The sequence below is a fragment of the Oncorhynchus masou genome, unplaced genomic scaffold (genome assembly GCF_036934945.1).
Source record: "Oncorhynchus masou masou isolate Uvic2021 unplaced genomic scaffold, UVic_Omas_1.1 unplaced_scaffold_974, whole genome shotgun sequence".
In the NCBI taxonomy this organism is placed as follows: domain Eukaryota; kingdom Metazoa; phylum Chordata; class Actinopteri; order Salmoniformes; family Salmonidae; genus Oncorhynchus; species Oncorhynchus masou.
Window position 1 is genome coordinate 206,638 of NW_027016250.1, and position 51,647 is coordinate 258,284.

At 39.9% G+C, this 51,647-nt stretch overlaps 2 protein-coding genes across 9 annotated transcripts; one reads left to right on the plus strand and one right to left on the minus strand.

Annotated features, from left to right (window-relative positions):
* Positions 1–312: 312 nt before the first annotated feature.
* On the plus strand, positions 313–38,411 carry LOC135538508 (NACHT, LRR and PYD domains-containing protein 3-like). Of its 8 annotated transcripts, none has more exons than XM_064964397.1 (13): positions 313–402; positions 2,504–2,609; positions 18,487–18,565; positions 20,452–20,550; positions 27,091–27,207; positions 27,392–27,510; positions 27,928–29,725; positions 29,969–30,145; positions 31,067–31,237; positions 34,651–34,824; positions 36,731–36,904; positions 37,084–37,130; positions 37,494–38,411. In XM_064964397.1, exons 3-13 carry the CDS (start codon positions 18,528–18,530, stop codon positions 38,045–38,047), a joined length of 3,468 nt encoding a protein of 1,155 aa, XP_064820469.1. In that variant the 5' UTR covers positions 313–402; positions 2,504–2,609; positions 18,487–18,527; the 3' UTR covers positions 38,048–38,411. The 8 variants fall into 8 exon arrangements, with proteins under 8 accessions (XP_064820469.1, XP_064820473.1, XP_064820472.1 ...); XM_064964398.1 differs by lacking the exon at positions 313–402 and adding an exon at positions 1,169–1,739; XM_064964401.1 differs by lacking the exon at positions 31,067–31,237.
* Positions 38,412–49,771: 11,360 nt separating this feature from the next.
* LOC135538514 (ladderlectin-like) lies at positions 49,772–50,852 on the minus strand. Its single transcript, XM_064964406.1, has one exon. The coding sequence runs from the start codon at positions 50,797–50,799 to the stop codon at positions 50,245–50,247; it is 555 nt and encodes a 184-aa protein (XP_064820478.1). The 5' UTR covers positions 50,800–50,852; the 3' UTR covers positions 49,772–50,244.
* Between the last annotated feature and the right edge of the window lie 795 nt (positions 50,853–51,647).

A 51,647-nucleotide genomic window follows, 5' to 3' on the forward strand; every position in this document is an offset into this window, starting at 1 on the left:
TTCCTGTATGTTTTTGTGATCACAATATAATTGTTGGGGCACGTTTGGCAGGATCTTCAGTGATAAAGACTGCTCAACTTGCTGATTTCTCACAATATGCCATGGACGTCTCAGTCACCAGGTCTCAACCCAATTCAATACTTACGGGAGATTCTGGAGAGGGGCCATCAACAAAAAATAAATGAATTGAATTTCTTGTGGAAAATGTCACATACCTCCAATAGAGTTCCAGACACTTGTAGAATGTATGCCAAGGCATATCGTAAGAGCTATAAAGAGAGAGAGGGAGTGTGAGAGAGAACAGGCAGAACCTGATATGTAAATGAGTAGAGCAAATGAAAGTAACTTTCTACTACCGAATGATTATTCCAGACTCTGCTTCTGTTGAGAGAGAAATATAAGGTATGACGACAATTGTTATGTGTATTAATATAGTTGATGATATTATGTTTATTCATATAGTTGATGTTATTGTTATTGTTATTCATATAGTTGATGATATTGTAATGTGTATTCATATAGTTGATGATATTGTTATGTGTATTCATACAGTTGATGATATTGTTATGTGTATTCATATAGTTGATGATAGTGTTATGTGTATTCATATAGTTGATGATATTGTAATGTGTATTCATATAGTTGATGATATTGTTATGTTTATTAATATAGTTGATGATAGTGTTATGTTTATTCATATAGTTGATGATATTGTTATGTGTATTCATATAGTTGATGATATTGTTATGTGTATTAATATAGTTGATGATATTGTTATGTTTATTCATATAGATGGTGACATTGTTATGCGTATTCATATAGTTGATGATATTGTCAACTATATGAATACACACAACAATACCATCAACTATATGAATAGAATGCATGGAAGCGGATCTGAAGAGCACTGGATTTGACACAATGTCTTTTGTGAAGGGGCCTTTTCCGAACATCTGCTAAAAACCTGTATGCTACCCAGCCAGCATAGATGTTATCTGCATATGAGAGTTTGTGAATAGTATAGTTGATGAAATTGTTATGTGTATTCATATATTAGTTCACATGTGTTATGCGTATTCATATAGTTGATGTTATTGTTATGTGTATTCATACAGTTTATGATATTGTTATGTGTTTTCATATAGTTGATGATATTATGTTTATTCATATAGTTGATGATATTGTTATGTTTATTTATATAGTTGACTATCAAGAACTTACACTTCCTCAAAACAGATTGTTTGCATTCATTAGTGACCACTGCAGCAAAACGTTTGGCAACGGATACCTTTCAGGTCACATTGTAGAGCATTTAGAGTAAACTGTTTATGCAACGTTGCAAAACTGTTGGCTGCGGTGTAAACTACTGAATACGGCCCAGGTAGTAGCCTACAATCCGGCTGTTGATGCCTGCCTGATGGTGAAACATGAACGTAACCTGAGAGGTGTACTATGATGCAAGCTGGATATACTGGTTTTCTAAAGTTAGCTTCACATTCCAGCTTAGGCCTCATCCATCAGAATATACAGAGCGCTAGTCATCAGGAAGGTGCTCTCTCAGCAGAACGGAACATATCTCAATGACTTGACATGTTCTGGTTGTGAATTCAGGCTACAAGGTGACAATCCTGCCAGTGATTATTGTAAAATGTGTAGAGAAATTAAACATATGTTGTTATTTTAGTATAGTTTATGGAAGTTAAACACGCAGACCTAACAGCCTATTTCTTCTGGGACAGGTACGTGTCAGTTTAATCGTACAAAATGGATGTGGGAAATTCAAATTCAATATTCATATATCAATGTTTTACATTTCACATTTTGTATGATAAATGTAATTGTATCATAGTTCCACTATAGCATGTGTCAAACTCATTCCAGGGAGTGTCTGCGAGTTTTCGCTCCACCCCTCTACTCGATTGATGAATTAATGTCACTAATTAGTAAGGACCTCCCCTCACCTGGTTGTCTAGGTCTCAAAAACCTGCAGACACTCAGCCCTCTGTGAGTTTGACACCCCTACACTATATTGTAATGATCCTTGCTGTATGAGCCATGTCACAATTCCAGCCATGTAACCCTATTTGCGGCAATGGCGCAATGCGATGCATAGTCCTTTAGTCTCCATGAGCCAAATGGCCGATTGGTGAAGGCCACAGAACAGGGAAGGTTTACAGGTCCATAGGTTTACAGCAGCTGAGAGTTGCTTCATTGTTAAAAACTCAATCATTTGATCACCCTGTTGCACAATACTTAACACTTGTAGTATTTGAGATTTTAAAAGGCTTCTGAAGTTTGTAATTTCCATTTTTCCACTTTAAAAATGTTAATTAATTCTAATCCAAATAATTTTCCTGCGGTGGAAACTGGGTCAAATTAAGATCCTACATCTGTAGAAATATATCTGTCTTTTAAAGTACATGGCTATATCAGGAGGACAGGATTCTCCTTTGACCATTCTTGTTTGACCATTTTACATCTTTTTTTATCTACTGTTGTTTAGGCTTGTTGATTGAGTTCCCTATGAGAAGCTACTTCATCTGCAAGAAAACAGCTGTCCGCACCTGTAACTGTTAGAAGTTCTGTGAACTCCTCATATGACATTCAGAGTAAGTGTGCAGCCTACGCAGTCACAATATAGCTGTTCCAACGGCACATTTCTGGGCAACATTAGAAGTCAGATGAATGTGTTGATTTAAAGGAAAGATGGGCAGACTGGTAGTTCTGGGCGACATACAAACTATTATCAAGTGATAAAGTTAGGTCTCCGTCAGACATTCAATAGACAGTAGGCTTGAGATATGATCCTACATCATGCTGACCAACCCGGGCTCAGTTTCCCGATAACGTCTAAAGATGTAACATGCGTTTCCCAAAACACCATGCAAAGTGGGTCATTGAGGTGTGTCAATACTGATGGGATGGAAAGAAAGGCAACGCTGCTCTAGGATCAACTTTCCATTCAAGGAGAAATGCTCATTAACAGGGATGTATACATTTGTGCACAACATGTGGGAGAAATACGTTTTTTGTGCATATGGATCATTTCTGGAAACTTTTATTTCAGCTCACTTCTATTTTTTTTTAAAATCTGCATTGTTGATTAATTGCTTGAAAGTATGTGTTTCACGATAAGGTCTACCTACACCTGTTGTATTCGGTATATGTGAACAAAAATGTTTGATTTGAAACATGGGAACAACATTTAAAAAATGTTTATATTTTTATCAGTGTCGATATTTCAACTTCATAGTAGGTGGACAGAGAGCTCGAGGCGTAGGGCCACATGGCAGAGGAAGCTCTCCTGAAATCATAGCACACTTGTATTCAATCTTGAGACGGCATATTTAGAATTGTTTTCCTTTTTCTCAAACAGTGATTGTAAGTTAAATGGCTCTTGTAGTTACTGTAGTTATCAAATTTTGGATCCCAAGTTTTTTGTTAATATGTAAAAGTGAGTTGAAAAAGTTGAATTCAAACCCAAAGCAAAGTTGACAAGCCGTTACCACGTGATAAATTACATCCAAAGCTTAGTTAGATCTGCCAGTGGACCCCGCTATGGCTTCCATAACATCGACCTCTATTCTCCTCCATTTCCTCTGTTGCATACTAACCGCACTAACCATACTATTTGTGACGTGAATTGAGAATATAGTATGCTTATTGGTCATAGTATGGATATAGTCAGTATGCTTATTGGTCATAGTATGGATATAGTCAGTATGGATATAGTCAGTATGGGAGTATTAGTCAGTATTGATATAGTCAGTGTGCTTATTGGTCATAGTATGGATATAGTCAGTATGCTTATTGGTCATAGTATGGATATAGTCAGTATGGATATAGTCAGTATGGATAGAGTCAGTATGGATATAGTCAGTATATGTCAGTATGGATTGGTCATAGTATGGATATAGTCAGTATGCTTATAGTCAGTATGGATATAGTCAGTATGGATATAGTCAGTATGGATATAGTCAGTATGGGATATAGTCAGTATGGATAGAGTCAGTATGGATATGATCAGTATGGATAGAGTCAGTATGGATGAGTCAGTATGGATATAGTCAGTATGGATATAGTCAGTATGGATATAGTCAGTATGGATATTGGTCATTGAGTAGTATGGATATAGTCAGTATGGATATAGTCAGTATGCTTATTGGTCATAGTATGGATGGATATAGTCATGGTATGGTCATAGTATGGATCAGTATGGATATTGAGTCATAGTATGGATAGTCAGTATATGGATATAGTCAGTATGGATATAGGATATATAGTCAGTATGCTTATATGGTCATAGTATGGATATAGTCAGTATGTCAGTATGCTTATTGGTATTGGATCAGTCATATGGATATAGTCAGTATGGATATAGTCAGTATGTATGGATATAGTCAGTATGGATATAGTCAGTATGCTTATTGGTCATAGTATGGATATAGTCAGTATGGATATAGTCAGTATGGATATAGTCAGTATGGATATTAGTCATAGTATGGATATAGTCAGTATGGATATTAGTCAGTATGATATAGTCAGTATGGATATAGTCATAGTATGGATATAGTCAGTATGGATATGGTCATAGTATGGATATAGTATGGATATAGTCAGTATGCTTATTGGTCATAGTATGGATATAGTCAGTATGGATATAGTCAGTATGTCAGTATGGATATAGTCAGTATGCAGTATGGATATAGTCAGTATGGTCATAGTATGGATATAGTCAGTATGGATATAGTCATGTATGGATATAGTCAGTATGTATTGGTCATAGTATGGATATAGTCAGTATGGATATAGTCAGTATGGATATAGTCAGTATGGATATAGATATAGTCAGTATGGATATAGTCAGTATGCTTATTGGTCATAGTATGGATATAGTCAGTATGGATATTGGTCAGTATGGATATAGTCAGTATGCTTATTGGTCATAGTATGGATATAGTCAGTATGGAGTATGGATATAGTCAGTATGGATATAGTCAGTATGGATATAGTCATAGTATGGATGGATATAGTATAGTAGTATGGATATGGATATTGGTATAGTATGGATATAGTCAGTATGCTTATTGGTCATAGTATGGATATAGTCAGTATGGATATAGTCAGTATGGATATAGTCAGTATGGATATAGTCAGTATGGATATAGTCAGTATGGATATAGTCAGTATGGATATAGTCAGTATGGCTTATTAGTCATAGTATGGATATAGTCATAGTATGGATATATGCTTATTGGTCATAGTATGGATAGTATGCTTATTGGTCAGTATGGATATAGTCAGTATGGATATAGTCAGTATGCTTATTGGTCATAGTATGGATATAGTCAGTATGATTTATTGGTCATAGTATGGATATAGTCAGTATGGATATGGATGATATAGTCAGTATGGGATATAGTCAGTATGGATATAGTCAGTATGCTTATTGGTCATAGTATGGATATAGTATGGATATAGTTAGTATGGATATAGTCAGTATGCTTATTGGTCATAGTATGGATATATAGTCAGTATGGATATAGTCAGTATGGATATAGTCAGTATGGATATAGTCAGTATGCTTATTGGTCATAGTATGGATATAGTCAGTATGGATATAGTCAGTATGGATATAGTCAGTATGGATATAGTCAGTATGTCATAGTATGGATATATTGGTCATAGTATGGATATAGTCAGTATGCTTATTGGTCATAGTATGGATATAGTCAGTATGCTTATGTCATAGTATGGATATTGGTCATAGTATGGATAGAGTCAGTATGGATATAGTCAGTATGCTTATTAGTCATAGTATGGATATAGTCAGTATGCTTATTGGTCATAGTATGGATATAGTCAGTATGGATATAGTCAGTATGGATATAGTCAGTATGCTTATTGGTCATAGTATGGATATAGTCAGTATGGATATGGTCAGTATGGATATAGTCAGTATGGATATAGTCAGTATGGATATAGTCAGTATGGATATAGTCAGTAGTATGGATGGATAGTCAGTATGGATATAGTCAGTATGGATATAGTCAGTATGCTTATTGGTCATAGTATGGATATAGTCAGTATGCTTATTGGTCATAGTATGGATATAGTCAGTATGGATATAGTCAGTAGTATGGATATAGTCAGTATGGATATAGTCAGTATGCTTATTGGTTATATAGTCATAGTATGGATATAGTCAGTATGGATATAGTCAGTATGCTTATTGGTCATAGTATGGATATAGTCAGTATGGATATTAGTCAGTAGTATGGAGTTAGTAGTATGGATATAGTCAGTATGGATATAGTCAGTATGGATATAGTCAGTATGGATATAGTCAGTATGCTTATTGGTCATAGTATGGATAGTCAGTATGGATATAGTCAGTATGCTTATTGGTCATAGTATGGATATAGTCAGTATGGATATAGTCAGTATGCTTATTGGTATATAGTATGGATATAGTCAGTATGGATATAGTCAGTATGTCATGGATAGTATGGATATAGTCAGATATAGTCAGTATGGATATAGTCAGTATGCTTATTGGTCATAGTATGGATATAGTCAGTATGTATGGATATAGTCATGGTATGCTTATTGGTCATAGTATGGATATAGTCAGTATGGATATAGTCAGTATGGATATAGTCAGTATGGATATAGTCAGTATGGATATGGTATGCTTATTGGTCATAGTATGGATATAGTCAGTATGCTTATTGGTCATAGTATGGATATAGTCAGTATGGATATTGGTCAGTATGGATATAGTCAGTATGGATATAGTCAGTATGGATATAGTCAGTATGGATATAGTCAGTATGGATATAGTCAGTATGGATATAGTCAGTATGCTTATTGGTCATAGTATGGATATAGTCAGTAGCTTATTCATAGTATGGATATAGTCAGTATGGATATAGTCAGTATGCTTATTGGTCATAGTATGGATATAGTCAGTATGGATATAGTCAGTATGCTTATTGGTTATAGTATGGATATAGTAGTATGGATATAGTCAGTATGGATATAGTCAGTATGGATATAGTCAGTATGCTTATTGATATAGTCAGTATGGATATAGTCAGTATGGCTTATTGGTTATAGTATGGATATAGTCAGTATGGATATATATATGGTCAGTAGTATGGATATAGTCAGTAGTATGGTCATAGTATGGATATAGTCAGTATGGATATTGGTCAGTAGTATGGATATAGTCAGTATGGATATAGTCAGTATGCTTATTGGTCATAGTATGATATAGATATAGTCAGTATGGATATAGTCAGTATGCTTATTGGTCATAGTATGGATATAGTCAGTATGGATATATTGGTCATAGTATGGATATAGTCAGTATGGATATAGTCAGTATGGATATAGTCAGTATCAGTCAGTATGCTTATGGATATTGGTATATAGTATGGATATAGTCAGTATGCAGTATTGGTCATAGTATGGATATAGTCAGTGTGCTTATTGGTCATAGTATGGATATAGTCAGTATGCTTATTGGTCATAGTATGGATATAGTCAGTATGCTTATTGGTCACAGTATGGATATAGTCAGTATGGATATAGTCAGTATGCTTATTGGTCATAGTATGGATATAGTCAGTATGTATAGTTATTAGTCATAGTATGGATATAGTCAGTATGGATATAGTCAGTATGCTTATTGGTCATAGTATGGATATAGTCAGTATGCTTATTGGTCATAGTATGGATATAGTCAGTATGGATATAGTCAGTATGCTTATTGGTCATAGTATGGATATAGTCAGTATGGATATAGTCAGTATGGATATAGTCAGTATGGATATAGTCAGTATGCTTATTGGTCATAGTATGGATATAGTCAGTATGCTTATTGGTCATAGTATGGATATAGTCAGTATGGATATAGTCAGTATGGATATAGTCAGTATGGATATAGTCAGTATGCTTATTGGTCATAGTATGGATATAGTCAGTATGCTTATTGGTCATAGTATGGATATAGTCAGTATGCTTATTGGTCATAGTATGGATATAGTCAGTATGGATATAGTCAGTATGCTTATTGGTCATAGTATGGATATAGTCAGTATGCTTATTGGTCATAGTATGGATATAGTCAGTATGGATATAGTCAGTATGGATATAGTCAGTATGCTTATTGGTCATAGTATGGATATAGTCAGTATGGATATAGTCATAGTATGGATATAGTCAGTATGGATGGTATGGTAGTATATGGATATAGTCAGTATGGATATAGTCATAGTATGGATATAGTCAGTATGGATATAGTCAGTATGGATATAGTCAGTATGGATATGTATGCTTAGTCATAGTATGGATATAGTCAGTATGCTTATTGGTCATAGTATGGATATAGTCAGTATGGATATAGTCAGTATGGATATAGTCAGTATGGATATAGTCAGTATGTCTTATTGTATGGATATAGTATGGATATAGTCAGTATGGATATAGTCAGTATGCTTATTGGTCATAGTATGGATATAGTCAGTATGGATATAGTCAGTATGGTATTGGTTATAGTATGGATATAGTCAGTATGGATATGGTCAGTATGGATATAGTCAGTATGGATATAGTCAGTATGCTTATTGGTCATAGTATGGATATAGTCAGTATGCTTATTGGTTATGGTCATAGTATGGATATAGTCAGTATGGATATAGTATGGATATAGTCAGTATGGATATAGTCAGTATGGATATTGGTCATAGTATGGATATAGTCAGTATGCTTATTGGTCATAGTATGGATATAGTCAGTATGGATATAGTCAGTATGGATATAGTCAGTATGGATATAGTCAGTATGCTTATTGGTATTGGTCATAGTATGGATATAGTCAGTATGCTTATTGGTCATAGTATGGATATAGTCAGTATGGATATAGTCAGTATGCTTATTGGTCATAGTATGGATATAGTCAGTATGGATATAGTCAGTATGCTTATTGGTCATATATGTCAGTATGCTTATTGGTCAGTATGGATATAGTCAGTATATGGATATAGTCAGTATGGATATAGTCAGTATGCTTATTGGTTATATGGTATGTATGGATATAGTCAGTATGCTTATTGGTCATAGTATGGATATAGTCAGTATGCTTATTGGTCATAGTATGGATATAGTCAGTATGGCTTATTGGTCATAGTATGGTCAGTATGGATATAGTCAGTATGGATATAGTCAGTATGGATATAGTCAGTATGGATATAGTCAGTATGGATATAGTCAGTATGGATATAGTCAGTATGGATATTGGTCATAGTATGGATATAGTCAGTAGTATGGATATAGTCAGTATGATATATTGGTCATAGTATGGATATAGTCAGTATGGATATAGTCAGTATGGATATAGTCAGTATGCTTATTGGTCATAGTATGGATATAGTCAGTATGGATATAGTCAGTATGGATATAGTCAGTATGGATATAGTCAGTATGGATATAGTCAGTATGGATATAGTCAGTATGCTTATTGGTCATAGTATGGATATAGTCAGTATGCTTATTGGTCATAGTATGGATATAGTCAGTATGGATATAGTCAGTATGGATATAGTCAGTATGCTTATTGGTCATAGTATGGATATAGTCAGTATGGATATAGTCAGTATGCTTATTGGTCATAGTATGGATATAGTCAGTATGCTTATTGGTCATAGTATGGATATAGTCAGTATGGATATAGTCAGTATGCTTATATGGATATAGTAGTATGGATATAGTCAGTATGGATATAGTCAGTATGGATATAGTCAGTATGGATATAGTCAGTATGCTTATTGGTCATAGTATGGATATAGTCAGTATGGATATAGTCAGTATGGATATAGTCAGTATGGATATAGTCAGTATGCTTATTGGTCATAGTATGGATATAGTCAGTATGCTTATTGGTCATAGTATGGATATAGTCAGTATGGATATAGTCAGTATGGATATAGTCAGTATGGATATAGTCAGTATGGATATAGTCAGTATGCTTATTGGTCATAGTATGGATATAGTCAGTATGGATATAGTCAGTATGGATATAGTCAGTATGCTTATTGGTCATAGTATGGATATAGTCAGTATGCTTATTGGTTATAGTATGGATATAGTCAGTATGGATATATATAGTATATGGTATAGTCAGTATGGATATAGTCAGTATGCTTATTGGTCATAGTATGGATATAGTCAATATGCTTATTGGTTATAGTATGGATATAGTCAGTATGCTTATTGGTCATAGTATGGATATAGTCAGTATGGATATAGTCAGTATGCTTATATGGATCATAGTATGGATATAGTCATGTCTTATTAGTCAGTATTATAGTATGGATATAGTCAGTATGGATATTGGTCATAGTATGGATATAGTCAGTATGTATGCTTATTGGTAGTATGGATATATAGTATGGATATAGTCAGTATGCTTATTGGTCATAGTATGGATATAGTCAGTATGGATATAGTCAGTATGGATATAGTCAGTATGGATATAGTCAGTATGCTTATTGGTCATAGTATGGATATAGTCAGTATGCTTATTGGTCATAGTATGGATATAGTCAGTATGGATATAGTCAGTATGGATATAGTCAGTATGGATATAGTCAGTATGGATATAGTCAGTATGGATATAGTCAGTATGCTTATTGGTCATAGTATGGATATAGTCAGTATGCTTATTGGTCATAGTTGGTAGTATGGATATGGAGTATGCTTAGTCAGTATGGATATAGTCAGTATGCTTATTGGTCATAGTATGGATATAGTCAGTATGCTTATTGGTCATAGTATGGATATAGTCAGTATGGATATAGTCAGTATGGATATAGTCAGTATGCTTATTGGTCATAGTATGGATATAGTCAGTATGCTTATTGGTCATAGTATGGATATAGTCAGTATGCTTATTGGTCATAGTATGGATATAGTCAGTATGGATATAGTCAGTATGCTTATTGGTCATAGTATGGATATAGTCAGTATGCTTATTGGTCATAGTATGGATATAGTCAGTATGGAGTATGGATATAGTCAGTATGCTTATTGGTCATAGTATGGATATAGTCAGTATGGATATAGTCAGTATGGATATAGTCAGTATGCTTATTGGTTATAGTATGGATATAGTCAGTATGGATATAGTCAGTATGGATATAGTCAGTATGGATATAGTCAGTATGCTTATTGGTCATAGTATGGATATAGTCATGGATATTGGTCATAGTATGGATATATGTATGGATATAGTCAGTATGGATATAGTCAGTATGGATATAGTCAGTATGGATATAGTCAGTATGCTTATTGGTCATAGTATGGATATAGTCAGTATGCTTATTGGTATATGGTCAGTCAGTATGCTTATTGGTCATAGTATGGATATAGTCAGTATGCTTATTGGTCATAGTATGGATATAGTCAGTATGGATATTGGTCATAGTATGGATATAGTCAGTATGGATATTAGTCAGTATGGATATAGTCAGTATGGATTAGTCATATGGATATAGTCAGTATGCTTATTGGTCATCAGTATGGATATAGTCAGTATGCTTATTGGTCATAGTATGGATATAGTCAGTATGGATATAGTCAGTATATAGTCAGTAGTATGGTCATAGTATGGATATAGTCAGTATGGATATAGTCAGTATGCTTATTGGTCATAGTATGGATATGTCAGTATGGATATAGTCAGTATGGATATAGTCAGTATGGATATAGTCAGTATGCTTATTGGTCAGTATGGATATAGTCAGTATGGATATAGTCAGTATGGATATAGTCAGTATGCTTATTGGTCATAGTATGGATATAGTCAGTATGCTTATTGGTCATAGTATGGATATAGTCAGTATGCTTATTGGTCATTGGTAGTATGGATATAGAGTATAGTCAGTATGGATATAGTCAGTATGCTTATTGGTCAGTATGGATATAGTCAGTATGCTTATTGGTCATAGTATGGATATAGTCAGTATGGATATAGTCAGTATGCTTAGTAGTATGGATATAGTCAGTATGGATATAGTCAGTATGGATATAGTCAGTATGGATATAGTCAGTATGCTTATTGGTCATAGTATGGATAGTATGCTTAGTCAGTATGCTTATTGGTCATAGTATGGATATAGTCAGTATGGATATAGTCAGTATGGATATAGTCATAGTATGGATATAGTCAGTATGCTTATTGGTCATAGTATGGATATAGTCAGTATGGATATAGTCAGTATGGATATAGTCAGTATGGATATAGTCAGTATGCTTATGGATATAGTCAGTATGCTTATTGGTCATAGTATGGATATAGTCAGTATGGATATAGTCAGTATGCTTATTGGTCATAGTATGGATATAGTCAGTATGGATATATGCTTATTGGTCAGTATGGATATAGTCAGTATGGATATAGTCAGTATGCTTATGGATATAGTCAGTATGGATATAGTATGCTTATTATGTATGGATATAGTAGTATGGTATTGGTAGTATGGATATAGTCAGTATGCTTATTGGTCATAGTATGGATATAGTCAGTATGGATATAGTCAGTATGGATATAGTCAGTATGCTTATTGGTCATAGTATGGATATAGTCAGTATGCTTATTGGTTATAGTATGGATATAGTCAGTATGGATATAGTCATTGGTCATGGATGGATAGTCAGTATGGATATAGTCAGTATGGATATAGTCAGTGCTGGATATAGTCAGTATGCTTATTGGTCATAGTATGGATATAGTCAGATATGGATGCTTATAGTCAGTATGGATATAGTCAGTATGCTTATTGGTCATAGTATGGATATAGTCAGTAGATATCAGTATGGATATTATATGGTTATAGTATGGATATAGTCAGTATGGATATAGTCAGTATGGATATAGTCAGTATGCTTATTGGTCATAGTATGGATATAGTCAGTATGCTTATTGGTCATAGTATGGATATAGTCAGTATGGATATAGTCAGTATGGATATATTGGTCATAGTATGGATATGCTTATTGGTCATAGTATGGATATAGTCAGTATGGATATAGTCATATGCTTATGGATGGATAGTCAGTATGCTTATTGGTCATAGTATGGATATAGTCAGTATGGTATAGTCAGTATTATAGTGTATGCTTATTTCATAGTATGGATATAGTCAGTATGCTTATTGGTCATAGTATGGATATAGTCAGTATGCTTATTGGTCATAGTATGGATATAGTCAGTATGCTTATTGGTTATAGTATGGATATAGTCAGTATGGATATAGTCAGTATGGATATAGTATGCTTATTGGTCATAGTATGGATATAGTCAGTATGGTCATAGTATGGATATAGTATTGGTCATAGTATGGATATAGTCAGTATGGATATAGTCAGTATGCTTATTGGTCATAGTATGGATATAGTCAGTATGCTTATTGGTTATAGTATGGATATAGTCAGTCAGTATGGATATAGTCAGTATGGATATAGTCAGTATGCTTATTGGTGGATATAGTATGGATATAGTCAATATCAGTATGGATATAGTGGTTATTGGTCATTATGGATATAGTCAGTATGCTTATTGGTCAGTAGTATGGATATAGTCAGTATGCTTATTGGTCAGTATGGATATAGTCAGTATGGATAGTCAGTATGCTTATTGGTCATAGTATGGATATAGTCAGTATGCTTATTGGTTATAGTATGGATATAGTCAGTATGGATATTAGTCAGTATAGTATGGATATAGTCAGTATGCTTATTGGATATAGTCAGTATGGATATAGTAGTATGGTATCAGTATGGATATAGTCAGTATGCTTATTGGTCATAGATATGGATATAGTCAGTATGGATATAGTCAGTATGCTTATGGATATAGTAGTATGGATATAGTCAGTATGCTTATTGGTCATAGTATGGATATAGTCAGTATGCTTATTGGTTATAGTATGGATATAGTCAGTATGGATATAGTCAGTAGTATGGTCATTATGGATATAGTCAGTATGGTCATAGTATGGATATAGTCAGTATGCTTATTGGTCATAGTATGGATATAGTCAGTATGGATATAGTCAGTATGGATATAGTCAGTATGGATATAGTCAGTATGGATATAGTCAGTATGGATATAGTCAGTATGCTTATTGGTCATAGTATGGATATAGTCAGTATGGATATAGTCAGTATGGATATAGTCAGTATGCTTATTGGTCATAGTATGGATATAGTCAGTATGGATATAGTCAGTATGGATATGGATAGTCAGTATGGATATAGTCAGTATGCTTATTGGTCATAGTATGGATATAGTCAGTATGGCTCAGATATTGGTGGATATAGTATGGATATAGTCAGTATGGATATAGTCAGTATGCTTATTGGTCATAGTATGGATATAGTCAGTATGCTTAGTATGGTTATAGTATGGATATAGTCAGTATGGATATAGTCAGTATGGATATAGTCAGTATGGATATAGTCAGTATGGATATAGTCAGTATGGATATAGTCAGTATGCTTATTGGTCATAGTATGGATATAGTCAGTATGGATATAGTCAGTATGGATATAGTCAGTATGCTTATTGGTCATAGTATGGATATAGTCAGTATGTCTTATTGGTCATAGTATGGATATAGTCAGTATGGATATGGTCATAGTATGGATATAGTATGGTCATAGTATGGATATAGTCAGTATGCTTATTGGTCATAGTATGGATATAGTCAGTATGCTTATTGGTCATAGTATGGATATAGTCAGTATGGATATAGTCAGTATGCTTATTGGTCATAGTATGGATATAGTCAGTATGGATATAGTCAGTATGGATATAGTCAGTATGGATATAGTCAGTATGGATATAGTCAGTATGCTTATTGGTCATAGTATGGATATAGTCAGTATGGATATAGTCAGTATGCCAGAAGTTCCCGGATGTCGTACTACATTTCGCCAAAATACGAAGAATACATGCAGGGGACACTATTTCTATACTTTTCGGGCCCACAATTCTTCAGAAAATGGCAGTGGTTTCACAACGTTTTCAGATTTGAAGAAAATAAGCAGCTGAATTCTGACGAGAACAGATACAAATTCATTGCTTTAACTAATTATGACAAATGTTAAGAAAATGTTGAGCAATGTAATAAAGTAATGACTTTTCAAATAAGTTAAGTTGCACGTTATGTTGGCTGACAATTTGTTAGCTACACTATCCTTACGAATCGCATAGCATGACAGCAGTATGTACCTGTATGTTAGCTACTTACCTAATGTTAGTTGGCTACTAATACTGTACATTGAACTTGCCAGGCAGTACATCAACTATCTGCTATCTAACTACTCAACGTTTATTGACTTGGTTATTCACATCATTCTTAGCTAAGTGGTATAGTCGTTGTGCATTTCAATGGGCATTGTTAATTCTGGCTATCTACTCTGATTTCAGAGCACTCTCACGCAGAATAACTGATGAATTTACTTATGGCCAGTGTCAGTAAACGTGTGCAAAAAAGAGTGTAATTAAATTGTTGCTAGCAGCACAGTTACAGTCACCAACGCTCTGGATAACATTAAAATAGCCTAACCAGCTCTGCTAGGGTGAGGTAAAAAATGGTCAGAGTGAGGTGTTCTCTCATTTGTGTCTGGAAGTAGCTAGCCAATGTTAGCCAGTTAGCTTGGGTGCTTGACTGCCGTTAAAGGCTCGGATCAACTCGACTCGTCGGCCAGAGTGTCAAGTGTGCGCTCTGAATGCTCAGAGAGCAAAACTCTCTGAATTTACAAACTGACAATCTGACAATGCTCTGGATTGACGAGCACACTCCAGCACTCCAGATTGAATTTACGAACACCCCCGAAATCATAAAATGTTTAGCTAGTCATTTGTTATGATAGCAAGCTAGCAAGAGATTGCATAGCAACAACATCAACTTCCGGTAGACGGGCGAAGTTCTAGTACGCTCAACTGAAAGGTTACTGTTCGTTTATAGTATAATAAAATGAACTAATAGTAATTATGTAGTATACAGTATGTCAGTATGGGTATTCGAACACAGCTTTAGTCTAGATATTCTTCTCCATTTCTCACCTGACTGGTGTCTCTGCCTATAGAGTCGTGAGTGAGTTTCTTGTCTTGTGGAGGCACAGGATCAAATCCCCCTATAGATATTTTGGAATAGTTTTCTTTGAAACACTGACTACATTATATTTCAAACTTTTAAATAATGAGTTTCTATAAACATAGACTGTTGGGTCTTTTATTTAACACCCTAAATCATGCAATGGAGCCACTGTCATTTTTAAATGTTTTGTTTGTAACAAAAGATCTAGTTTCGAAGTAACATTACCACGTTATCATTGATGTTTGATCACATGCTTTTTCAAACCATGTGTTGCAAAATGTAGGAGATCCCACTAATTTCTCCCTGGTCAAGCTGCTTTTTTCGAAGCAAAGTCTCTTTCAAGCACTGACCTCTACTGGACACCTTATTTACACATTTAGTTCATGTCTTCCAGCTTGTAGAGACTGAATGGCTCAGCAGGTAGGGACAGGGATCTGGATCAGATATCAGCATAGGCACATGATAGGCACTAGATTGAATCCTGGCTATGGTTGGAAAAATGTTTATCTGTGAAACCACGCTATCTTCCTGTTGTTGTTTAAATAACTTGTTTTATTTAGTGTAGCCTGTGATAATCTTTTTTCTCTCCGGCATCCTAAATAATATCACGGATGCTTTTGAAAAAATTGTGAACATGGAGGCAAAAAGGATGTGAACTAACAAGAACACCTATCCATTGCGCCACAACGTTTTGATGGATTCATTGGGAAAACAATTCTACATTAACATTGAACATGCTGATATTTATTCCTGACCAGAAGTTGTCCCTAATGTACACTGTGTTAAACGCTCAGAGTAATGAACCATTTCTCAACACTATTTGGTGAAAGCCCCAAACGGTTCTGAAAGCCTCGGTTTCCCATCACTAGTGGACAACCCATGAATGTCTTTGAGAAACCTTCCTAAAACCACCTGTTTCGTCTCGGTTGTTGTTACTGACCAGTGGTGGTCGGTGCCATTTAAGATGAGGGAGGATGATTTGATTTTTTATGAATATGGCCTTATTTATATTACAGCGTATTACGGCAATTCATATTCCATTCACCCAGCTCAATGTAACGTTGATAGGTTTAGGCTACTACATTATACTAGAGTTTTCCCTGTACCCATCATGAGGTTGCTACAGCCTAGCAGGTCGAGAGAGTTTTGAGTAATCAAGGTGACAGACAGACACATGGACAGACAGTGACACATTCAATACCACGTTGCATACTCTTGCCTGCATCTAGCTGATCTAGGGTGTAATCACTAGTCCAACAGTTACAAATGAGAGTTTCTATTGGACAAATTCAATCTCTGTTTTGTTCCATTTGCTTCCGTTTAAGAAACGTTTTTCAACATAATCTGCTAAAACCCCTGGATCACACGCAAACACAGTTCACTTTCATAGCAGCCACATACAAACCGCTCGTTGTATATATAATTCCTTCTTGCATCTATTTATGCGCTCTCTTCCTCTCACCTTTTCTCTTTGCTTGTGGACTTCTGTGCACAATATCGAACAAACCTTTTCAAGCCAAACCTTCATATCATGACCACTAACCACGACACACAGCCTACATCAATTGTCAAGTCATAGTCAACATAGCTACTAGAACTAACGTGTTAGTAAGCCCACTACAATCATGCAGTACAGTGATAAGTTAGCAGCAAGCAGTTTAGCAGTTACACTGGCGAGCCCCGGTGACAACAAATTAATAAAGCCAAAAGCTTACCTTGACTTGGAAGACTTCCAGTGTTGGGTAGCCATAGTCAGCTTGCTAAAATAGCACCCTTCTCTGTTTGAGCTGGGTGTTTGAGTAGGCTAAATTAGCTAGCTGCATTTGATGCTAGCTAAGTAAGTGAAAGTGAAAAATATATACTATGAAATATAAATAATTCTGTCACTCTCTCTCTTGCTTCGTCATTTTGGAAGAAATTAATTTGTTCAATACTGTTCAACTATTGTCTTTCTCTTTCTTTGAGTGAACTATTTACCACAATTTATGCTGAAAATGATAACTTCTTTAATCTTTCACTATTTTTATTTTTATGAAATTCACTGAGGAGGATAGACCTCCCCTTCCTCCTTTGAGGAGCCTCCACTATTAGTGACTCTTTGTTAGTTACCTCTTCCGTTTGAGCACCAATTTTTGTTATTTCTTGTTAGGGAACATAGCATTACCATGGAGAAGAGATATCAATCAAAACTACATGTTCATGTGATTTCATTAAATCACCTGACTGTTTGGATATAATGAATAAAAGAGAACAATAGACATTTGATAATTAGTTGTCACCGTGTTAACCAGAACCAACATGCCTGATCTCTGTTTAGGGGTCAGTGATCTAAAATGAGTCTGGGGCCCTGCTTCTAAAATGAGTCTCCCTGGGGAACATGACACCAAAGCTAAGAGGTGAGATGAACATTTAAAAAAAAAAAATTTGGTTGGTGACTGTAACTGGTTTGGTTGGTGACTGCGTTGGTGACTGTAACTGTGCTGCTGGCAACAATTTAATTATGATTTTTTTTTGCCAACGTTTACCGAGCGTTACGACATTGGGCAGTTATTGTGTTTAGCGTTACGACATTGGGCAGTTATTGTGTTGAGCGTTAGGAAATTGGTCAGTTATTGTGTTGAGCGTTAGGACATTGGGCAGTTATTGTGTTGAGCGTTAGGACATTGGGCACGACATTGGGCAGTTATTGTGTTTAGCGTAACGACATTGGGCAGTTATTGTGTTGAGCGTTAGGAAATTGGTCAGTTATTGTGTTGAGCGTTAGGACATTGGGCAGTTATTGTGTTGAGCGTTAGGACATTGGGCAGTTATTCTGCCCTCTGGCTCACTGAGACGAGAGCGCTCTAATAGTTTAAAACCATCTGCTATAATTTTCTCTTTAAACAGTTATTCAAGAAGATCTAAATTTTCGTAGGCTATTTGTGATTGAGAACAATCAAATAATTGGCATGCAGATGCAGTTTCCCTGGTAAAACATGAAAAATGACAGTACTGATGGCCTTGAAATTAGCTATGTCTAACTTGGTGTCTAAGGGTATTAGAAATATAAAAACAAATTAAGAGATGTTATTGTGGGCAGAGGCAGACGTTGCAATTGGAGGATGCATTTGATGCATCTTCTATAACAGGGCTCTCCAATCCTGTTCCTGGAGAGCTGCCATCCTGTAGGTTTTCTGATTCAAATAATTAGTTGGTTTGTAAGATTAATCAGGTTAGCTGCAGTTGGGGTTGGAGTGAAACCCTACAGGAGGGGAGCACTGCAGGAACAGGGTTGGATGGGCTGGCTATTCATTATGTCAATTACGTCATAATGATGGGCTGGCTATTCAATAGGCTGTATCTATCTGTACAAACTTGAGGAAAGTATGACGTAATTGACATATTTTTATTGTGCTCCCTCACCTAAAAAAAATACACCTCTGCTTATTTTGGGCTCCCGAGTGGCGCAGCGGTCTATTGCACTGCATCTCTGTGCTAGAGGCGTCACTACAGACCCTGGTTCGATCCGGCCGTGATCGGGAGTCCCATAGGGCGGCGCACAATTTGCCAAGCGTTATCCAGGTTAGGGGAGGGTTTGGCCGGGGTAGGCCATCATTGAAAGTAAGAATGTGTTCTTAAACTGACTTGCCTAGTTAACTAAAGGTTAAATAAATTTATAAAATTATTATGCCGAACGACCTGATGGACTCCATTGGAAATGTTCTGAAAAATATCAGGCCTAGGCTACATGCTCTGTCCTGCTACTGTTATGCATATAACATTATGGGAACTGATCTGAACAGGTTGGTCATCCATGATATGTAGCTATAACTGAGGTATAGACCTCGATCTGCATGTAACGAACAATCTGCTATTATACATTATAAGGTAGCCTAGTTTACATAATATAACATCTCTTACTTATTGCAAAAAGCCTTTCTGAATGGATCAATCAAGCCCATTTTATCCCTTCTGTCCACATTCTCAGATACGTTTAGAAAAGAAACGATTGAAAGACAATAAATAGCCTACTTTTAATGAATAAAAATAAGTGTGAGAAATGGCCTTGTGTTTCCCCACTGTCTATAACAAAAAGTGACTTATTATTATTATTGACTGTTACCATGGAGAAGAGATGTCACAACTACATGTTAGTGTGATTGAATTTAATCACCTGACTGTTTCGATATGTCTGTTAGTAAATGTTTTATTTCTCAAAGAGATAATGAATACATAAGATTAATTGACATTCAAGAATTGTTGTCAGTGTTAACCACAACCAACATGCTGGATCTCTGTTTAGGGCTCAGTGCTATAAAATGAGTCTCTCTGTGGAGAGAGAGGAGGGGGTCCCTGCCTCTAAAATGAGTCTCTCTGGGGAACATGACACCGAAGCTAAGAGGTGAGATGACAATTTTGCTTAAGATTTATTATGTTTATTTCCAAAACACTCTATCCATATTTTTTTTAACATAGCTTTTTTATTTAGAAATGATATTACTGTAAGGGGTGTGTACTGGCGGCAGAGAAGTCAGACGCAGGAGAGCAAAAACTGTGTTTCCTAACAGAGCAGTTTAATAACAAAAAACCCCACCGGAAAACAGTACAATCAAATAATGTGTACATAACCCGACGCACACCAGGACAGATGTGCACAAACACTTACAATAAACAACCACTGACAAAGACATGAGGGGAACAGAGGTTTAAATACACAACATGTAATTGATGGGATTGGAACCAGGTGTGATGGAAGATAAGACAAAACCAGAGGAAAATGAAAAGAGGATCAGCGATGGCGAGAAGGTCGGGGACTTCGACCGCCAAACGAACAAGGACCAACTTCGGCGGAAGTCGTGACAGTACCCTACCCCCCCCCCAGCTCCAGACAACCCGGAGGGCGAGGCGCAGGGCGATCCAGACAAAGACGGTGGAACTCCTGCAGCATAGATGGGTCCAACACGTCCTCGACCGGAACCCAGCACCTCTCCTCTGGGCCGCCTCGAATGGAGTGAACGGAGTACGCCTGATGCCATGGCGCCAGAACTGGCTGGTACCCCAGTACGCACTGGAAGGGAGAGAGGTTAGTGGAGGAGGAGCGGAGCGAGTTCTGTGCCATCTCGGCTCAGGGCACGAACGCCGCCCACTCCCCTGGCCAGGACAGGCAATAGGACCACAGAAACCTACCCACATCCTGGTTCACTCTCTCCACCTGCCCATTACTCTCGGGGTGAAACCCTGAAGTAAGACTGATCAAGACACCCAGACTTTCCATGAACGCCTTCCAGACCCTAGATGTGAACTGGGGAACCGATCAGACACTATATCCTCAAGCACCCCGTTGTGCCAGAAGACATGTGTAAACAAGGCCTACTTAACTATACCTCACAGTGATCAGATTCAGCCCCCGATTGTCAATACATGGGTCCAGATCTCCCTCCTCCTTCTTCACAAAACAGAAACTCGAGGAGGTGGGTGAAGTGGAGGACCGAATGTACCCCTGACACAGTGATTCAGAGACATATGTTTCCATAGCCTCTGTCTCCGCCTGTGAGAGGGCATTCACGTGACTCCTGGGAAGTGCAGCGTCTACCAGGAGATTTATCGCACAATCGACCCGTCAATGAGGTGGTCATTGAGTCGCCTTCCTTTTAGAGAAGGCGAGAGACAAATCGAAATATTCAGTGGGAATGCGCACGGTGGAGACCTGGTCTGGACTCTCCATTGTAGTAGCACTAACGGAAACCCCAAAACACCTACCTGAGCACTCTCGCGACCACCCCGTGAGAGCCCTCTGTGGCCAAGAAACAGTGGGGTTATGACAAGCTAACCAGGGTAGGCCTAGCACCACGGGAAACGCCCCCTGCGTCACCATGCCCAAAGGAGCGGTGACCTCCCTAATCAACCCTGACCCTAATGGTCGACTATTTAAGGTGTGAACGGGGAAAGGCACTCTATCAATAAAATTCCCAGCCGTGCCTGAATCGACGAACGCCTTATGCTGGGAATGCGGGGAAAACTCTGGCTCTGGGAGAGAATGGTGCCGGGTCACCCGGGGTGACGCCAGAGCACCCTGCCTGCTGCCTCGATCTCCAAAGGAACCAATCCGGCACCGACCGGCAGTGTGACCTCTGTGGCCACAGATGGAGCACGAGCGGGAACCCCCTCAGGACTCCCTGCACACTGCCCCTCCCAGCTCCATGGGTATCGGAGGGGGGGTGCGGGATGATTGAACCATCAGACCCCGATCAGAATGTCCGCGGGTGGCCAGCAGGTAGTCCAGCTGGATAGACAGGTCTACCAGCTGGTCGAACGTGAGCGTAGTGTCTCTGCAGGCCAACCCCCGACGGATGTCCTCGTGCAGACTGCAGCGGTAATGGTCGATCAGGGTCCTGTCGCTCCATCCCGCGCCGGCAGCAAGGGTCCTAAACTCCAGGGCAAACTCCTGGGCACTCCTCGTCTCCTGCCTCAGATGGAAGAGGAGCTCACCCGCCGCTCTACCCTCAGGCGGGTGATCGAAGATTGCCCGGAAACGGTGGGTGAACTCCTCAAACTGGTCCAACGCCGCATCTCCCTCTCTCCACACACCGTTGGCTCACTCCAGGGCTTTCCCGGTGAGGCACGAGATGAGGGCGGACACCCTCTCTCGGCCCGATGGTGCCGGGTAGACGGTGGCCAGGTATAGGTCCAGTTGAAGAAGGCAGTTCGCAGCCTTTCCGTCGCATTCCTGGGGCAGGGAGAGACGAATCCCACTGGAACCAGGAGGAAGAGGGGCGCTCAGAGGAGACCCCGGTTGTGCTGGTGGAGGCGCTGGAAGAACTCTCTGTCTCTCCCAGCGGTACATAGTCTGGACAACCCGGTCCATGGCGGTGCCAAGATGGTGGAACATTGCTGCGTGCTCTCGGATGCACTCCTCCACCCCTACACCCGGGGTACCTGTTCCTGCTGACTCCAAAGTCTGGTCGGTGATTCTGTAAGGGGTGCGTACTGGCGGCAGAGAAGTCAGACACAGGAGAGCAAAAACTGTGTTTCCAAACGGCGCAGTTTAATAACAAAAAAAACCCAGAACAATCAAATAATGAGTAAATAACCCAACACCCACCAGGACAGACGAGCACAAGCACTTACAATAAACAATCACCCACAAGGACATGAGGAGGAACAGAGGGTTAAATACACAACATGTAATTGATGGGATTGGAACCAGGTGGGATGGAAGATAAGACAAAACCAAAGGAAAATGAAAAGAGGATCAGCGATGGCTTGAAGGTTGGTGACTTCGACCGCCGAACGCCGCCCGAACAAGGAGAGGGACCAACTTCGGCAGAAGTCGTGACAATTACTGTTCTCTGATTTTGTCACGTTCGTTGAATGGAGGAGACCAAGGCGCAGCGTGATATGAATACATGTTATATTTTAATAAAGACGGACACTAAACAAACTACAAAAACAACAAAACAAACATGAAGCTATACTATAAATGTACAGGCAACTAGACATAGACAATAACCCACGAAATACCCAAAGAAGATGGCTGCCTAAATATGGTTCCCAATCAGAGACAACGATAAACAGCTGCCTCTAATTGAGAACCAATCTAGGCAACCATAGACATACATAAACACCTAGATAGTTAACACCCCCATAAACATACAAAGTCCCTAGACAGTACAAAAACACATACATCACCCATGTCACACCCTGACCTAACCAAAATAATAAAGAAAACAAAGATTACTAAGGTCAGGGTGTGACAGATTTGTTTTATTTTTATCAATCATTCAATCAAATGTAATTATAAAGCTCTTCTTACATCAGCTGATGTCACACAGTGCTGTATGGAAATCCAGACTAAAACCCCAAACAGCAAGCAATGCAGGTGTAGATGCATGGTGACTAGGAAGAACTCCCTGGAAAGGCCAGAGCCTAGGAAGAAACCTAGAGACGAACCAGGCTATGACGGGTGGCCAGTCTTCTTCTGGCTGTGCCGGGTGGAGATTATAACAGAACATGGCCAATATGTTCTTAGATGACCAGCAGGGTCAAATAATAATAATCACAGTGGTTATAGAGGGTGTAACAGGTCAGCACCTCAGGAGTAGATGTCAGTTGGATTTTCATCGCCAATCATTCAGACTATCTCTACTACACCTGCTGTCTCTAGAGAGTTTAAAACGGCAGGTCTGGGACAGGTAGCACGTCCGGTGAACAGGTCAGGGTTCCAAAGAACAGAACAGTTGAAACCAGCTGGACTGGGGACAGCAAGGAGTCATCAGACCAGGTAGTCCTGAGGCATGTTCCTAGGGCTCAGGTCCTCCAAGAGAAAGAGAGCGAGAAAGAGAGAAAAAGTGAGAGAGAATTAGAAAGAGAGAAAAAGAGAGAGAGAGAGAATTAGAAAGAGAGAAAAATAGAAAGAGAGAATTAGAGAGAGCATACTCAAATTCACACAGGACACCGGATAAGACAGGAGAAATAATTCTAATATAACAGACTGACCCTAGCCCCCCGACACATGAACTGTTGCAGCTTCTAAATGCTGGAGGCTGAGACAGGAAGGGTCAGGAGACATTGTGGCCCCGTCTGACAATACCCCAAACAGGCAGAATATTTTTTATTTGTTTTTATTTCACCTTTATTTAACCATGTAGGCAGGTTGAGAACAAGTTCTCATTTACAATTGCGACCTGGCCAAGATAAAGCAAAGCAGTTCGACAGATACAACAACACAGAGTTACACATGGAGTAAAACAAACATAGTCAATAATACAGTAGAAAAATAAGTTTTGGTGACAAAACGGATGGCTATTTGTAAATGACATCGCCAAAGTCGAGGATCGGTAGGGTGGTCAGTTTTACGAGGGTATGTTTGGCAGCATGATTGAAGGATGCTTTGTTGCAAAATAGGAAGCCAATTCTAGATTTAACTTTGGATTGGAGATGTTTGATGTGAGTCTGGAAGGAGAGTTTACAGTCTAATCAGACACCTAGGTATTTGTAGTTGTCCACATATTCTAAGTCAGAACCGTCCAGAGTAGTGATGCTGGACGGGCGGGCAGGTGCAGGCAGCGATCGGTTGAAGAGCATGCATTTAGATAAACTTGTATTTAAGAGCAGTTGGAGGCCAAGGAGAGTTGTATGGCATTGAAGCTCGTCTGGAGGGTTGTTAACACAGTGTCCAAATAAGGTCCAGAAGTGATATGCGATATGTGGTTGTCTCACCTAGATAGCTTAAGATAAATGCACTTTCAGATGTCATATCTTAATTTCACATAATTTCTCACATCAGGAAAATAATCCTACAGCATCAGGAAATTGTAATTCATAAACAAATGTAGGGGTTGGTACATTTTTCAATAGTGCAAATCAAGTTTGACATTTGGTAAATGGAAATTACAAACTATAGAAGCCTATATAAAGCCTGATAGCGATTGAAATTAGGCTTACGGGTGTTTTTAAAATGCATATTTTATACAACCGCCCAATATGTAATATACGTTCCCCACGCATCACGCAGAGAGAACGGTTGTGTCGTTGGAGCATGTCGTTATTTAGAGGATGTATAGAAAGGGAGTGCTGCTCCTGGATCAGATTTCTCTATTCAAATCTTTCCTTAACATTATACTTATTTCACAATACTGATGACGGCTCCGCTCCTAGAGAGATAATACTACAATCGGCTGGAAATATTGAGGTGGCTTATTCTAATACCCAATAAAAATGCAATAAATCACAGATTTGACACAACATTGCACACGTTAGGCTACACGTCATGAAATTTCTGATCGTAGTCTACAAGTAGCAAAATAAAACTTTATTGATTGAAAATGAAATATATTTCAATATGATTGAAATAGGCCTGTAGCCAACTGGTTAAATTTTAATGCAGACATCGCAGTTTTCCTTTGAAGCATAATTTTATATTTTGCTTGTTTGTATCAATTACGAAGACATTGGCAATTTTGTTCCGAAGCTATCAGCGGTCACAGAGAGACCAAGGTTCTAACGATAAACTTTTCAGGGAAACCGGACCCAGGATAAGAATATTTGCTAAATGACTAAATTGTCAAATGTAAATGTTTTAAAAACAGATCTCATATTACTGTACAGAATTATTATTTAAAAAATATATATATATATATATATATTATTGTCACAAAGAAGTACTGTAGTACGTCTGGGTTTCACACAGTCAAATGTAACGAATAACAATGTATTACATATTTCTATGAGAGTGAGGCAGATGTATAATATATCAAATAAATTTTAAACAAATATGATGACATAGTGAAGAAAACACACCAATTGCTTTCGTAATTTCTTTAAACAATAAGATCAAAGGTACTACTCAACTCCAGCCACTTTAATATTGGGAATTGATGGGAAATGATGTAAAATATATCACTCGCCATTTTAAACAATGCTACCTAATATAATGTTTACATACCCTACATTATTCATCTCATATGTATACGTATATACTGTACTCTATATCATCTACTGCATCTGTGTGTAATACATGTATCACTAGCCACTTTAACTATGCCACTTTGTTTACATACTCATCTCATATGTATATACTGTACTCGATACCATCTACTGTATCTTGCCTATGCTGCTCTGTACCATCACACATTCATATATCTTTATGTACATATTCTTTATCCCCTTACACTTGTGTGTATAAGACAGTAGTTTTGGAATTGTTAGTTTGATTACTTGTTGGTTATTACTGCATTGTCTGAACGAGAAGCACAAGCATTTCGCTACACTCGCATTAACATCTGCTAACCATGTGTATGTGACAAATACAATTTGATTTGATTTGATACTAGCATTTTCCAAAAATGGGTATATATCATTTTGGAAGGAAACGTTTCTCATGTTTCTCCATCTGAGCTTAGAGTAAATGAGATTCCTAATGTTTGTCTCTGTTGTGTTGAAGTCCAATCAAGCAGGAGAGACCAGCCTCCCCTGTACCCAGCTGTGTGTCCATGACTAGTGACTGTTCTAAGCTTGAACCTATACAGTTTAGAGAGGGATACTTTTCTACTGAAAAAAGGTAAGAAAAAGTCATGGGTCATGGTCAGTGAGTTAAACAACACTGTCTCTAGTCATTTCTCCTCTCCCATTTTCCCATTTATTTTTGTGGTGTTCATAATCCATAGGCTAATCCTTTTTTCAATTTTCATAGCCTTAAAACAATATTTAACAAACACAACATTCCCTGTATGTGTGATTCTTAGTCCAGAACTCCCAGAAGACTCTGAGAGTCAGAGGGAGGATGAGGAAGTGGTGAATGCTGAAGACGAGAAGCAGGAGAGCAGTGCCATAGAGAGGGACATTTCTGACACACTGGAGAAAAGTAAAAGCTGTCTGACTCATGTTGATTGCTGTTTTGTAACAAACATTTAAAAGCTGTAGCTAAAGTACAGATAACGTAGCTGTGTAACTCAATGATATTGTAGAAGCCTTAATACAACACCTAGTGACCTTATCAAATAACAGGAGGGATGTGTTGTGTTGATTAATTTAGTCAGAAAGAGGAGAGATGAGAGATAGACAGAGACACAACATTAATGATAATATCAGTAATACAAATAATAAAAATATACTCTGTCACTCCAGTGTGCAATGATTATGAAAACACTTAAACATTTATACAGTCAGTGAACGCATTAAGAGAAGAAAATATTATAATGTACAACTTTATAACACATTCCTACAATACTGTAGGCATATAAAACAGACTTATTATTAATATCCTCTGGGTTATTTCTAGATTCAGATGCGCTTGCTGTGATTTGCCAACGTGAACTCAAACTTAATCTAAAGAAGAAGTTTCAATGTATATTTGAGGGGATCGCTCAACAAGGAAACCCAACACTTCTCAATAAGATCTACACAGAGCTCTACATCACAGAGGGTGGAACAGGAGAGGTCAATAATGAACATGAGCTGAGACAGATTGAGACAACAACCAGGAAACAAGCAAGACCAGAGACTGCAATCAAATGTAACGACATATTCCAACCCTTAACTGGACAAGACAAACCTATCAGAACTGTGCTGACAAAGGGAGTCGCTGGCATTGGAAAAACAGTCTCTGTGCAGAAGTTCATTCTGGACTGGGCTGAAGGAAAAGCAAATCAGGATGTCCAATTTGTTTTTTCATTCCCTTTTCGGGAGCTGAATTTGATGAAAGAGGAAAAACACAATTTGATTGAACTTCTCAATCACTTCTCAACAGAAATTAAAGAATCAAGAATCTCCAACTATGACAAGTACAAAGTTCTGTTCATCTTTGATGGTCTGGATGAGTGCCGACTGCCCCTAGAATTCCAGAAAAACAAGATCTGTTGTGACATCACAGAGTCAACCTCAGTGGATGTTCTGCTGACAAATCTCATCAAGGGAAACCTGCTTCCCTCTGCTCTCCTCTGGATAACTACCCGACCTGCAGCAGCCAATAAGATCCCTTCAGAGTGTATTGACCAGGATACAGAGGTACGAGGGTTCAATGACCCACAGAAGGAGGAGTACTTCAGGAAGAGATTCAGTGATGAGGACATGGCCAGCAGTATCATCTCACACATAAAGACATCAAGGAGCCTCCACATCATGTGCCACATTCCAGTCTTCTGTTGGATTTCTGCAATAGTGCTTGAACACATGCTGAAGCATAAGAGAGAAGAGATGCCCAAGACTCTGACAGAGATGTACACACACCTTGTGGTGTTTCATACCAAACAGAAGAATGAAAAGTATCTTGGGAAAGAAGAGACAGGTCCACACTCGAATAAAGAGAGCATTCTGTCACTGGGAAAGCTAGCTTTTCAACAGCTTGTGAAAGGCAATCTGATTTTCTATGAAGAAGACCTGAAGGAGGCTGGCATTGATGTCAATGAAGCCTTAGTGTACTCAGGATTGTGCACACAGCTCTTTAAAGAGGAATGTGGGCTGTACCAGGACAAGGTGTACTGCTTCGTGCATCTGAGCATTCAGGAGTTTCTGGCTACTCTATATGTATTCCTCTCATTCATCAACAACAATGAGAATCTAATGGCCAAACCGCAATCAACATCCAGCAACTTTCTTGCTCTGTTCAGAGACAGGCGTGAAGTTACACTCTACAAGAGTGCTGTGGATAAAGCCTTACAAAGTGAGACGGGAAACCTGGACCTTTTCCTCCGCTTCCTTCTGGGCCTCTCACTGGAGTCCAATCAGAAGCACTTACGAGGTCTACTGACAAAGACGAGAAGCAGCTCACAGAGCCATGAAGAAACAGTCAAGTACATCAAGGAGAAGATCAGGGAGAATCCCTCTCCAGAGAGGTGCATCAATCTGTTCCACTGTCTGAATGAACTGAATGACCATTCTCTAGTGGATGAAATACAAAGATATCTGAGCTCAGGAAGTCACTCTAGAGGCAAACTGACACCTGCACAGTGGTCAGCTCTGGTCTTTGTGTTGCTGACTTCAGAAAAGGAGCTGGATGTGTTTGACCTGAAGAAATACTCCAGATCAGAGGAAGGTCTGCTGAGGCTGCTGCCTGTGGTCAAAGCCTCCAGAGCTGCTCTGTGAGTACATAAAATTACATTTAGAAATAAATATTTACTTCAGAGAAGAATATGTATTATTGATAATAATACTGAATCAATGCATTGATGTTCACATTAGTATAACATTGTGAACATAACATTCTAGGAGACTGAAGATGAATCTATATGTTTTTTGAGAGACTAAACCTAATGCCATTGTCCTTCTACACTATGTGTTAAATGAACAGTGTGTTTGTGAAATCATGATGTTCTCTCTGTCAGGCTGTCAAGCTGTGGAGTCACAGAGAAAAGTTGTGCTTCTCTGGCTTCTGAAGTTCTGAAGTCAAACTCCTCACATCTGAGAGAGCTGGATCTGAGTAACAATGACTTGAAGGATTCAGGAGTGAAGCTGCTCTCTGCTGGACTGGGGAATCCCCACTGTAAACTGGAGACTCTGAGGTCAGTAAATAATGTACTGTATGTATAATGTATTGTGTTATTTTTAAGTCCCTTTTATTATAAATCAGAATATAATGTGTTTCTCAACACTTCCATATTTAATATAGATGCTACCATGGTTGTAGCCTTCCTCAGGGAATCGTGAATAATTATGAGTGAGAAAATTACAGATGCACAAATATCATACACCCAAAAACTGCTAACCTCCCCTTTTATTGTAATGGTGAGAGGTTAGCTGTCTTGGGGGTATGATATTTGTGTTTCTAACTTTCTCACTCATCATTATTCACAATTAATTCAGGACTATCCATAATCATGGTAGCATCCACAATAATCTAGAAGTGTTTAGAAACATATTCATATTTACAATACAAATTACTCCAAAATAACTCACCTTTCATTTATACTGGGCACAAAATAATCTGAAACACAACCAAAACAAACAGCAAATGCACCCAACAAGTTCGTAGAGTCACAAGCTTGATGTAATAGTTGCATGCTAGGAATATGTTATTTTCGAAACAGATCAACCTATATGGATGAAAATACCCTCAAATGAAAGCTGATAGTCTGCACTTTAACCTCACAGTCAGTGTATCATTTCAAATCCAAAGTGCTGGAGTACAGAGCCAAAACAGCAACACATGTGTCACTGTCCCAATTCTGTCAGGTTTTATTATTTTTGGGAGGCAAAAGTTAGAATTCTTCATCCACTTTGACATTAGTGTGTTTCGTGTAGATCATTGACAAAAAAATGTTTTTTTTATGAAATACATTTTTATCCCACTTTGTAACACAACAAAATGTGGAAAAAGTCATAGGGGTGAATCATTTCTGAATGCACTGTATCAGGTTTAAGGACACTGATATATCTAAAAGAATAGCAGTGTGATTTAATAAATATAGTTTTACTCCTTGCAGGCTGTCAGGCTGTCTAGTCACAGAAGAAGGCTGTGCTTCTCTGATCTCAGATCTGTCAAGCCCCTCACACCTGAGAGAGCTGGATCTGAGTAACAATAACCTGAAGGATTCAGGAGTGAAGCTGCTCTCTGCTGGCCTGGGAAATCCCCACTGTAAACTGGAGATTTTGAGGTCAGTATTCCTGTAGTTAGTCAACAAGTGATAACTGTTCACCAGATCCTCAACAGGCACACACAGTCCACACCATATGTGTTTGGACAGTGAAGCTCACAGTTTTAAATGTGTTGTTCTGCTCCATCATTTTGGATTTGAGATAGAATGTTTCATATTAGGCGACAATACATAATGTCTGTTTTTATTTGAGGGTATTTATACATCTATTTTACCGAATATAAAGTGATTCTAAATCTAGTCCTCCCATTTGGAGAAGTTGTAATTATTTGTATTTATACATATATTTTACAGATATGATTTTACTGATAGAAATGAATCACTTTATATATCTAGTCCTCCCATTTGGAAAAGTTGTAATTATTTGGACAAATTCATTTAGTCAAAAGTTTAGTATTTGGTCCCATACTCCTTCGCTGACAGAGATGGCCGCCTCGCTTCGCGTTCCTAGGAATCTATGCAGTATTTTGTTTCTTTACGTGTTATTTCTTACATTGTTACCCCAGGAAATCTTAGGTTTTATTACATACAGTCGGGAGGAACTACTGGATATAAGAGCAACGTCAACTCACCATCCATTACGACCAGGAATACGACTTTCCCGAAGTGGATCCTGTGTTTTGCCCACCACCTGGGACAATGGATCGGATCCCAGCCGGCGAACCAAAACAACGATGCCGTAAAAGGGGCAGACAAAGTGGACTTCTGGTCAGGCTCCGGAGACGGGCATATCGCGCACCGCTCCCGAGTATACTACTAGCCAACGTCCAGTCTCTTGACAACAAGGTAGAAGAAATCCGAGTAAGGCTAGCATTCCAGAGAGACGTCAGAGACTGTAACTTTCTTTGCTTCACGGAAACATGGCTCACTCGAAACGCGCTATCGGAGTTGGTACAGCCAGCTGGTTTCTTCACGCACCGCGCCGACAGAAACAAGCATCTTTCTGGTAAGCAGAGGGCCGGGGGGATATGCCTTATGATTAACGAGACGTGGTGTGATCATAACAACACACAGGAACTCAAGACCTTCTGTTCACCTGACTTAGAATTCCTCACAATCAAATGTCGACCGCATTATCTACCAAGAGAATTCTCTCCGATTATAATCACAGCCGCATATATTCCCCCCCAAGCAGACACATCGATGGCCCTGAACAAACTTTATTTGACTCTATGTAAACTGGAAACCACATATCCTGAGGCTGCATTCATTGTAGCTGGGGATTTTAACAAGGCTAATCTGAAAACAAGACTCCCTAAATTCTATCAGCATATCGATTGTGCTACCAGGACTGGTAAAACCATTGATCATTGTTATTCGAACTTCCGCAACGCATATAAGGCACTCCCCCATACTCCTTTCAGAAAAGCTGACCATGACTCCATTTTGTTGCTCCCTGCCTATGGACAGAAACTAAAACAGGAAGCTCCCGCGCTCAGGTCTGTTCAACGCTGGTCCGACCAATCTGATTCCAGGCTTCAAGATTGCTTCGATCACGTGGATTGGGATATGTTCCGCATTGAGTCAAACAACAACATTGACGAATACGCTGATTCGGTGAGCGAGTTCATTAGCAAGTGCATTGGCAATGTTGTACCCACAGCAACTATTAAAACATTCCCAAACCAGAAACTGTAGATTGAAGGCAGCATTCGTGCGAAACTGAAAGCGCTAACCAGGGCAAGGTGACCAGAAACATGACCGAATACAAACATGCTTCAAGAGGGCCACCATTGTTCCTGTTCCCAAAAAAGCTAAGGTAACTGAGCTAAACGACTACCGCCCCATAGCACTCACTCCTGTCAACATGAAGTGCTTTGAGAGACTAGTCAAGGACCATATCACCTCCCCCCTACCTGACACCCTCGATCCACTCCAATTTGCTTACCGCCCCAATAGGTCCACAGACGTTGCAATCGCAACCACACTGCACACTGCCCTAACCCATCTGGACAAGAGGAATACCTATGTGAGAATGCTGTTCATCGAGCTCAGCATTTAACGTCAACATAGTACCCTCCAAACTCGTCATCAAGCTCGAGACCCTGGGTCTCGACCCCGCCCTGTGCAACTGGGTACTGGACTTCCTGACGGGCCGCCCCCAGGTGGTGAGGGTAGGCAACAACATCTCCACCCCACTGATCCTCAACACTAGGGCCCCACAAGGGTGCGTTCTGAGCCCTCCCCTGTACTCACTGTTCACCCATGACCGCGTGGCCATGCACACCTCCAACTCAATCATCAAGTTTGCAGACGACACTACAGTGGTAGGCTTGACTACCAACAACGACGAGACGGCCTACAGGGAGGAGGTGAGGGCCCTCGGAGTGTGGTGTCAGGAAAATAACCTCACACTCAACGTCAACAAAACAAAGGCGATGATCTTGGACTTCAGGAAACAGCAGAGGGAGCACCCCCATATCCACATCGACGGGGCAGTAGTGGAGAGGGTAGTACGTTTTAAGTTCCTCGGCGTACACATCACGGACTGAATTGGTCCACCCACACAGACAGCGTGGTGAAGAAGGTGCAGGAGGCTGAAGAAATTCAGCTTGTCACCAAAAGCACTCACAAACTTCTACAGATACGCAATCGAGAGCATCCTGTCGGGCTGTATCACCACCTGGTACGGACTGACTCCGCCCACAACCGTAAGGCTCTCCACAGGGTAGTGAGGTCTGCACAACGCATCACTGGGGGCAAACTACTTGCCCTCCAGGACACCTACACCACCCGATGTCACAGGAAGGCCAAAAAGATCATTAAGGACAACAACCACCCGAGCCACTGCCTGTTCACCCCGCTATCATCCAGAAGGTGAAGTCAGTACAGGTGCATCAAAGCTGGGACCGAGAGACCTTAAAACAGCTTCTTCCTCAAGGCCATCAGACTGTTAAACAGCAAACACTAACATTGAGTGGCTGCTGCCAACATACTGACTCAACTCCAGCCACTTTAATAATGGAAAAATTGATGTAATAAATGTATCACGAGACACTTTAAACAATGCCACTTAATATAATGTTTACATACCCTACATTATTCATCTCATATGTATATACTGTACTCTATACCATCTACTGCATCTTGCCTATGTCGTTCTGTACCATCACTCATTCATATATCTTTATGTACATATTCTTCATCCCTTTACACGGGTGTGTATAAGGTAGTTGTTGTGAAATTGTTAGTTAGATTACTCGTTGGTTATTACTGCATTGTCGGAACTAGAAGCACAAGCATTTCGCTACACTCACATTAACATCTGTTAACCATGTGTATGTGACCATGTGTATTTGATTTGATTTTGATTTTACATCAAGCTTTTGACTCTACAACCTTGTTGAATTTTCTGTTTGTTTTGGTGTTAAATGAACAGTGTGTTTGTAAAATAATGATGACCTCTTTGTCAGGCTGTCAGGCTGTGGAGTCACAGAGGAAGGCTGTGCTTCTCTGGTCTCAGCTCTGAAGTCAAACCCCTCACATCTGAGAGAGTTGGATCTTAGTAACAATGACCTGAAGGATTCAGGAGTGAAGATGCTCTCTGTTGGACTGGAGAATCCCAACTGTAAATTGGATACTCTGAGGTCAGTTAATTAATAATGTATGTACCGTGTATTGGGAAAGTATTCAGACCCCTTGACCTTTTCCACATTTTGTTACAATTTGACTTATTTGACAATTTGACTTATTAAAATTGATTAAATAAATAAAAATGATCATCAATCTATGTACAATACCCAATAATGACAAAGCGGAAACAGGTTTTTAGACATTTTTGCAAAAGTATTAAAAATAAAAACAGAAATACCTTACATAAGTATTCAGACCATTTGCTCTGAGACTTGAAATTAATCTAAAATGCATCCTGTTACCATTGATCATCCTTGAGATGTTTCTAAAACTTGATTGGAGTCCACCTGTGGTAAATTCAATTGATTGGACATGATTTGAAAAGCCACACATCTTTCTATATAAGGTCCCACAATTGGCAGAGCAAAAACCAAGCCATGAGGTCAGGAGGTCAAAGGAATTGTCCGTAGAGTTTTGAGACAGGATTGTGTTGAGGCACAGATCTGGGGAAGGCTACCAAACAATTTCTGCAACATTGAAGGTCCCTAAAACACAGTGGCCTTCATAATTTTTAAATTGAAGAAGTTTGGAACCAGCAAGACTCTCCCTCATGCTGGCCGCCCGGCCAAATTGATCGGGGGAGAAGGGCCTTGGTCAGGGAGGGGACCAAGAATCCGATGGTCAGTCTTACAGAGCTCTAGGGTTCCTCTGTGGAGATGGGAGAAACGTCCAGAAGGACAACCATCTCTGCAGCACTCCACCAATCAGGCTTTTATGGTAGTGGCCAGAGGGAAGCCACTCCTCAGTAAAAGGCTCATGAAATCCTGCTTGAAATTTGCCAAAAGGCACCTAAAACCCTCAGACCATGACAATTAAGATTATCTAGCCTGATGAAACCAAGATTGAACTCTTTGGCCTGAATGCCAAGTGTTACATCTGGAGGAAACCTGATACCATCCCTATGGTAAAGCATGGTGGTGGCAATATCAAGCTGTGGGGTTGTTTTTCAGCGGCAGGGACTGGGAGTCTAGTCAGGATCGAGGGAAAGATGAACAGAGCAAAGTACAGAAAGATCCTTGATTAAAACCTCAGGACCTCAGCCTTGTGTGAAGGTCACCTTCCAACAGGGCAAAGACCGTAATCACACAGCCAAGACAACGCAAGAGTGGCTTTGGAACAAGTCTATGAATGACATTGAGGGGCCCCGCCAGAGCCCAGAACCCTTGAACCCTTTCGAACATCTCTGGAGAGACCTGAAAATAGCTGTGTCGTGACACTCCCCATCCAACCTGACAGATCTTGAGAGAGTTTGCAGAGAACAATGGGAGAGCGTCATACCCAAAAAGACTCGAGGCTGTAATTGCTGCCAAAGGTCATTCTTTGTGACTGAGTGAGGGGTATTATTTCTGTTTTTAATTTTTGATGTTTCTGTTTTGAAATTTGTTATACATTTGCAAACGTTTCTGTAAACTGTTTTCACTTTGTCATTGTGGGGTATTATGAATAGATTGATGAGGATTTGTATGTATTTCATTAATTTTAGAACAAGGCTGTAACATAACAAAATGTGAAAAAGGGAAGGGGTCTGAATACTTTCCCAATGCACTGTATAATTAATTGTGTTCTTTTTTTAAATTGTAAATAAGAAAATAATATGTTTCTAAACAATTCTACTTTCAATTTAGATGCTACCATGATTATGTGAATCGTGAATAATGATAGATTGTTGACAAAAAAATGACAATTAAATCCATTTTAATCCCACTTTGTGGACACAACAAAGTCAAAGGGGTGAATACCTTCTGTATGGCAGGTTTCAGGACACTGATATATCTGAACATGTTGTTCAAATATACCGCCACTCTATTTTCAACACCAAAGAATAGCATTGTGATTTTAAAATGATTTGACTATTTTCAGGCTGTCACGCTGTCTCGTCACAGAGGAAGGCTGTACTTCTCTGGTCTCAGGTCTGAGGTCAAACCCCTCACACCTGAGAGAGCTGGACCTGAGCTACAATCACCCAGGAGACTCAGGAGTCAGACTGCTCTCTGCTGGACTGGAGGATCCACACTGCAGACTGGAGAAACTCTGGTATGTAGAGGGTTTACATCAATGTTCATATCAGACATGTTTGAGTTATCAGGCCTGTTAAGACAAACATTCTTACCACCCCTTGGACATTGTTATATGCTGACTGTGTGTGTCTGTGTGTGTGTGCGTGTGAGTTCACATGTATCACTCAATGACTGTTCTTCTGCTTACCACTACAGTGTGGAACATGGTGGAGAGTACACAATGAAACCTGGGCTTAGAAAATGTGAGTGTTGACTGCTGTGAAGAATATGACTAAGAATAAGTCTTAGTTCAAGTTAATTCAAAGTCAAAGACCACCATCATTACTTACATGGTCAAATTAAATATAAGCTGTAGTTCAACAGAAGCAGAAATCAGGGACACCAAAGTTTAGAAAGAGTTGCTTTGACAATGTGTATGGCGTGTTCGTGTTACATAAGACGTGTGTGTGTGTGTGTGTGTGTTCATGCATGCATATGTGTGTGTCAAGTTACCTTACTTTATCCTTTAGATACCTAGAAACATCTACATTAAATTCATTAGTGAAAAGTGAGTTCTAATGTGAATGATGAGGATTTCTAATATTGTGTCTGGTGTCATCCATCAGATGCCTGTGATCTCACAATGGACCCAAACACAGTACACAGACTCCTCTCTCTGTCTGAGGAGAACAGAAAGGTGACATGGAGGAGAGAGGAGCAGCTGTATCCTGATCACACAGAGAGATTTAAGGACAGGGAACAGGTGCTGTGTGGAGAGGGTCTGACTGGGCGCTGTTACTGGGAGGTAGAGTGGAGTGGAAGAGGGGCTGTTATAGGAGTGACATATAAAGGAATCAGCAGGAGAGGAGAGGGTAATGACTGTGTCATTGGATTCAATGACAGGTCTTGGAGTCTACAATGCTCTGACAACAGTTACTATGCAAGGCACAATGATAATCTCACTACAATAGCCATTCCCTCCTCCAGTTCCCACAGAGTAGGAGTGTATCTGGACTGGCCAGCCGGCACTCTGTCCTTTTACAGAGTCTCCTCTGACACACTGACCCACCTGTACACATTCCACACCACATTCACCGAGCCCCTCTATCCAGGGTTTAGGGTTTGGTATGACTCCTCAGTGTCCCTGTGTCAGGTGGTCCCTGTGTCAAACACAACATGATGTTTCACTCTAATCCTGGTCATGTTCAGGTAGGCACACTGGAGCAACAATGTAGAATATCTCTCTAGTGTGTAAACATTTGATTGTAAATATTCATGAATACACACCATTGATGTTGACAGACATTGTCAACTGGAGTCAGTCATTAATAGAATGAATCACCACACTGTGTTGTAAAAACTGTTTTCATTTAGAAATAATTGATCTTGTTGTTATTGGGCTTCTTGGTGTTTGTACATATTGTTGTCTGTAGAATATTAATTTGTCAACTTCTTGACACAACAATCTTGGTTTTGTTTAAACTCAATTCCACTGAATGAAATGTACATGTGACAGATGTAAATAATAAAGTTAATCAACCAGATGGAAGAAGAGAGGTGTAAATGTTGTAATACTGATCACAATATGACAGTACAGTAATAGATGGAAGAAGAGAGGTGTAAATGTTTTAATATTGATCACAATATGACAGTACAGTAATAGATGGAAGAAGAGAGGTGTAAATGTTTTAATATTGATCACAATATGACAGTACAGTAAATGGAGTACAGTAATAGATGGAAGAAGAGAGGTGTAAATGTTTTAATATTGATCACAATATGACAGTACAGTAATAGATGGAAGAAGAGAGGTGTAAATGTTTTAATACTGATCACAATATGACAGTACAGTAAATGGAGTACAGTAATAGGGGTTGTGTTCAGTACATAGAAATGGGTCTTATTCAGTTGAAAAATAAGCTTTTATGATCACACACACACACACAGACCTTAACCATGTAAAATGTCAACTTCAATGGGGTCGTAGCTGTATCTTAGTAGTGTGTTTTCAGTGAATCTCCTTTCTCTATCATCTCTGGTACAACACCCTCTGTGGGGTTAGAAACATTCAGGGGAAATGGAAAGAGATCATGTGACGTGATTTCCTCTTTTGGACATTAACAAAGCAACACTCCATCTTAGCTTCTCCACATTTACTGGATTGGTTCAACAGGATTGAAGAGAACCTCCCCACCAGTTCATTTTGTCACTTAAAGTCCAGCAAGACACAAACGCCGCTCTGGCAATTATTTTATGCCTGTTAGGTTACTAGTTGTCTACAATGACGACTCCTGCAGCTTCAGGAAGTGATACTGTGCATTTAGTAATCACATTATAATATCCACTATTCTGTCATCATACACCGAGCAAACTATAAATGCAAGATGTAAAGTGTTGGTCCCATGTTATATGAGCTGAAAAAAAAGATCCCAGAAATGATCTATATGCACAATAAAGTTATTTCTCTCAAATGTTGTGCACAAATTTGTTTACATCCCTGTTAGTGAGCATTTCTCTTTTGCCAAGGAGAGGTGTGGCATATCAAAAAAGCTGATTAAACAGCATGATAATTACGCAGGTGCACCTTGTGCTTGGGACGATAGAAGGCCAATCTAAAATGTACAGTTTTGTCACATGGCACAACGCGACAGATGTCTCAAGTTTTGAGGGAGTGTGCAATTGGCATGCTGACTGCAGGAATGTCCACCAGAGCTGTTATGAGAGAATTTAATGTTCATTTCTCATAAGCCGCCTCCAACATTGTTTTAGAGAATAAAGCAGTGCGTCCAGCTGGCCTCACAACCACAGACCACGTGTAACCACGCCAACCAAGGACCTCTACATCCGACTTCTTCACCTGCAGGATCAGCTGACACCATCCATCCGGACAACTGATGAAACGGTGGGATTGCACAACCAAAGAATTTCTGCACAAACTCTCAGAGACCGTCTCAGGGAAGCTCATCTGCATGCCCGTAGTCCTCACCAGGGTTTTGACCTGACTGTAGTTCGGCGTTGTAACTGACTTCAGTGGGCAAATGCTCACAGATGGCCACTGGCACGCTGGAGAAGTGTGCTCTTCACGGATTAATCCCGGTTTCAACTGTACCGGGCAGATGACAGACATGGCATCGTGTGGACGAGTGGTTTGCTGATGTCAACGTTGTAAACAGAGTGCCACATGGTGGCGGTGGGGTTATGTTATTGGCAGGCATAAGCTATGAACAACGAACACATTTGCATTTTATCTGTGGCAATTTGAATTCACAGAGATACCGTGGCAAGATCCTGAGACCTGACGAGCCATTCATCTGCCGCCATGACCTCATGTTTCAGCATGATAATGCTTGGCCCCATGTCGCAAGGATCTGTACACAGTTCCTGGAAGATGAAAATGTTCCAGTTATTCCATGGCCTGCATCAGAGGTGCAACTTTGGTTTTAGAAGGGGGAAGCACAAATATATATACAGTATATATATAGTGGGGCAAAAAAGTATTTAGTCAGCCACCAATTGTGCAAGTTCTCCCACTTAAAAAGATGAGAGAGGCCTGTAGTTTTCATCATAAGTACACTTCAACTATGACAGACAAAATTAGATTTTTTTCCCCCAGAAAATCACATTGTAGGATTTTTTATGAATTTATTTACTTATTTTCCACCATAATTTGCATTTGGTCACCTACAAACAAGCAAGATTTCTGGCTCTCACAGACCTGTAACTTCTTCTTTAAGAGGCTCCTCTGTCCTCCACTTGTTACCTGTATTAATGGCACCTGTTTGAACTTGTTATCAGTATAAAAGACACCTGTCCACAACCTCAAACAGTCACACCTCAAACTCCACTATGGCCAAGACCAAAGAGCTGCCAAAGGACACCAGAAACAAAATTGTAGACCTGCACCAGGCTGGGAAGACTGAATCTGCAATAGGTAAGCAGCTTGGTTTGAAGAAATCAACTGTGGGAGCAATTATTAGGAAATGGAAGACATACAAGACCACTGATAATCTCCCTCGATCTGGTGCTCCATGCAAGATCTCACCCCGTGGGGTCAAAATGATCACAAGAACGGTGAGCAAAAATCCCATGCTGAGTTGCATCCAAAGAACAACATCATGCTTTGGGGCTGTTTTTCTGCAAAGGGACCAGGACGACTGATCCGTGTAAAGAAAGAATGAATGGGGCCATGTATCGTGAGATTTTGAGTGAAAACCTCATTCCTTCAGCAAGGGCATTGAAGATGAAACGTGACTGGGTCTTTCAGCATGACAATGATCCCAAACACACCGCCCGGGCAACAAAGGAGTGGCTTTGTAAGAAGCATTTCAAGGTCCTGGAGTGGCCTAGCCAGTCTCCAGATCTCAACCCCATAGAAAATATTTGGAGGGAGTTGAAAGTCCGTGTTGCCCAGTAACAGCCCCAAAACATCACTGTTCTAGAGGAGATCTGCATGGAGGAATGGGCCAAAATACCAGCAACAGTGTGTGAAACCCTTGTGAAGACTTACAGAAAACGTTTGACCTCTGTCATTGCCAACAAAGAGAAGACTCTATGCTGTAGGCTACCAAAATATTTGATCAACTTCCAGATATTGTTTTACAAAAGATATAGAGAGGGTTAGGCTTTCGGCCATCACCAGCAAGTGAGCTGGGCATCATTGGGTGAGTCAGTGAAATTGGAAAGCATTTTTAGGACTATAATTTCCTCCTCATATTGTGGCCTACAATATGTGTCTCCACACAAATAGGCCCATGCTATTGACGAATTCAAGACAAGGTTGTTTTTATTCATCTAAGATTGTCAGTTTGTCAGTGTCAAAGTAGCCTGCCATTTCGATCATTTGTGCGGATTTAAAAAGATTCTGACAATGTCTCCAGTAATGTAAAATGAAGTAGAATATGACTATTCAATGCTGGTCTGACCAATCGGAATCCACGCTTCAAGATTGTTTTGATCACTTGTAGTGGAATATGTTCTGGGTAGCCTGCGAGAACAACATAGACAAATACACTGATACGGTAACTGAGTTTATCACTAAGTGTATAGGAGATATTATACCCACTGTGACTATTAAAACCTACCCTAACAAGAAACCGTGGATAGATGGCAGCATTCACGCAAAACTGAGAGAGCGAACCATTGCGTTTAACCATGGCAAGATGACTGGATACAAACAATGTTGTTATTCCCTCAGAAGGCAATCAAACAGGCAAAACGTCAGTACAGATGTCATGCCCTGTGTCACGAATCTCGCCGAGGATGGTGCCTCTTCCTGTTCGGGCGGGGCTCGGCGGTCGTCGTCTCCGGCCTATTAGCTGCCATCGATTCCCTTTCCGTTTGTTTTTGGTTATTGGTTAATTGGGTACACCTGTTTTGTATTAGGGTTTGTTTGTAGGGTATTTAAGGGCACTAGGCCCGCTGGGTATATGTGCGGGCTTGTTTTTTGTTTTTTTTGTGTTGGATGGTGTTATTTTGTTCATATCCTTATTCGCCGGACTATTTTTGTCCTATTGTTTGGACTGGCAACTTATATACGCCCTGTGTGTTGGCGTAACCGTTTTTGTTGCGCTGGGGAATAAATTTGACAAAACGACTGAACCCTGCTCTCTGCGCCTGATTCCACCCACCACTCCTAGTTATCGTAACACCCTGGCCATAGAGAGGTTTCTATTCTCTATTTTGGTTAGGCCAGGGTGTGACTAGGGTGGGCATTCTATGTTCATTTTCTATGTTTTGGACTTCTGTGCTGTTTGGCCGGGTGTGGTTCTCAATCAGAGGCAGCTGTCTATCGTTGTCTCTCATTGAAAACCATACTTAGGTAGTTATTTTCTGTTTATTGTGTTTTGCACCTGACAGAGCTGTTTTGGTTGTTCTTTTGTTACTTGGTGTATTTAGTGTTCAGTTTAATAACATGTACACTTACCACGCTGCACTTTGGTCCTCACCTTCTTCCACCAACGGCCGTTACAACAGAGACAAAGTGGCATCGCAATTTAACAACTCAGACACGAGACGTATGTGGCAAGGTCTACAGACAATCACGGACTACAAAAGGGAAAACCAGCCATGTTGCAGACACCAAAGTCTGGCTTCCGGACAAGCTAAACACCTTCTCATGCTTTGAGGATAACACAGTGCCACCGACACGGCCCGCTACCGAGGATTGTGGGCTCTTCTTCTCTGTGGCCGACGTGAGAAAGACATTTAAGCGTGTTAACCCAGACCCAGACGGCATCCCTAGCCTCATCCTCAGAGCATGTGCAGACCAACTGGCTGGAGTGTTTACAGGCATATTCAATCTCTCCCTATCCCAGTCTGTTGTTCCCACATGCTTCAAGATGTCCACCATTGTTCCTATACCCAAGAAAGCAAAGGTAACCGAACTAAATTACTATCACCCCGTAGCACTCACTTCTGTCATCATGAAGTGCTTTGAGAGACCAGTCAACGATCATATCACCTCTACCTTACCTGACATCCTAGACCAACTTCAATTTGCTTACCGCCCCAATAGATCCACAGACGATGCAATCGCCATCACACTGCACACTGCCCTGTCCCATCTGGACAAGAGGAATACTTATGGAAGAATGCTGTTCATTGACTATAGCTCATCATTCAACACAATAGTACCCTCCAAGCTCATCATTAAGCTCAATGCCCTCTCTGTGCAACTGGGTCCAGGACATCCTGACGGGCCGCAGAAGGCTGAAGAAATTTGGCTTGGTATCTAAAACACTCAAACTTTTACAGATGCACAATTGAGAGCATCCTGTTGGGCTGTACCACTGCCTGGTATGGCAACTGCACCACCAGCAACCGCAGGGCTTTCCAGAGAGTGGTGAGCTCTTCCCAACGCATCACCGGGGGCAATCTATCTGCCCTGCAGGACACCTAAGGCACCCGATGTCACAGGAAGGCCAAAAAGATCATCAAGGACAACAACCACCCGAGCCACTGCCTATTCACCTCATTATATTCCAGAAGGTGAGGTCAGTACAGGTGCATCAAAGCTGGGACCGAGTCAATGAAAAACAGCTACTATCTCAAGGCCTTCAGACTGTTAAATGGCCATCACAGGCACATTAAAGGCTGCTTGCCATATACATAGACTTGAAATCACTGGCCATTTTAATAATGGAACACTAGGCACCTTAATAATGTTTACATATATCATATGTCCAGTTGAATTTGGAAGTTTACGTACACCTTAGCCAACTATATTTAAACTCTGTTTTTCACAATTCCTGACAATTAATCCTAGTAAAAATTCCCTGTCTTACGTCAGTTAGAATCAGCACTTTATTTTAAGAATGTAAAATATCAAAATAATAGTAGAGAGAATGATTTATTTCAGCTTTCATTTCTTTCATCACATTCCCAGTGGGTCAGAAGTTAACATACACTCAATTAGTTTTCTGTATCATTGCCTTTAAATTGTTTCACTTGGGTCAAACGTTTCGGGTAGCCTTCCACAAGCTTCCCACAATAAGTTGTTTTGGCCCATTCCTCCTGACAGAGCTGGTGTAACTTACTCAGGTTTGTAGGGCCTCCTTACTTTTTCAGTTCTGCCAACACATTTTCTGTAGGATTGAGGTCCTAACCGACTTGCCAAAACTATAGTTTGTTAACAAGAAATTTGTGAAGCGGTTGAAAAACTAGTTTTAATGCCTCCAACAAGTGTATGTAAACTTCCGACTTCAACTGTAGGTATTTCTCTTGTCCAGATGGGATAGGGCAGTGTGCAGTGTGATGGCGATTGCGTTGTCTGTGGACCTATTGGGGCGGTAAGCAAATTGGAGTGGGTCTCGGGTATCAGGTAGGGTGGAGGTGATATGATCCTTGGCTAGTCTCTCAAAGTACTTCATGATGACAGAAGTGAGTGCTACGGGGGCGATAGACATTTAGCTCAGTTACCCTAGCTTTCTTGGGAACCGGAACAATGGTGGCCCTCTTGAAGCATGTGGGCACAGCAGACTGGGATAGGGATTGATTGAATATGTCCGTAAACACACCAGCCAACTGGTCTGCACATGCTCTGAGGACGCAGCTAGGGATGACGTCTGGGCTGGCAGCCTTGCGAGGGTTAACATGTTTAATTGTTTTAATTACGTTGGCCAAGGTGAAGGAGAGCCCCATCAAGCTTTGGTTGCGGGCCTTGTAGGTGACACTGTATTGTCCTCAAAGCGAGTAAAGAGGTTTTTAATTTGTCTGGTAGCAAGACGTCGATGTCGCGACGGGGCTGGTTTTCTTTTTGTAATCCGTGATTGACTGTAGACCTTGCCACATTCTGGTTTTTGGTGTTTGAGCCGTTGAATTGCGACTCTACTTCGTCTCTATACTGACACTTTGCTTGTTTGTTTGCCTTGTTGGGGGAATAGCTACACTGTTTGTATTCGGTCATGTTTCCAGTTGCCTTGTCATTATTAAAAGCAGTGGTTCAAGCATTTAGTTTTGCGCGAATGCTGCCATCAATCCACGGTTTCCCATGGGTGATGAGGGGGCAGGCACGTGGCACGAGTCTTCTAAAAGTCCTGGTTCTGACTGTGCAGGAGAGTTTAAGATGAGGAAAGTGATACGTTCATAGTGGTTGTGAGTAACTGTGAGGGAAATGGGAATCGTGGTCTAGCGCACCATTCCTGATCCTAGGGGACGGTTGTCTAGGGCAGAGACTGGGATAGGGGGTTGTAAAGGGACTAGAGGAACACGTAATGATAAGACCACTGACCGGCCTAGGAGTCCACTAGGGCAGGACAGCCGTCCTGCGGAAAGCCGTCAACAGGGCCTGGACGCTCCAGCCAGGGGAAATCCAGAGCGTACTCCGATGCTCTCCTGGACCCCTGGCGGAGGAGAGCCTCACCTCCCTTTCGACCCTCTGTAGGGTGATCAAAGATGGCAGGGAAGAGTTGGGTGAAGCGCTCATCGGACCGAAGCACTTCTGGTCCATCCATCTCCCAAACGGCTTGTGCCCACTCCAGAGCCCGGCCTGTCAGCACCGAGATCACCAAGACCACCTCGTATCTCTCGGAGCCATCCCGGCATGACGGGCCAGGTGGAGGTGTTGGGGAATAGTCAGAATTAGTTGGTAACATAGGTAAGATGTTTTACATTGATTATATTTTTGCGAGTTACTTCTCATCAGAATGTTTATTTTGGTATAATACTGTGGCCGGGTTGCAGTCATCTGTTCTCTGTCAGGACTAAGTTACTTGGGCCGCAGAGAGGGGAGAGGTCAAGCGTGTATCTCTTGGCTCCACAATGTCTGTGTGCCATTCAATGTGTCTCTGTGATCTTGTCAAGGAGGGGGCATGTGATATATGCCTGTTGATATGAGGATTTGTTTTATGGTTCTGAGTTTGAGAAAAGAACATAGTTGATGACAATGCTGATGTGACAGCCTTCGGTGTGGGTGTGGAGACAGAGACAACAGGGGTTCAAAACTGTAGAACCCAGTTCCTACATTTAAATATAAAAGGAGACTTTATCAAACAAAACTATGCTACATTTTATCTCTGGGACCCTCAGAATGACAAATCAGAGCAAGATTACTGAATGTAAGTACATTATTTACCTTCAGAGGTGAACGTATCAAACCAGTTGCTGTGATAAACGTTTTTGTTGTTGTGCACTCTCCCCAAACAATAGCAAGGTAGTTTTTCACTGTAATAGCTACTGTAAATTGGACAGTGTTGTTAGATGAACAAGAATGTTAGCTTTCATATTAGCACACATTAGCTCAACTGTCCCAGTATAGCAACACCGATCCCGTTGAGGTTAAACTGTCTTTCATTCTGTCATCAAAATTCCAAGTGGTCTAGGGAAAGTAATAACACTTTTGTTCAGTTCTAACTACACATTCTAATAGACAGTGATTTGATATTCCAGGCTCACAAAGTGAGAGAGGACCCTGTCAAGATTGACTTCACTATCGATCTGAAGCATGAGGTAAGCTTATATCCGACCGCTTTATAGTTTTGAGTTCTGACGGTTCTAATGGAAATGTGTATAAAGAGTAATTTAAATCATTTGTTTTTAACATTTTGTAATAACTGCTACACTCATGATGGTGTTGGCAATTGATGTTATTCTTCAATAACACAAACTCCAAAGCAAATCAGGGGGAGAAAAATAGGTTTATTCAGAGAGGACAAATCAAGATGTTATGCTGGGAGTCAGATGTTCAGTCTCCCCTGTCCTCAGCTTTTCCCCACTGTCATGACGTTGGCCTGGGGTAGGTTTATGACAGTCATAAATACCTCTTCCCCCCTTTTTCCTCTCTCTACCCTACTGATGCTACATTTGCAAACCCTTTGGTTAACATAGAGATTCTGGGAACATCAGAACGTGGGGGAAATGAACTATAGTCTGGTAATCCGACCAATTGAACATATGCAGTGGTACTTAATGAATATGATGTCAGTTCGGTTGTCATCTGAGACATTCTCATCAATGATAAGATGACATAAACTCTACAGTGGAAAGTCTAAACCGGAGTTATCGGATTCACATGGAATTGTTGTTCAATTTAAATGTTAGAATATTAAATTATTTGTGATGGGATGAAATGTGATTTTAGCTTCTAAAATGTGAGATTTGGGTTTTCACAAGGTAGGGCTCTGCTCAATCAGCGTCCCCTGTGAAGGGACATGGGCTATAAAACTTTTCAAACACTCCCTCCTCTCCCTTCCTATATAAAGCCTTGACGACAATATAACCTCCTGTTCCGAGGACGTGAGGACGACGGTCCGATGTCAGAATGGTTCAGATAATAACTACAGAACGAAGCCAACATCAGCGTGAGCTTTGGTTGCGAATGGTATGAACTTTGAACTCTTATTCACTACAGAAGTGATACCTCCTAGCTGTTGAGTCAGCAACAGCAGATGCAAACGAGGGTTAGGAAGGAACAGACAGGGTATCCCGTCTATCACACAATGATGTTACTACAACGTATCCAATTGACAACCAGAGACATTCTTCAAAGGACTCGGTTGGACAACACGGCCTTCCGTCTACCACCAAGCTACCGAAGCACAGCTCAGAGTAAATATTTATTGTATTTTCCTTTTCCAAATGGGCGGTAATTTAGAATGCATAAGATGCAGTATTTACGATAGCACAGGTTCGCCCTTCGTTCCTCAGTCTTCCCGCTCTTTCACTCAAAACCTGCCCCTTTTCTTTTGTGTAACAAGCTGTCATATCTGTTCCGCCCGCTAGGGACGTTTTCCTTTATGACGTAATATTTGTAATCAAGTTATGATTTAAATGTGTATGTGTAATTCTGTGTGATTAGTTAGGTATTTAGTAAATACATAATTAAACCCAATTTTGTATTGCTGGTTAAACTTGTTAGCTAGGGTTCTTGAAGATAACCAAGAATTTACAACTTTCAGATGAGACTGAATTAAGATGACGATTAATATTGACTGCTATTGATGTTAAATATTTACTAGGTCTTTAAGAATTTATTCGGAAGATAACAGCTCTATAAATATTATTTTGCGGTGCCTAACTCTCTAGTTAATTACATTTACATGATTAGCTCAATCAGGTAATATTAATTATGGAGAAATTATGTTATAAAATAGCATGTCATATCACTTAATCCGGCATAGCCAAAGACACGACACCACTGAACAGAGGAACAGGATGCCATTTAAACCCCCACCCTATCCTGGGGTTGACCAATCAGATGTCCTTGCAGAACGACTGGGCCAATGGCCAAATAACCAGTAATCTGCTCCTGACTCAATGTACAGACCAATGAAAACGTGGCACACGTCGCTCTGAGTTCAGGAGTGACTTTCCACAGATTCAAACAGATGAAATCCACCTCCTATTTACAATTTGCTATTGACCATTAGTACTGTAGTTTTTAGTCCTCTCGTGCTCTGTGTTGTGTATTTATCTTCAAAATATACTTATAATGGAATGGAGAACACAGATGTTTTCATTTGATTGTAATTTGTGTCACTGACACTGCACTTTCTTCAACTTGTTGACAGTGAGCCTATACGCTAATATCGCCTTAAGCGTTGTACTTGCTAATCAAGTGAAGTATAATTTCAATATACCCTACTGTCACAAACTAATATCCTCCAACAACAGCGCAATAGAAGCAGCTTCCTCCTCATATGTCCCTCCTCCTACTGACTGTCACATTGTCTGAGGGACACTCTGTTCCTGTGCCTTCTCTTCCTTTTCTGTGTTTTTTTCAGTCCTTCATTCAGGGAGAAATAGAATAGCACTTTATCTCTCTCTCTCTCGCCCTCTCTCTCTCTCGCCCTCTCTCTCTCTCGCCCTCTCTCTCTCGCCCTCTCCCTCTCTCTCGCCCTCTCCCTCTCTCTCGCCCTCTCCCTCTCTCTCGCCCTCTCTCTCTCTTCCTCTTCCGCCCTCTCCCTCTCTCTCTCTCTCTCTCTCGACACATTCCCTATCACATTTCTCAGCCTCATGGATTTAGCCTCAGATATGAAAGACAAGGAAAGGTAACACTTTACAATAAGGATACATTAACATTAGTCAATGCATTATTTAACCTGAAAAAATAATTTGTGAATGTATCTACTAAGCATTTATTAATTTAATGCATTTTTACTAAGCCATAAGAAATGCATTTATACATTGTTTATAAAGCTGATAATTCATTTTAGTTAATAGTTATATAACCTTAATGTCCCGCATCTAAACCATTCATTAACTAATGGTATGTTAGTAAAGAGTTAACAATTAATATTAACAGTATGTTAAGGTTTTATCATGTATCAATCATTTTTAGTGATGCAGGTTCATGTTATTGAGAGATTTTATTTATTCTAGTTTAAAAATAGATTGTGTGTGCTTTAAGTGTTATTTCTTAATGTTAATTAAAGTGTCTTTGTGAGACTCATTGTACAGTTGGTACAAATCGCACATATACCATTGTCTTTATTCATGCGGCATGACAACTTGTCAAGAATTAGCAAAAACAAAAACAATTCAAAGTATGCAACAGAATTAGCAACAGAATTAGCAACATCACACAGTTTCATCACATGCTTAGCTAATGTTAGTTAACCTGACATGTTAGCCTACCTAAACAGTAGCTAGCTAACAGCAGATAATGACTTAGTATAAAAGTCTGCATTGAGCTTCAAAGACTGTTTCTTCGATAGCTACATGTTTTCTGTTTGCTGTTTCTTGTAAAGTCCTCTGTCATTATTTGTAACTGTTGGATATGGCTCGTTAGCTAATTATTAGATAGGTGGCTAGCTTTTTTTGTGAATAGAGGTTTTACTTGTCATGTTGGTGAGCTGCAGTGAGTGGCAGATCTTGGTTTGATTATTGAAGTGTAGACTGTTGACCCCTGGAGGTGGTGAAGTAGCTGTGGTGTTTCCTAGCCTACATTCTTCTGGAACAGAGAGATGCAAACTTCCACTCACAGGGCACGTCAAACCAGAGCTTCGCACTTGCAGCGTTCATATGCAGACAGTCCTCTCCTTCTCCACTATTATTGGGCTCATCGGTGTCCCAGTTAGTGTAATCAAATCTGGACCCATCTGACCACATCCATGTGCCCTCCTTGATTGCATCAAAACCTCCAAGCCAGGTGCTATGTAGGTTGCCATTGGCATCCTTTGTCAGTGCTTGCATAAACTGGTACTCTAAAAGGCTATGCACGGATGCTAGGTTTCCACCAAGTGCCAAACAGTTTTGCTCCGAATCTACGAATGATTGCTGAATGCTGACAAACTTGAAACAGTGTGATCCATATGTGTACCAGTCTGAGGGACACGAACCTTCCTTTATCCCCTCCTGCACTGCTTCCACCTGAGCCTCAGGAGTCTGTTCCACCTTAGTCTTCAGTAAGGGTTCTAAACCAAGCAGCTGGGTCAGGTTTGCGTCGCCCAGTGCAATGGAAGCACTCAGAAGCAGAAGGATGGCCAACTTCTCCATGGTAATCTTTTCCTGTCAGAGAAGGAATCACAGGTGGTAGTCTGTAGGTTCTGTTCAGCTTCAGAAAGAGGAACACTTTTATACATGTAGTGCACCAAGCCACAAGGACAAAGTACAAAAACAACATGTTTACACTGATTCTACATCTTATTGGGAATCTGCCAAATATTGTTTATTTATATAACTATGCAAGTCAGTTAAGAACAAATTCTTATTTCTAATGACAGCCTAGGAACAGTGGGTTAACTGCTTTGTTCAGGGGCAGAACGGCAGATTTGTACCTTGTCAGTTCAGGGATTCGATCTAAAAGCCTTACGGTTACTGACCCAACACTCTAACCACTAGGCTGCAAGGACAATGTACCAAAACACATGTTGACACTGATTCCACATCCTATTGGGAAATGTATCCTAATCCCTCTGCCAAACATGCACTGAGTGTACAAAACATTAAGAACACCTGCTCTTTCCATGACCTAGACTGACCAAGAACACACAACTTACAACTACTTACATTACCAAATCAGACACATGAACAGTGAGAAACCTGAATGACTGAATGAATGTTTTATTTCAGTGTCAAATCGTCAGTTGGCGATCCATCCGTTACAGGGTCAATTGACACTTTTTTAAAGAAAATGACAATGATTCAAATAAAAAGTATATCTGATGTACTGTGCAGTGTTTACCACATACAAAGAATCAACATGAGGTTGTCTAGGCAATAACAATAACCTTTAAGAATCAAAAACAAAAATAAATAAATACAGATGTATAAATGCAGGTGAATGAAACTGAAAAAAGCATTTAAACACATTCGGGCCCCAAGAAAGAACTCAAATGTGAAAG

Bases quoted from the DNA above. Each gene is read 5' to 3' on its own strand.
- LOC135538508 (XM_064964397.1), top strand. From the start codon at position 18,528: ATGAGTCTCCCTGGGGAACATGACACCAAAGCTAAGAG. The intron at 29,726-29,968 runs GTGAGTACATAA...TCTCTCTGTCAG, and splicing joins AAAGCCTCCAGAGCTGCTCT to GCTGTCAAGCTGTGGAGTCA. The intron at 34,825-36,730 runs GTCAGTTAATTA...GACTATTTTCAG, and splicing joins TGTAAATTGGATACTCTGAG to GCTGTCACGCTGTCTCGTCA.
- LOC135538514 (XM_064964406.1), bottom strand. From the start codon at position 50,799: ATGGAGAAGTTGGCCATCCTTCTGCTTCTGAGTGCTTCCATTGCACTG.